Below are 72,089 nucleotides of genomic sequence, written 5' to 3'. Positions count from 1 at the left end.
GTTAATCTTGGACTAAATCGGCCACCGTAGGAGTTGAAACGAAATCGGAATTGAGAGGAACAGAAACTAAAATTCACTGGATGGTCATATACCATTTCACCACTAGATGGGGGAAAATATCACACAGTGTAGCTTTAAACAGAACAATATTTTAATGCAATTTGTGTAATCCAATTGGTTGTTTAAGGACCGCATGTGGCGAAAAACCAGAAAGCCCAACCCTGGCTCCAGCTGTGTTGGAGTTGATCCCAACAGAAACTGGGATGCTGGCTTTGGAGGTAAGATGTAGCATTACGGTTGGGATATTGGTTCTGATTGATTTATATAGTCAAATTATATTTAATCTTAGCACTGTTTTTCATCAATAGGTCCTGGTGCCAGCAGCAACCCATGCTCTCAGACCTTTCACGGACCCAGTGCTCATTCTGAGCCAGAGATCAAGGCCATTGTGGACTTTGTGAAATCTCACGGTAACCTCAAGGCCTTTTTGTCCATCCACAGCTATTCCCAGATGCTCCTGTATCCACATGGATACACAACGACTCCTGCCAATGACCAGGCTGAACTGGTATGCATGCCACAGAAACGTGCTGAATTTGATGCTTTTAACCTACTCAATATGTTCAAATCAATTCTGTATTGTCCCTACAGCATGAACTCGCAAGAAAGGCCATCACTGAACTGAAGTCTTTATATAATACTGCATATACATTTGGCAGCATGATTACTACTATCTGTAAGTACATTTTCAGGGAATCTAAAGCTCTAATCTTGTCAATATCATAATGACTAATAATCTCACTGCTAACAATCTCTTTGCTCTCAGACCAAGCTGATGGAGTCACTACTGACTGGACTTATGATCAGGGCATCAAGTACTCCTACACCTTTGAGCTGAGAGACACTGGTCGCTATGGTTTCATCCTGCCAGCCAATCAGATCGTCCCCACTGCTGAGGAGACCTGGCTGGCCCTGATGACCATCATGGAGCACACCAAGAATAATCCATATTAAACATACAATATTTTTGTGAAGAGTCAAAGTGCGAAAGTGTTAAGCATGAAGTAAGGGATATTGTACAGTCAAGCTGGTCCTTATGGCAAAAAGGGGTTTATTTTGCGATAAAGACTGTCAGATTGTAGATTATCCATCTTATTGCATTACTTTTCAACAAATAAATAAAAGGTATGGAAATACTGATTTGAGTGAAAAAAAGTGTTTGTTTTTCTCACGTATTTGTTGGCAAACTGGCGATCCTCGGCCCATCTTTGCTCCTAAAGGATTAGACCTTTCTTGGATGCTGCTTTTGTACCAAATCATAATTACAATCACCTGTTGACATCACATCATTATTTAACCATTTTACCTCATTACTAGCCCTAAATTGCTCCTGTCCCAACTTTTTTTGAAATGTGTTGCAGGTCTGAATGACAGGAAAGGATGCATATTTACAAATGACATGAAGTTGACCTGACAAAACATTAAATATTTTGTGTTCATATTGTCTGCAATGAAATACAAGTCAAAGTAAATTTAGAAATCACTTCTTTCTTTTTTTTATTTGCGTTATCCATACTGTCCCAACTTTTTCTGATTTGGGGTTGTAGTAAATCTGGCTCTATGTCCTCAGTAAAAGGTGCACTGATTAGTTATGAGCGGTCAGAGGCAGAGCATATGAGCGGAGTGGAGCGGTGAGAATATCCGCTCATCGCTCACGGAACTGTTCACCCCTCCGCTCCCCCGCTCAAAGCTACATCAGGCCGCTCCGCTCATTATCGCTCAGCGCTCAACGCAGTTTGCTTCGCGCTCCACTCAAACCCTCCCCCCGCTCCAAAAAAGGAAAAAAATCTACATGTCATGTATATCACTTTTAGCTTAGACCACAGCCTTACCTCCTAAAGAACTGAGCAACAACAACATTTTTCAAATAGAAATGTTTTATTTCAAATGACAAATTAGGCTAGTCACAAAAAGTCCTGTAAAATTAAACAAATAAATGGGCCGAATAATATAAATAAAAATGATATAAACAAAAATATATATAAAAGTTTTAAAATTAAATGAACTATTAGGCCAAAATTCTGAAAACGGAACTTTTGCGCTGAGTGCAAAAAAAAAAAGTGCTTTCCTATCTACAGTTCTTTTGAGTTCACCTTCAAGAACACAAGTTTGGACAATGTCTGAGGCTTCAGACTCATGCGGTGGTTTCTTGAGAGCAGGCCAGCAGCGGAGAAAACCCTCTCTGCGCTCGCCGACCCGCTTGGGATGCTGAACACAATGCGAGCCACTTTAGACAGGCGGGGTAAAGACGTTGAGCTTTCTTTCCAAAATCGAATGACATCTGCGTCCGGGTTCTGTCTCGGGGATGAGAGGTAATTTTCAACCTCACCTTTGGTGTCTCCAGCAATGCGTTGCTGCTCGCTGAAGTAGGACCCGAACAGGCGAGCTCTTTTTGGTTCAGGCTCGGGATTAAGGTCAGCGGCGGGTGGTGTGTCGTTCTCGGATGTCCCGGGACCGTTAATTTCCTCCGCTTCTTTTATGAGGAGTTCACGGATCTCCCCGAGTTTGTTGCATACAGACTCATCTCGGATTATCCATTCTGTCTTGAAACGGGGATCTAACACTGATGCTAAAATGAGATGTTTATCAGTATAATATATTCCATAGCGAGTTGACACGTTGTTTGCCAGTGTTTCTGCAAAAGCAGCGATGCCCATTGGAAGTGCAGCGTGAGTGTCATCGGTGAGCAGGGATTTTATTTCTGTGACGGCAGGGAGGATCATCCCCAGGTTCCCCAGCTCCTTCTGCATTTTGTCTGTGAGGTCTGCCAGAGGTGTCAGCACACTGACAAGGTGCGTCAGCTGGCGTACTTGATTCAGGGTGATGTTAGCAACATTAGACTTGAGTTTGTTTTGCCATAACGGGTCTTTTTGGAACAACCGGATGACCGACTGAATCATCCGAAGCTGGCTGCTCCATCGAGTGGCGCAGGCATTTGTGGGGCGGACACCTAATTGGTCTGTTTCCTCTGTGTTCAGGGTGCTCTTGCGTACACTTTTCACCAGCTTGCCGACTTTCACTAACAGCCTATTAATGTTGTCGTGCTCGTTAACGGCATCTTTGATCGCTAGCTGAAGCATGTGAATGGGGCATCTCAGATGTAAATTTGACACAGTAAAGTACTGATTTATCATCGTTTCTACATTAGTTGTTATCACTTCCACACTGACTTGCGAGGGCACCGGTGGTTCCTCATCCTCCTCTTCGTGTTCAGCGCTGCTGCTGGCATCCGCGGTCACTTCACCCTCCGCCTCCTCTTCAGTGCCAGGGAGGAGGTTAAACGCCTTGATCATGTTGCTGGCACTGTCAGTAACGACACGAATCACACGTCGTTGCACGTTCCAATATTTCAGTACACTTTCATACTTTTGATAAATACGATCTGCGGTGTGGTGCCCTTGTATGTGCTCACAGCCCAACAAAACCGTGTGCCCCCGGAACATCCCATCAATGAAACTGGCCACGATGCCAAGGAAGCTGTGCCCTCTTCTACTGGTCCAAATGTCCGCTGACAGAACGAGCCCATCACCATTTTGCAGTAGGTCTTGCAGTTTGGCTTCCATCTCTTCCAGAGCATGTGGCATGAGCGTGTCGCGTACGGTATTGTAGCATGGAGGTGTGTAGCCCGGTTGAGCTGCGCTGGCGAAAAGTTGCATCCCTTCGCGTTCTCCTTTACTCAGCGGTTCATAGTCCATGTAAATCATTTTGAAAAATGCTACATCCAGCTCTCTTTTTCTCTCCCTTGTTATGGTTGGGCCTTTGCGTGCAGTGAAGAAACTTTTGAATTCCTCAACAGTTTTCTCCTGTTGCTGCTGTTCCTCCTCTCGCTCTATCAAATACAAATTCACGGACGACATAAATTAAATAAAACGAACCATTAGGCCTACTTGAATGACAAAACAAATCTGTTTGAATATTACGCTATATTTAATTTACACTTTGTTACAAGTTCAATTTGCTAACCTTTTTTTTTATTCCGTGCGTGTTCACGTAGCACACTTTCATGCTTTCGGGAGATGTGCCTTTTTAGATTCCAAAAGGAATCTTTACTTACTGAAACGATGTCTCCACATTCGTTTTCTTGTACCCCATTATCACTGTTAGTTCGTTTTTTAATAGTACACCTGTACGATTTCTCGTTTTCTTTTTTGAAGTACATTTTGAACTCCATTATGAGCAGTAGCCTAATGTGCGCCGAGGTTTGAATGTAAATAGTCTGTTGATGACAGTGCAAGACAGATGGATTCTGGGTCAGGCTTGACTGAGCATGCTTCAGACTCGTGGTGTGAGCGGAGCGAAATTGGAGCGGGAAACCAACGCTCTATCCTTTTAAAAATGCCGCTCTGCGCTCTGTCCAAAACCCGCCCGCTCGCGCTCCCCGCTCGCTCGCGCTCCACTCCGCTCACATGCTCTGGTCAGAGGGAGTTTTCACACTTGGTCCTTTTCAGGGGTCGGAGCGTGGATCACATGATTATAAATGGGTATATCAGCGTGGGTATAAATACGGAACCGGATGCATGTTGACACGGCCGAGCTGTTGACACGGCCGCTCAGTGGTGTTACAGCAACTGTGGTGACGGGACGTAACGTCTCCGTGCAGGAAAATGCTTGCAGGTCCCCTACCCTGCACCCCTCAGGATCAGGTCATGCTTTCCTATAGATTCACCTTCAATTGCATCGTGATGTGTGGCAATCGCGGTGACATACACTTTCAGGGTAAAGGGAGACAGCCTTCACTCCAACCCATGCTGCAGGAAGGAAAGCACAGTCCTAATTGGGCAACTCCAGGGGTCTTCCCAGTGGGAAGAGCACCACTCAACGAACAGGTTTCACTGCAATGCATAGAGGCCTTATAAAGGGGGCTCTAGCTGAAGTGATGGTGTCTACCACCGCTTGGGGTAGACCACCTAAGTCTTCCGCTTCCTGTCCAGAGACCAGGCATGGGGATTCCAGAGGTCTGGACGTGGGTGCCATAGGGTGCCCTGTCTCTGAGAAAGCAGGTCCTTCCTCAGAGGAATGCGCCAGAGAGGGGCTGTCGTGAGGAGCATGAGTTCTGGGAACCAGGTCCAGTTGGATCAATAGGGCGCAACAAGAGCTGCACCGGGTGAACTGAATCGCATAGCCGAGTCTGAAGGTCTAGATGAGCCAGCACTAGCCAGGCTCCCAGAGACCGTACAAGCAGAACCAACAAGACCACAGATGTACCTGCAAGTGGGGCAGAGAGGTGGAATAAACCCTCCGATGCTCCGATCTCACCTTTCCGGAGCCCGGAAAGAAACCACTGGTACCCCATGAGAAGTACCAGCGCACTCCTCCTGAAACTCCACGGCTTGTGGTGTGCTAGAGTAGTGAGTGGCCCGAGGAGGTTGGCTCAGCAGGGAAGCCCTCATGTGATCCTCAGGTCACCAAGGCTATTAGCAGAAGTAGCCCTTTTCTGGTGGCCACCAGGAGAGGAAATAGATTGGGGAATATGCGAAGGGACTCCACCTCGTGTGAGGTACTCAAGTCTCTGCGCAACACCGAGATGGTCATATTCCTGCAGTTAATGCATTCATAAACTCAACCTCAGCGTGCTTGATGCCCAGACACGCAAGGCAACGATTGTGAGTCAGCTGGAGCCAGGTAATGACCACATCCAGAAACACACGGGTGGTATGACATCTTTAGAAAGATGCAGTGTCACATCTGTGTAAGCTCTTTTAGGGAAATGTAGCTCTCTCTGGTGCAGGAATTTAATGCAGCCTGCTGGGTGCACTCATTGAAGGTGCAACCTCTTATAGACTGAATGAACAGCAAACTCATTGAAGGCGCAACACTCTGTAAAACAGCCATTTTCAAAGCTCTTTAGGAGATTGCGACCACCACTAAAAAAGCGCTGTCACACCAGCACCAACACTAATCAAGAGGCTTCTTCCCTGAAGAACAACTCATAGAACACACTCTCAGCTAGGATTGCAGTAGAACTGCTCGGCTTCAAAGCAAAAGGCAAATATGCGATGTATCCACTTATATTTATAGCCACGCTGCGGGGCGGAGCGTCAAATGCATGCTAATGTGCAGTGGTTTGTTTAGTTACATCTGAAGTGGATTGGTCTCTCAAAGCGATCCCCAACGTGACCGACTGAAAGGGAACCCCCTGATTTAGAGCGTTGCCTGGGGCTATAGAAAACATTACAAAATATTAGATTGCTTAATATCACAACTGACCAACCAGAATCAAGTATTACAGGGAGTAACACTCGTAATAAAGAATGTTTGAACATTGACTAAAAAGATAATTGTCATAATCTAAACAGCTCAGCTCGTTAGATCATGCAATTTCTGAATACATATTGAATATCCTTGAAAGTCTACATTATAAAATTGATCTTTATTCATACTTTCATTACAAAAGAACAAACCAGGTAGTTTTTCATTATATAGATTACATTAAATTATTCAATGGTCAATAAAACAAGATCTTTGAAAGATCAGGAATAACGTTTCGGTTACTAACGTAACCTCGGTTCCCTAAGATGAGGGAACGAGTATTGCGTTTTGCTAAAACGCTATGGGGGAATTCCTTTCCTCGAGATATTGAAGCAAATTTTTATCCAAAAATACCTTTTATACGCAGTGCAGCTGCACAACTCTCAGCAGGAAGCAGCTGCGTGCTGATTGGCTGTGCCGTTGCAACTGCAGCAACCTATAGCGAGACCTTGGGGCGGGACGGACCAATCAGGTCCTTCCAAACTCCCGCCACAAGGGGCAACATAATTTGCATAGCCTAGGGTATATAAGACCCACTCTCGCAAGGTTAGTCAGGTTAATCGACTGAAGCGACTCCTGAGCAAGTGAGCAAGCACGGCAAGCAAAACGCAATACTCGTTCCCTCATCTTAGGGAACCGAGGTTACGTTAGTAACCGAAACGTTCCCTTACGAGAGTACTCTCGTATTGCGTTTTGCTAAAACGCTATGGGGGACCAATGCAAAACGCCGTGCTTGCTTAACGGCTCTAAAGCCGACGACACCAAACCCAGGCCAACCTAGGTGGGCCTGTAGTATGATATCAATAATTCAGAATGGGCCAGACCTGAGTCGGGCCCTCATGAGAATGAACACGATATTCGTGCAATAAGTATAGACCGGACATAATCGGGTCAGGAATAAAGAGTGGCCAGACACTTCGGGCCGTAAGGAATATGCTTATGACTTATACAATATTAAACCCAGGCCGGACTTATCGAGCCTCAAGGGGTTAATCTGTTCATACAGCAAGAAGCCCAGCTTGTAAAGCCGGAACATCTAAATTATAGAATCTGATAAAAGTGGACGGGGAGGCCCAGCCTGCCGCCGCACAGATATCATTCAGAGAAATGCCAGTAGACCAAGCCCACGAAGAGGCCATGCCTCTAGTAGAATGGGCTTTAATGCCCAAAGGGCAGCCGAGATCTTTAGACTCATAGGCCAGTGAGATAGCATCCACTATCCACCGTGACAGGGTCTGCTTTGTAACCGCGCACCCTCGGGTGCGTCCGCCAAAGCATACAAAGAGCTGTTCAGTTTGCCTGTAAACAGCGGAACGCTCTATGTATATTCTCAGCGCTCTGACAGGACAGAGCAAATTAGCATCTATTTCATCTGACTGTGATGAAAGTGCCGAAAGTGAAATAACCTGTGCTCTGAACGGAGTTGAAAGCACTTTAGGTACATATCCATGTCTTGGTTTGAGGACGACTTTGGAGTCGTTTGGCCCAAATTCCAGACACGAGGCGCTCACAGAGAGCGCGTGCAGATCACCCACTCGCTTAACTGATGCAATCGCTAGCAGAAAAGCGGTCTTTAGTGACAGGAGCTTTAAGCTCACAGAATGCAGAGGCTCAAATGCAGAGCTCTTCATGGCATCCAGGACCGTGGACAGGTCCCATATAGGGACTGAAGGGGGACGAGGTGGGTGAAGCCTTCTAGCCCCTTTAAGGAAGCGAACAATGAGATCGCTCTTTCCTAGTGACAGTCCGTTCACTTTAATGTGATACGCTGCTATAGCAGCCACATAAACTTTGAGCGTGGAGGGGGAACGACCCGCGTCCAGAAGCTCTTGTAAAAATGTAAGCACCTCTGACACTGCACAATCATGTGGGGTCAGACTTCGCGCTTTACACCAGTCTGAAAAGACTGACCATTTGCCTGAATAGAGCCGCCTAGTAGTGGGGGCTCTAGCTTCAGTAATAGTGTTCATTATGCTTTCAGAAAGGTTCTCATGTACCCGTTGATGGACCAAACATGAAGCGCCCATAGATCGGGACGGGGATGCCAGATCTGCCGTTCCGCCTGCATGAGAAGATCTCTCCTCAGCGGGATCGGCCACGGAGCTGCATCTGACATCTGACTCAGCAGTGAGAACCAAGGTTGATTTCTCCAAAGCGGGGCTATTAAAAGCACAGCGCATTTGCTCTCCCTGATCCTCTCTATGACCTGAGGTAACATTGAGATTGGGGGAAACGCATAAAGAGGAAGGTTGGGCCATTCGTGGGCCAACGCATCCTCGTGCTTGGAGAAATATATTCGGCATTGAGCATTGTCTTTTGAGGCGAAAAGATCCACTTTTGCCTCTCCAAACTTGCCCCAAATTATCTGAATTATATTTGGGTGAAGAGACCACTCTGCCGGGGACACTTTGCCCCTGGACAGCATGTCCGGACCCAAATTCAGAATGCCTGGCACGTGAGTCGCTCTCAGCGAGCTCAGATTGTGCTCTGCCCATATTAGGGCTTCTTCCGCCATTGAGTGCAGATCGATAGATCTCAGACCGCCTTGGCGATTTATATAGGCTACCACCGACCTGCTGTCCGTTCGGATCAGGACATGGTGGTATTTTATGTACGGAAGGAAAGCTCTTAGCGATATCGTGACCGCTTTCATCTCTAGACAGTTTATATGAAGGCTCTTCTCCGAGTCTGACCAGAGACCGGAGATCGGCCTGCCCTCGTGAAGGGCTCCCCAACCTAGGTTGGATGCATCTGTCGAGATAACTTTCCACTTCGTAACAGTGCCCAAACTCACGCCCGTCTTGTACCAGACGGGATTTTTCCAAGGAGCCAGAGCTAACACACAGCTGTGGTCTACCTTGATTTGCAATCGGCCCGAAAGCCATGCGTGAGCTGGAACGCGGCGATTCAGCCAGTGCTGTAGGGGGCGCATGCGCAACAGACCCAGTCTGAGAACTGGCGCCGCCGAGGCCATGAAACCCAACATCCTCTGAAAGTGTTTGAGAGGAATGTGTGCACCGGACCTGAGGGAAACCGCTCGGTTCCGAACAGAGAGCGCGCGCTGTGACGTCAGCCGCCCGCTCATCTGCATTGAGTCCAATACTGTTCCCAGAAACGAAACTTTCTGTGTGGGAGACAATAAACTCTTTGCCACATTGATTCTGAGTCCCAAGCATTGTAAATGGTTGAGAAGCCAAGATCTGTGGTTTAATAACTGTATCTCTGACTGAGCTATTATGAGCCAGTCGTCGAGATAGTTGAGAATTCTCATTCCCCGAAGCCTCAGCGGGGTTAGCGCCGCTTCCATGCACTTTGTAAACGTGCGAGGGGCTAGAGATAGACCAAAAGGTAGCACCTTGTATTGGTATGCTTTCCCCTCGAAGGCGAATCTCAAGAATGGCCTGTGATGGGGGGCTATTTGTATGTGAAAATAGGCATCCTCTAGATCCACAGTGAAAAACCAATCTCCCGGGCGAATGTGCGCGAGGATTTGTTTCATTCTCAACATTCTGAACGGGCGCTTCATAAGGGCTTTGTTCAGATGTCTGAGATCTAGGATGGGTCTTAGACCACCGTCCTTTTTTGGTACAAGGAAGTAACGGCTGTAAAAGCCTGACTCGCTCTGTGAGGGGTGTACGGCTTCTACCGCTCCCTTTATTAACAGTTTTGATATCTCGGTTCGAAGCACGTGACTTTTGTCGCTTCTCACCGTTGTCTCTTCCACGGCGCGAAAGCGCGGTGGTCTGCGAGCAAACTGTAGCGAGTAACCTCGTTCTATTATGTTCAACACCCATTTCGAAATGCCGGGAATGGCCCGCCAGGCCTCGGCCTTCGAAGCCAGGGGCTGAATTAATCTGTGGGGCGAGTCGCTGAGTAACAGGGACTCGGTGGCCCGATAACCTTGCGCTAAGCTGGCGCTTATGAGGGAATTGTTTCCCGCCGCCTGAGTGCAGGGGGCCGGGGGACATAGAGGATTGGTGCTTGTGTACAGGCGAGCGCGCTTGAGTGCGGGCTCGTTGACTGTGAGAATAATGTTTCCAGCCACCTGAGTGCAGGGGGCTGGGGAACATGGGGGAGTGCTTGAGTGTAGGGGTACATGCTTTAATGCTGGCACACTGCCTACAGAGAAAAAGCTCTTTTTGTGACTCATATGGGTCGCCGTGAAAACGGCGTTTGTGTACAGGCGAGCACGCTTGCTTGCGGGCTCGTTGGCTGTGAATGTGGCGTTCCCAGCCGCCTTGAAGGGAGCTGGGGAACGTTTTGGAAGAGAGCGAGGCGGTGCACCGGCCGAAGCGGGCACTATCCGCCTTCTCTTCATACCTCTGGCTAGGACGGCTTCGGAGGCTCAGGTTTCGACACATTGCTGGGTCGTGGACCTCGACGCTCCGGCGGTCTGCTGCGGCTCGTAGAGCGGGAACGCTGACCGGGCTTGGAAGCCGCGTGAGGCTGGCGAGCTGAAGGCGGCGCCTTGGCGGGCTGGGCTGGTCCAGCCTTAGCTTGACGGCTAGCGGAGGAGCTGGAACGCTTGGGCAGGAAATGTCGCATTGCCTGCGAAGTTTTCTGTGCCTCAGTGAAGCGCTCTGTGAACCCAACCACGGCGGAACCAAACAATCCTGAAGGCGAAATGGGCGCGTCCAGGAAAGCGGTCTTGTCCGCGTCCTTCATCTCCGTTAAGTTAAGCCATAAATGGCGCTCCAACACCGTCAGGCTGGCCATGCATCTGCCGATCGCCTGAGCATTGGCCTTGGTGGCGCGCAGGGCCAAGTCAGTGGCGCCGCGCAGATCCTTCAGAGCCTCGTTATCAGGAACAGACTCGTCCAGGGAACGGAGGAGTTTGGCCTGGAAGACTTGAAGAACCGCCATGGAGTGTAGCGCTGACGCTGCCTGGCCGGCGGAGGCGAATGCTCGACCGGCGAGGCTGGACGTAGTGCGGCAGGCCTTGGAAGGGTGCACGGTCTTTGACTGCCATCCTCTGGCGGAGGGCGGGCAAAGGTGTGCAGCGACAGCCTCCTCGAGGGGAGGAAGGGCTTGATATCCTTTTTTCTGAGCGCCATCGACTACCGAGAGCGCTGGAGAAAAAGAGGATCTGGCGCGTGATGAAAATGGCGCCTTCCACGATTTTGTTAGCTCCTCGTGGACTTCTGGGAAGAAGGGAGCGGGTCTTTGAGCGGTAGGTTGACGGCGGTTCTCGAAATACCACTCATCCAGACGGCTTCTCGTGGGCTCCTCGGGCTGAGACCAGTCAATGCCGAGGTCGTCCACGGCCTTGGTGAGCAAGCGCATAAGCTCAGCGTCGACTGAGGTTATGACGCCGCTAGCCGTCCGCGTCGAAGTGGCGTGCTCCGAGGCGGCGTCCGACCACCCGCTCCCGGATGCAGCAAGGGAAAGGCTGTCATCCTCTTCCTCCTCCGGTCCGCCGAACGAAACAGCAGCAGCCGCCATGCGAGGGGAGCTGTGCTGCTCGTCGGCGAACAACACGGGCGATGGCGAGGCACGCGGGGACATGCCCGGCGTGTGCTCGTCAGAGCGCTCCGGTGGCCTCTGGTCGCGACGTTTTTTCTTCCGTGGCTCTAGAGGCTGGGAGCACGGGACGGGATCCGAGTCGAAGCTGGCGAGCCGAGCCCGAAGGGTCTGCAGCGCCAGCTCGTCGCACTCAGGGCAGCCGCCCTGGTTGAGTGCAGCCTGCGTGTGGTCTCGTCCGAGACATGACACGCAGATGATGTGCCGATCCTCGTCCGCGATGAAACCTCTGCACGAGGCGCAGGAACGAGACATTTGTATCAACGTCTCGGCTCTTTTTGAATGTTTTAGAAAAACAGAAGGTATAAAGGATATGGTGCCGGATGGCGCAGCTGGAAGGCAGGCTGAAGGCGGAGAATCCGACGTCCTCAGGCTGCGTGTTCCGCTGGGTGCGTGTCGACGGCAGGCTTCGATCCGGAGCTCAACGATTGCAAGTCGCTGAAGAAGAATTAATCTGACTAACCTTGCGAGAGTGGGTCTTATATACCCTAGGCTATGCAAATTATGTTGCCCCTTGTGGCGGGAGTTTGGAAGGACCTGATTGGTCCGTCCCGCCCCAAGGTCTCGCTATAGGTTGCTGCAGTTGCAACGGCACAGCCAATCAGCACGCAGCTGCTTCCTGCTGAGAGTTGTGCAGCTGCACTGCGTATAAAAGGTATTTTTGGATAAAAATTTGCTTCAATATCTCGAGGAAAGGAATTCCCCCATAGCGTTTTAGCAAAACGCAATACGAGAGTACTCTCGTAAGGGAACTGATTTTAGTCAATCAGCGCAGACAACAAAGGCCAAACAAATCAGTCAAAGCTCTTTCTACCACTCCATGTACACATTCCACCAAGACTGACTCTAATAAATGCACTTTAAATTCCTTCATCACGCTCTGCAACAGACAAAGCAAAGTTTCACACAATAACACCAACTTCATTAATGCCATCATTCACATTTACATATAATATTCAAACCACAGAGAACAGAGAAGCTATAGCTTCAAGGCATAAAAAAAACAGCACATCTAAAATACTTCTAAAGGAATACGGCATTCATACTGTGTCTACTGAGCAAGTAAACAAACCAGCATGCTCAATGAACAGATCATGTCATTGCGCAACTAAAGCAAATAAAATGACCACCAAGAGGTGGAGTCCTTCCACTAAGACCTGCTTACTTATGTAACATAGAGTAGAAGCCTACATGCATTAAAACAGCTAGATGTCAGACCAAAGACATCTTGTACCATCATTATAGTATAAATGGTTCTTGATGCCAAAAAGCTGATGACAGCGGCAAATCGGATTTTAGACATGTAGTGCAAAAATGTGTATAAACTGAAATAAAACAGTGCCATTTGTGTGAACTACCAGGACCAAGAAATGTTCAATTTCTTTCAGTGTACTTCTGAGAATTAAACCATGTGCATGTGGCCAGTAGTTTAGAGTGCCCATCAAAGATATTCACTTGAATCCTCCAAAAGTAAAATATAGGAGGCTTTAATTGAATTGAAGACGACAATGGTGAGTGAAACTGAAGGTTATTTCCAAGGTCGACTACTCTGTGAACGAGCGCTCTCTGATCCTGCTATGGATGAGCCCTGTCGACTGCTCCGAGCTGTAGACGCGTTGGAGCCAGCGCTGCTAGTGGACATTCTGCTGCTGAGACGACCTAAAATGTGGGGGGAGGAAATAGTTAATATTACACACACATAAATGTGGCTTGCAGAATAAAAAAATTAAACATGCTCCTATTAAAAGAATGATTTTCCTAAAAATTATACTGAGATGGCCGAGATTGCATTTGGATATTTTGCTGCCATCTACTGGTAAATAGTGTGCCCAAAAATTATTCCATCATTTACTCGCCTTCATGTAGTTCCGAACCCATATGACTTTTGTTCATCTTTGAAATGCAACTGAACATATTTTAAATGAAATCTGTGAATTTTCTGTCTCACAAAGTCACCCAAAACTCTTCAAAAAGGTTCAAAATGTCTCCGCTTTTCCGCTCATGAGTATGAGGTAACGCAGCTCTGTTTATTCTATTAGACACATCTGAGTGTGTTAAAAGATGTTATGACGTTACTCTGTGTGTTCGTTCTGCGGCTGCTATGACACTTGTTCACACTGCAGTAAGAGTAAAGCGTTTCTGCAGATTAAAACTGTAAACCGAGGTATACGCAGATATGATGCAATCGACAGGCGACTCTCTTACACGTCCCGGTTCCTTGGTTAAAATGGCAATTTTCTCACGATTTACAAATAGTTGGAAACATTTGTGATACTGTCAGTACTCAACTGAACAAAATATATAACACTGGCCTAGTGGTTTTTGGATATTTTACTGCAAAAATGTTATATAGTGCACCTTTAAGCCGTCCGATTCATATGGATTAATTTTATGATCGCTTTATGAAGGTTTTGAACCGTCAAAGTGTTGGGTAAATAGACTTTCAATAATAAGGACAGAAATCTCAGTTGTCATTTAAACCATCTTAAGTTTTGTTAGTCTTATGGGTATTTTGTTCAACTAAGCCTTTAATGCAGTGAAAATGGTTACTTTATTTCATCATTTTTGAAATGTATGACTCACTGCCAGGCTCACTGGGTATGAACACCTCCTCTAGGTAATGCTGGATTCTGCTGACGTCCTCTGAGGTGAACCGCCACTTTTTTTCTGCTGCCTGTGGCGTCTGCTGTGGCACCGATCGCTTACGACCTCCAGGTCCCATGGGTGATGGCAGACAGGAGATGGGAATGGAGCCGGTTGTCATTCCCTCAGGGAACTTCTGGGCAACCACTTTTAAACCTAGTTGAGAAAGGAAAAGATGCCGGATACTGACAGGACGAACCCACATGTATTCTTTTTGCGTTTGAAGATAAGAGACCCTTGTTTATTTATGTATAAAAATACCAATATTAATTTAAAAATAAACTTCTTATTTTCCCTTCTATGAGAAGCAATGTTAAAAACTTTCATGGAAGTCTTTGAAGTTTGTTATCAGTCTCCTGTCTGCCTGGAAGAAGTCGGCGCAATGACTCACCCCCTGACAACATGAAGAGATTCTCGAACCCTCTCTCGCACATGGTGGTGGCCGCCTGACTTGCTATCCTCTCATCTTCATCATATAAAATTATGATCTTTCCCGATGCATTTTTCTGTATAGCTGTTAAAGATGTTAAAACTAGGAATGGATAAGAGTACACAAAAACTTGACAGAAATGACTTATCACACAAAAACAGTGTGGCTTTTCCAATGGTGATGAATGCACAATTAAAATTATTTTTTTGTTTTTAATTATTCATAGGACTTATTAGTATTCTATATTATAGCGCACTTCATACATGCACATCAAAGGTTTGCAATAACAGTTTGGATGAATGAATTGATAAAATTATTATAATGCATTTCATACGTGTACAATAAATAAATAAAAGATATTTATTTATTGTGCTTCTGTGCATTACATACGCATTATAGGTTAATACAGAACAAACATTTTCACATATTAGGAATAAAAGGATACATAATCAAGGACTTCTTTGGTGTATGGGTTCATTGTCCTTGATAAGGTCGCAATGGGGTAACTATATGCTGTGAAAAAAAGAAAAACAAAGATTTTTTTTTGAATAATTATATATAAATGTATTTCATGCTTTGAGCAAAATACTGTTTATTTTCCATTTAAGTTTCCTACCACTGATAATATGGCACTGATCATACTGCTCTCTGTCCCGCACATCCAGCAACAGATACGGGCAGTCAGGAAAAGGGCATTCTGTAGTGTTGGAGGTAGACACTGGAGACAGTCGGATGGTCTTCTGTCCATTCTTGTCCAGATCCAGTTCTCCCACGCCACTGATGACACTATGAATGAGCCCAGAGATTCTCAATTACATCGAGTGAGGACAGTCAGGGGTGCTCAGTGTTACAGGCTACATCTCATAGTTCCCCCCCACACAGGGTCTCTGAGGATGGAGTCCGATTGCATCGACTGTCCCCAAACAGACTCAATGGAGCTTGGGGCCATGAGAAAGCAGCCCAGCCAATGAGAGCTCTTGTGGGTGGACAATAGAGGAAATGTTAGAGGGGGGGATCAGTTAGATGCATAAAATTATATTCTGATGTGGCCGGTTGAATTAAGGACATAGTTTAAGGTGTGTGTTACAAACACAAAAGTGATTTGACTACCTTTGGAGAGTAGATCTAGGAGAAAACAGAGTGTCGCCGGATTCGTCATTGTTGATACTCTGCGGGTTGAGAAGTGTCGGCTCTGGGGAGCCATTAATCTGATCGGAGAGATGGTCGAGCCCCGGTGAGGCAGAGAATATTGAAACATCATCTGAAACCATAAAAAAGAAAATGGTTGTCACACCGTGTCTACACCGGACGTGACAAAAGACAATATAACCCACTATAAATCTGTAAACTGAAGCCTCTTTCTATTTATGACGTTCTGACATGATGGACAAATGCTTTGCAACGGTCGCTTTGTCGCGTCCAGTTTAGACAGCCTCTAGCTGGCGTCAATGGTCGGGTCTGGTGTAGACACAGTGTCAGGGTGTTGCTATGTGGTTGCTAAGAGAAACAATAATAGATAGTAGGGAAAAACTGCTTTGTAAAGCACAAAACTTTTGCACTCCCTGAGAAACTTTACATTCGCTTGCGAAAATTTTGCGTTCCCTCACAAAAGAATTGTTTCCCAAGAAACTTTGCGTTTGCTTGAAAACACTTTGCAATCCACTAAGAAACTTTGTCTTCTTGCAAAACTTTTACATTTTGCATTCCCTGAGGAACTTTGCATTCGCTTGCACAACTTTTGCGTTCCCCCAAGGAACTTTGCGATTGCATCCACAAATTTTGAAGACATTTTTGAAGAAAATGTTGCGTTTGCAAAATTGTTTCCCTGAGCAGTCGCTTAAAAAAAAAAAACATTAAAAATATAGTTTTCCTCTCATCTCAAATTGTTTCCATCTGCAGTTTTGCGAGCTCATGCAAAAGAAACAAGTGAACGCAATATTTCTCAGGTGAATGCAAAGGATTTGCTAACATACACAAAAGCATTACAATATCATTTTTTTCCTCCCATCTCATATGTTTTCCATCACCATGTCCCCTTAGGCGCTTCGTACTAAACGGTCATGATTTGATAATATGTTGCTATGCGGTTGCTAGGGTGTTATGGATGGTAGCTACGTTTAATACTCTGGGATAGGGATTTGTTCAAATAATTCTCCTTAAATATCAGCACTAATAATACATGTTGATATACTAATGAGAATAAAAGAAGAGTAACATAAAAAGAAATTAAACTACCGTCTAATCCCGGCATTTCATCTTTAATATTGTCGTTCTGATCTGACACCAAAGCAACTTGGAGCACCTGAAAAAAAGATATATAATATTAATATATAATAATTAGGGTCAGTACAGACATTTATTTTTGTTAAAAATATATATATATTTCAAAAAAATGCTGTTCTTTTGAACTTCCTCTTGCAAAGAAGCATTGTTAATTTGTAAACTTGTTAATAATAATAATAATAATTCAAAGAAATAGTCTTTGTAGTCTTTGCAGCAAATCAGCATATTAGAATGGTTTCTGAAGAATGAAAGAGAATGAAGAGTTACACTGAAGACTACAGTAATGGTGCTGAAAACTCAGCTTTGCCATCACAGGAATAAATTACATTTTAAATTATATTAAAATAGAAAACAATACATTTTAAATTGTAATATATATAAATATATAATTATTATTTATTATTATTATTATTTTTATCCTGTACTACAACTGAAAGTAAACCATATGCTTTGCCTTTGTATGTAATTTCTTCTTTACTTACCAGCTGAGCAAATGTAGTCACTTTCAGTCTTTTAAATAGCTCGTCCTTCCTATATCTGTAGTCTGGGGGGGAAAAAAATGTATATATAATAAACACGCATTTCAAATTATGCAGAGCTGCTGCACAAAAACAATTTTTCTGCATTTTACCTGGATCCTGAGCGTTACCATTTCTCACTTCATCTTCATTTAAAGACACATTTAAATTCACACCCAAAATATCAAACTCCATTTTGATACCGATTAAACTCTCTAAATTTGACTTTAACAAGCCAATTGCTGCTACAAACTGAGACGAGCTCTGCCAACATCTCTTTATATCTTTGGCAAGAACTCCAAAGTCCAGCCTCACCACCAAACCCACTGTAAGACGCCAAGTGACACCACTGGATGAGGTTATGCATCTCGGTTTCAGACAATCTTGACAGAGGAATTACTGTAATCTACAGTACAATCATCCTTTGCTCATGTATCCAAAAGAAGGAACAAGAATTGCTTATCCTTGAGAAATCAGAGGGAACCTGTAACAAGATGACCAATATGGACAAAGCAGTCCTTCTCTCCTTATCAGGCGAATAAATATAAGTAGGACAAGAGCGTTTGGAGACAAAACAGCTGAACAAGTCATTAAGGAGCTGTTCACACAATTTGCATTGTGTTATTCTGCAATGTTTTGTATTTTTTTTTATGTAAATACACACTAGTTTTGTTTGAAAACCGTGATGCGTTTGAAAGTCTGCAATTTGTTAGGTGTTGTAAAAAATCTGTTAGTTAGAATTAACCATCTCAAGTAAATGCACCATGACATTTTGACGTATTACTTCAATATAATTTATGGATTTAATTTATTCTGAACATACTTTTCCTTGTCTCCTCTAGTCTCTCCATGTATTTTGTCAGGCTGAAGCCTAGAAAAAAACAGGGTTAGTCATCACATTTTTTTCATATATCCAATGAATAATCAAAATGTTGTTGGTTTTTTTGTTATGCAAAAAGTGGATAACGTTACCTGTATCAAGTCGTGTTTTTACATGTTGATATTTGGGGTTCTGAGGTATCCTCTTTTTCAAATACTGGGAAAACAAGCATTAATTTCAAGAAAACATACTATATGCATTGTGCAACTATTATGGTTGTCATAAAAACATGTGGGGTAACATTAGCTGAAATATTTATTTTTGGGATCAATATAACTTAATCGTTGGTTTTCTCTGGCGGTGAGAAAATCATGTGAATGAAACAAACATTGAGTTGAATGGAGTTTACAGTGCATATAAAGCCACTGTATGCTCTAATGACATCTATTATACTATTGATTAGCACTGGTAGAAATGAATACAACATGAAAGCATCGGCAGTGAACTGGTGTTGATGGTCAGACAGGTATGTTGGTGATGGCAACGGAGGTGTCAGATTCCCTTTTAAACCCCAGCATCCCGTGTCAAACATTCCCTGAGCTAGCTTTCATAATATTATAAACCAAAAAGTGACACTTTGCAGAAACATAAAAACACTGACCTTTGAATCACCAATCCCCCGCTTGACCGACATCTTCCAGTAGCTGAGCTTCGGCGGCTAACGTTAGCTTTTAAAATCAAAACTCAAAGCGTTGCCTCTTTGAGCAACGTCTTCAGTGATTGGCCAGTTGAACTGCTTATCCAATCAGTGACGGAGTTCTTTTCACCTCAATGTTGAGTTCTACTACTTTACCGTTTGGGGATGTTGCTATGCAACGGCGTTATTTGCAATGCTGTTTCAACTCTGCAGTGAAAGAGAGCCGGCGGTAGAATTTATTAAATTCCTGATTAATGATTTTTTTTTTCTGAAGACAATTGTTTATAATGTTTTGCTGGGATATGCAACTCAGTAACTCTACAGACAGTATAATCTTTGCAAGACTAGCTTGCAAATTTTAGATTTAATCCCAGCACGCCTTCTGTTGCATTAGGAGGATGGGTAACATTAGCGGTTTCCATTGACTGCATTGGTGCAGACGATTATCTGTGTAAATTAGTATTTTTTCAGTCTTAATGCCGACACATACATGTAAATAATTAGAATAAAATGGGGTTTTAAGTTAATTATTATCCATATTGCTCATCTAGTCCCTCTGACTCGATGACTCTGAGCGTGATTTGTTTGGTCTGGGTAAAACGCGGCTTGTTTGACATGGGAAGTGGCTCATCATGAAGCAGTTTCACTTGTTTACTTGTAAAACAAAGAACAAACTGCACCAAATTCAAAAACTTTCTCGACGTTTTCCAGCATAATGGCGTCTGTAATGGTAAGACTATTTAGCAGAAACATTTTAAAGTGCGAATATAGACATTTAGTTGCGGGTTTAATTAGCTCTGTGCAACTGTTCTGGAAAGTGTCGTGTTTATGTTTGTAAATGGAGGTACTTACATTGGTTATATTTGACGAAATTGTCAATGAAAAACAATATAATTAACTTAGCTATCACTAACAAAAAGTACTTTGGAACTAGCATAGTTTTTAGACATGGTACCGTGGTACTACCATGGTGTTCTCACCATGTATTTATAAGGAATATGTATGTACATTAAACATTCAGTCAAATTGTTGTAAAAAGAAAAGATATGCTTTTCAGGAGGATCCAACCCTTGAGAGACATTTTAAAGGTCACAAAGATGTTGTTTCCTGTGCTGACTTCAGCCCCAATAATAAACAGCTGGGTATGTATATTTATATTCTTCTGTTTTCAGTTAGAGAACATCCCTACATTACCACTTGCAACTTCTCTTGCAGCTACTGGATCTTGTGACAAGAACCTTATGATCTGGAACCTCGCTCCTAAAGCAAGGGCGTTTAGGTTTGTGGGTCACACAGACGTCATTACAGGTGTTCATTTTTCTCCAAGCGGATCTTTGGTGGCATCTTCATCCAGAGATCAGACAGTTCGACTTTGGACACCCAGCATGTGAGTACTGATGCCCCCTTTCAAGTTTTTCAATGTATTGTTTGTATCTCAATGCATTATTGTCTATGTGTGTTACAGAAAGGGTGAGTCGACTGTTTTCAAAGCTCACACAGCGAGCGTTCGAAGCGTTCATTTCTCCAGCGATGGCCAAAGGCTGGTCACGGCCTCAGATGACAAGTCTGTGAAAGTGTGGGGTGTCGAACGGAAGAAGTTCCTCTACTCTCTCAATCGGCACACAAACTGGGTGCGCTGTGCGAGGTACGAGACTATGTGTGTAACCTTTCTGGTTTTGTCACATAAAGTGGGATTTCTCTCACTGTCACTTGGTCTGTCCCTGTCAGGTTTTCACCAGATGGTCGTCTCGTTGCTTCCTGTGGCGATGACAGGACGGTTCGCCTCTGGGATACATCCGCACGTCAGTGCATAAACATTTTTACAGACTACGGCGGGTGAGAATTGAGTGTTGTTGGTCGTTTTTGAGCGTACTGTATGTTTATTGGACCCAAGTTTCCTGATGTTTTAAACTCTTTTTAGGTCAGCGACATTTGTGGACTTCAATTCCAGTGGCACGTGCATTGCATCATCAGGAGCAGACAACACAATAAAACTCTGGGATATTCGTACAAACAAGTTAATACAACATTACAAAGGTAGTTATATAAACTGACATGGTTGCACATCATAACATTTAATTTCTTTTTAATTAGAGTAACAAGGTCTTATTTTCAAGCATTTAACTTGGTCTTGCAGTTCATAGCGCAGGGGTCAACTGCTTTTCCTTCCATCCATCTGGAAACTATCTGATCAGTGGTTCAAGTGACAGTACAATGAAGATCTTGGACCTGCTGGAGGGGAGGCTCATCTACACCCTTCACGGCCACAAGGTGTCACCCTCTTCTAATAGTGTAGCATTAGAATATGGAACAATTGGGAATTTATCCAAAAATTATAATTTTCTCTTCATTTACTCACCCTCATGTCATTTCAATGAAAAATTGTCTTTTTTTTTAAATGGGACCCAAAACGAGATCACATAGAAATCACATAAAAATACACTGTTCTTGCCATACAGGAGAAATCAAGAAATCACCAAAAAAAATTACTTTTTAAAGTTAATTCCAAAATATTCTGGGGTTTTTTTGTTTGTTGAAAATGCTATCTTTATTAATTGACTGGTAATATTTGGTCTATTATGTTTAGCTTTTTTGTGTTACATGTCAAAACTGTCTATGGTGAAGTCAAAGACTATTTTCCACATAATAACGTTTCTGAACTGAATATAATGAATGTACTGAATATTAACTGAAAATTGTGCACAGGTCATATGGAGTACTTTTACAGTATGGTAAATTATTATTAATGTATTTATTTGTGTCCATTTTTGAAGCTTGACAGCCATGCTCAACAGTCATTGTATGGCAATACAATATATATATATTTGTTTTGTGTTCAATAGAAAAAACAACAGCAAACGGGTTTAGAAAGACATGGGTGACATGTTCATTTTGCGTGAATGATTTGTTACATTTTGTGTGTATTTTTGAATTTAGACATTTGCATTAAACAGCACACCCTTAGAAGAAAAGCCATAAAGTGTCTTTTTGCTCCTCTGCTCTCAGGGTCCAGTGTTGGCTGTGACATTTTCTCGAGACGGAGATCTGTTTGCTTCAGGAGGTGCTGACTCTCAGGTAATTGTGACGTAATGCTTGTTTTACTATCCAATTACTGTCGGGCTGATCATGTCACTTAAGCTTGTGATCGTCTGGGTTTCAGGTTCTGATGTGGAAGACCAACTTTGATTCACTGAACTACAGAGAGCTGTTGAGCCGGCATAGCAAACGAGTCACTCCAGATCCCCCTCCGCACCTAATGGATATTTACCCTCGATCGTCTCACCGACACTATGCTCAGAATGGCACAGTAGAGGTCAGTGACCACAACTGCAGTGCATCAACACTGTAGATCAATCCAATACATTGCAGTCAGTATGTTAGCTCTGTGACATACCAGCACACGCTGTATTCAGGTTAGTTATTAGATCTCATTGACGGCAATTCTTTCATTTCCTTAGATTAACCCCATTGTTGCTGATACTCAGTCTGCTGACCCTCAGGTGGTTGAAGTGGGACGTGTTCTTTTCTCCACAGCGGTAAGATCTAAGCTCTGACAGGAATTAATTCGTAATGTTAGAACTGTTTCACTCCAAACACTAGGGGGCAATATAGGCTAGCTAATGTTAGCCCTCATCTGAAAAGTGTGCTGTCACTGCAGTCACTGCCACACTTTTGCAGTCACTCTTGTTTTCTTTTTAAATTATCACTCCTCATCCATATTTATCAGTACGTTTTTTCCACATTATTATGGTTTTGTCTACTCCATACACTTCTGTTCTCTCGTAAATATTACAGTGGGGTGTAAAAATCTGAGACCACATTGTTAAATTATTATAAAATTCCTGTTAATTTTTCACATAATTTTAACTCAGATTGCTATTCTGATACTACAGTTTGTCATAAAATATTAAATACATTTGTCACTAAGTTTTCAATCATTGCTGTTCTAATACTTTAATTTGTATATATATATATATAAATATATTACACAGAAGCACTTCAAGCTAATTTTTGGCCCTCGCTGAATAATTATAGTTAATGGGGCACATGATGACTATTAATGTGGAAGGTTTCCAAAAAAATTATGTTTTTGGACTGTTTATTATATTCAGCCCAGTGTTGTTTGTGTGGCTGGCAGCTTTCCAAATCTTTCTTATTTACTGCGTGATCCGAATTATGGGAACGTCCTCACGCTTCCGTGCAAAATGCTGTGCTTTCTGCTTTACAAAGCGGATTGAGGAAATGCTGCGAGACGGCACACACCAGACTGTGGGTGCCTCGCTCACGTGTTTACAGGAAGTCTCTTTCTCTGGCCCTTTTTCTCCCACTCTCATTCTCTCTCTCTCGCTCTCTCTTTTTTGAGTGCTCTGATTTTGCCTGTGTAGAGTAGCTCGAGCGTGAAAGCAAAAACACACCGAGCACACACGTGCCTAAAGCTGGGCTCTGATGTGAGTGTGACCTCACTTTGCTGCTGGAGCCATAGACTAATAATAGACTCCTCCACACTGTGACTTTAGCGCTCTCTCTCGCTGTCTCTCCCTCACTTCCATTTGTTCCTTTTGTCTGTACACACTGTACTGCATACATAAGAAAACTAGTGTCTGGTTTGGACACCTACATACTCGTTGACTAGTTGATTAGTTATGTCACTAGACTCACTGGATATGTGTTGACATGTTGATCATGTGACTTTGATTGCACTTGTTCTATATGGTGACATTCAAAAGTTTCAGTTCTGATTTGTATTCAGTTTGGTTCATTTCTGTGTTATTTGGGTGTGTTTCAGTTGTAATGAAAATGTATGCAAGAAATTGTGGTATGTATGAGATGATACCTGCCGCACTACGGTTCCCCCGTAATAGCATCTGCTTTGAAATGCTTCTGTGAGTGTTTGTGTAAGCGGTCTGTGAATATTGTCAAACACTGTAGCCAATCACAGACGTATCTGTTGAGCACATGGTCCATCAGATGCAGTGTTGCTAAGTCTGCGGTTTTCACACGGAATTGGGCTACTTTAACACTGTTGCCGTGGGCTGTTTTTCATGTCCGCGGGTTGAAGTGACCCTGTTAATGTGATATTTAGTCCCAGTAATGCGGAAAAAATTAGCAAATTTAGCAAAATATTGTCAAATATCGCAGGTTTGACCCCCCGGAAGGCTTTTTTTTTTAACCGGGGGATTCTTGAAACGCAATTGGGCTAGTTTCGTTGCGAAAACCTGGCAACCCTGATCAAATATTTAAATTAGTCAAAACGACGGATTGTTGTTCAGCACACTCGCAAATCCTTTCATTATAACCAGCAAAGAGTGAATACGATGTCAATAAGAGATTCATTGAACAGCGTAGAGAGCTTCATTGATTATAACAAGCTTTTTCGCAAGAGTGCAGCTTTGTGTATCTTGCACTGAACTGAAGTAATTGACAGCTTCAGTCATTGTATTGGCAGCGATCTTTGTTTGCTTTCTGTATATAATGTCTTTCATGCTGCTAACTACACATTGCAAAGTTTCTGGATCGACAACCATATTTAAATGCATGATTGAATCTGATTGACGGTGATAATCATAGCAATGGATGGAACAAAACAATCTGTTACTGTATGTCCAATGATCTGTGCATTAAAGGTGCTGTATGTAAGTTTTTGATATTACTAAAGCATAAAAATACCATCATATGTTTTCAGATATTTAGGAAACATGCTGAGTTTACATACTTGTTTCTCCGAAAAACAATTCTACAGCCAGTTATTTTACTTTGAAATGTGCATTCCGGGATGTAATGTCTGTTTTGGTCTGTGCGATAACACAATCATTTTCACGTCCGTTGCCACGTTGTTTAAATGGTATATGCACTCGTGCCCATCTGTTCGCCCATGGGCATGCTGGTCTGAAAACGAGGAAAAATGACTGTGCAGTATTTTTTGTGTTATTTAAAGGGTGCGTTAGTAATATGCGCCTATAGGTGGGTGCACAATGCATGCACACTCTGCTTATTACACACACAGGGACGCGCAGCAGCACACAAACATATTTAAATATACAAAAACAAAAAAAGTCTTTCCGCTTGCAAATTCCGCCATGTAAATAGCGAATCCGCCATGGTACAAGCGCAACTGGCTTATAAAGGGAATGGGAGACGAGACTCTTATTGGTTTATTGAATGTTATGCCAAAAACACACCCATGACTAAGTACAATCCTTTTGGACCATGCGCCTGGCACATTGACTGTTTTTTCCGTTGTGAAACACGCAATAGTGGATTCGGACCTAAGTGCACCTGCGCCATGCGTTTCAGACCATGCGCTCAGACCGTTAAAATAGGGTGTTCATCCGCCAGCAGGGGAAGACCAGGAAAAACCCTGCATTTTCTCTCTGCTAATGCTGTATATTATAGAGGGCAGTGTTTCAGATTGTTTCAAACTGGCAACTTGTCTTTTTGAACTAGTCATTAAAAGAACTGACTCATTGGAATAATTTGTTTTTGAATCAGACTACACTGGCAGAACTACCTCTTGCCAGAAACAAAAGCCTGCTGAAGCTGTATGGCACATGGTAAACATTAACCCACTGACTAATCAGCTAATCTTCTGGATGCAAAGTTTACTTGTAAAACTCCCGAATCCTACCTGTCAAGGCACATTTTCAGGGAAACCCTGTCATATCTCGCCCTGAGCATCCTGCAGTCCTTCAGGACAGAGTTTCCTCATTCTGCCTCCCCGCCTTGCGTGCGTGGGAGCAGAGACAGGAGGAAGTGGACGGCAGAGAGACGTATGACCCGTGGCGCCTTTTTGTGTGACGCTTCCTGCCATCAGTTCCTCTTGACTGACTCGCTCTGGATTCCTTTCAGCTTGAGTGTGTGTGTGTGTGTGTGCAGTGATGCGGCCTTCAATTGGTGGAACTCCTCAGCATCTCAGTCCTTGTTGGCTCCCTCATGCATTAGGTCAGCTATGCATGCATGCATGCATAGACAACATAAGCAAGACCAGAGGCATCTGAACAGCAGTGGAAGGACCACGACCTCCACAAGTATTAGCTTGTGTCAAAGAACTCCTGGGTCTGGTGGTTAGCAGTGGTTAGTTATGTCACTTTCCTATCCCACTCCCACCCCTTATACATCAATAAAAGCGGTAAATCATGAAATTAATATTTTCCTATGTCAATATATTGATACCTTTTCTCACTTATATCGATATGTTTGTTTATTCAAGCATTCATATCACATCCAGTGCAAGAGAGATTGAATTATTCACAGTCCAATCACAATATTGAATATTGTATATATTGAATCTTGATGTATCGCATGGTGAGGTAGTTGGTGATACTTGATATATATAAATGCCGTGGCCATAACCATGTCTTGAAGAAATGGGGGGGCCCATTTTTTTTATAAAGCCTATAGAAACAGAACAATGAAGGAAATTCTAGGTTTAATTCTAGTTGGGAAATAATCATTTTGAACTATTTGCAAATAGCATTTGCATTAATTTGTACTAGAATATGCACATTGTACGTTTATTTGTATGCCTAATATGTCAAAAACATAACGTTTCTTGTCTCTTCACACACAGTTAGGAATTCCATGAGTCATGTAAATGCATATTTTCTATTCAAAACGCCCATATTTGAGGAAAAAAGTCAAAGTTTGCATCACTGGAAGTTACTGTCGGTCGTTTTAACATTTCTATTGCAAAACAGTTCACATGTATTAAATGTTTCGCTTGCCTCACTCTGTTTCAACGTTAAACTGACGCTTCGTGCTGGAATTCACGCTCTGCTTCTGTGACCAGTAAACCCGCCTAATATAATTCAACAATGTGCTGCTATTCAGTACAGTTCAAGCAGTTCAGGAATTGGGATGTGAAGTAAAATTCACTCTGTAAAAATGTCTGTGACTTATCTATAAATCAAATCCAAATGGGATGCTAAACAAAAGTACGATTATTTGTGCTCTTTGTATGGTAAAAATTAATCATCGCAGCTCCAAAGGGATGAATTATCTCATTTTTGTACAATATAAATAGGTTATTAGTTGTAACTTTGTATAGGCTGTCAAAAAAAAATAGAAATTGGTAGTTTTCAGATTGTTTGTTAAATACTTTTTTCCGCCATTGAGGTGGGATACGAGTAAGATGCAGATTTCATGGTACGGTTTGGTTTAATGGTGTGTTAATTGTGTAATTATAGATGTTAATGTTAGAAATTAATTACAGGCAGGTATTTAAAAAATATATATAATTATAATGTAAAAATGATTCATTGTATCAAACAAATAAACTAATCTAAACTAATCAAATTAAACTCTGATGAAGAAGATAAACCTTTTTTTTATCATAATATAGTCGTTCAAATGATACATTCAGCTGAGTGTGTGCATGCTTGTTTGAGGGTCTGTAAATGTGTGCGCGCCACCTGGTATTACGTTTCTGAAGGTTGCTTGTAGGGGTGACAGACAGGAAACAGGCAAAGAGCCTCTTCCTGTTTTGTAAAGAGCAGGAGATTGGGTGGCCGCGAGGTGTGGATACCAGCTTGAAGGCCTGCCACCGGCTCCGGTGACAAGATGTGACATGACGGAAGTAAATCGCTAAAGATAGAATGGCCCAGGGGAAGGTTCACTTTCCACCGGGAGAGCTTTGAGAAAGATAGCCTTACAGGGAGAGAGAGTGACTTGTCATTCTCAACCCAAAAAACAAGAGCCGTCAGCAGGAAGTACTCATTGATTTGAATCATATTGCATTGGAAGAGATATTCAATGCATTGTTTGTGCTTGTTAGAGTTGTTTAGTCTACCTTTACGGTGAAACATGCATAGCACCTTGTGAAGTGTGTAGGTGGTGAAGTGTGGAAATATGTGTTATGGTTATGCAACCGCAGTCATGTTTCAACTGTTATCGCAAATATCCTTTTGTTATGACAGTAGGCGGCATTTGGCATTAGCGATTTTACACCTTTTTTGGTTTCTCCTGAAAGCGCAAACTAAGGCAGATAGAAAGATTGAAAGTGTCATCCGGCCCATAATCCCCGCACTGACCCAGGGACCTCAGACGGGGGTTCCGGCAGACAAACAGGCGCTCGCACATCAAAGACACAGGAACCCGGGTTGGTTCATCATTTATTCAGTATAGGGCACACCCAGAACTCAGTGCTCACCTTAATATTTCATCTGGTTTCTCGCCTATTGTGTCCGCCTGCTCCTCTTCCTTTCTTTTCTCTCCATTAAATGTTTTTCATCCACCCCTTTCATCTATTTTTTTTCGCCCATTCATCTGTTTTATCTGCCGTTTTTCAAATTCCACCAAAGGCTATTGACCCCTCTCCTAGAATAGAGCTGTTCCAGCCATTGAGTCACACTGGCACTTTAACTTAATGGCTGATCTCACTTCCTCCATTAAAGCAGATGGTTCCTAAACAGTCCAGACCTCATCTTAAGTACCTGTCAAAATGGAGCACAATCACGTTGAGTCTGGAGTTGAAAGGACCTTATCAGAATTTGGCTTAGGGTCTGTTTTTACTCTTTCACCTGACTTTTTTTTTCTCTCTCTCTCTCTCTCTCTCTCTCTCTCTCTCTCTCTCTCTCTCTCTTTCTCCATGAGCTCTCTCAAGGGTATATGGTGGCCCGGAGGGGCATAGCTTAAAATACGCTGACAGTCCGTCAACATTGATTCTAAAAATAGTGGGCCTGTACTATTGCAGGTAACAGGGACACCTCAAAGGCAAACGGTGAGCTGCTTTCCTGCAATGCACTCACTGTGTGCTGTCCGTCTACACAATCCCTTCTGTTTCAGATATTATGCTACAGCAGAACAGTAAAAAAAAACAAAATCTTTCAAATAAAATATAAAATTACTGGATGAACCATCCTTGACATAATTACATCTACATTAAAACTAGTTTGGGGTCGGTAAGATTGTTTTAATGTTGTTAAAAGAAGTCTCTTATGCTCACCAAGGCTACATTTATTTGATGAAACTGTAACTTTTCTGTTTTAGCATATTTTAAAATGTAATTTATTCCTGCCATTGCAAAGCTGAATTTTCAGCATGGTTACTATAGTCTTTAGTTACTATAGTCACATGATCCTTCAGAAATAATTCCTAATATGCTGATTTGGTGCTCAATTTGCTGCATCCTTGCTGAATAAAACTATTTTAAAAAAACTCTTACTTACAACTTTTTTTTTTTTTATTTTATACCATGGTCTGTCTGAATACTTAACAATTATAATGAGCTTTCCAGACATTTGAATCCATGCTAAAATCAGTTCTGACAAATTTCGAGCCAACAATGGACCACCACAATGGAAGAATAGATTTAACTGCTCAATACTTTTGAATACCTACTCAATCCTCTATATGATGCTAAATATACACTCTTCACCCAAACAGATTTGTGCATTATGAGCACTTTTATGCAGTAAAGTGTTTGTTTGTGTATATGTATTTTAACACCTCAACTACAGTATGGCCTCTTCAGAGCAGCAGAACCTCTGTAAAAACGTAGCAATTAAAAACACAGGTCATCCCTCCATGACCCTTTACTTTAATAGAGAGGTGCTTTATGCGCTGTTTCATGATTTATTTTGATGCTCCATTTTACTGGCGCTTTCCTCTTCACCTGCATGAGTTATTTTTAACGTAGCATGAATGGAAGGTGGAAGCGCCTCTGTGAACTGCGTAGGATGGGCTATCAAAACATCGCTTTTCACTGATGGAAAAAAATGAGCTAATTTTTTAAGCTCAAAAACAGCTATGAAAACTGAACAAACATCAACCTACACATACTTGGTCAATTATTTGTGTGCAAGTTTTATTTTTTTTGGTTGGGGTTTTGGGGGGGGGGGGGGTGAGTCTTAGATAAAATATATATTTTACTCTCTTGGCATGAGTGTTTGAAATAAACAGGGGTAAGAAAACAAATCAACTTCCTCTGAGCAAGACTACAGGAGGGTCATGGGCTCTGGAGGTACAGCTGAAACTCAATACTGGTCAGGGTTAGATGGTAAGTTGCATCCCCCTGTCCCACCTGTTAGGAAGTCATTCATTTCTATTCCTACACCAACTCTCCCTCCCTTCTCTCCCATCTCATTCACTCTATCTAAATCTTCCCGTGTCAAATGTTTCCCATCTTCTCCCAAAGCCCTTTAGTTTTATTGCGTGTAATAGCTGTTGTAATATTCTTTTTGTAAAAGTCAATGTACATTTTTGTTCTTTATCATTTTCTCTGGTCATTTTCAAAATATGGTGTCAAACATCCCACTCCTGTTACTTTTATGTTTAAAATACACAATAAACCTTATTAAAGGCATCATTATATAAACTAACCTTTTATTAAATACTTTATATATATATATATATATATATATCTCAAACAGCCAAACCAAAAATTATTCAGACACAAGATATATTTATTTACTAGTGGGTGCAGGACACTATATTTTGTTATCCTCACTTACATAAATTAATATTATACCCAACAATTCTTCATACAGTGGACTACCAGTAAAATTGATGATCAAATTTGGACCAAAATTATTCAGACACTTTGATCTGACCATGTTTTGCTTAAGTGTTTATTCGTTAATTGCTAATGTGACATTTTGCACCAATAACAGAACAAAATGAAGCATTGCTTGGTAATTGGTTGACTTAAATTGGTATTATCTAATTGTGTTCTTAAATTTAACAACTGACAGCTGATTGGTTGATTGCAATCCATTCCATACCTTTCTATCAAAGTTATCTGACATTATCCAGATGAATTTGTTCTGACACAGTTCACAGTTCTTGTCATATTTTATTACCATTTTCTAAACTATAGCGAATAAACTAATAATGTGAGAAAATGTTGAAGGTGTCTGAATAAATTTTAGTTTGACTGTAAGTTTTGTTTTTAATTTGCCAGGTGCCTTAAAAATATCTTCTGACATCCATCTGACACACTACATTTATTTTTGTTGTGTTTAATGTACTTTTTTGTTTGTTTGTTTTGCCAGTGCATTGAGTTATTAATGTACCTTTTAATTGAAAGGTTTTCACTTTTTTCTTATTTTTTTTTTCTTAAAAAAACTGACCTGAACTAGATTCAAACATCCAAGTCAGAAAGCCAATATTTTTTTGAGAATGACTGTAAACGTTTCCTTTCTTTCAATTGTACTTTTCACACTCTTTCCTGTTTGTTTTTTCTGTATTCTTACACCACATCCCTCCCTCTTTCTCTCACACCAGCCCTTTCCGACTCTGTTTTCCTTTCTCTTTTACACAAACACCACACGCACGCCGACAGCACCACTGTTGCCTGTTTGGCGTCAGCTAGCCTCGGCCTCACAATGAAACACGCGGGGAATGTCCATGACCCTTTGAACCTCAACCCCTCGCGTCCCGCTCTCCCTGCCGCCCCTTCCTCCTCTCCTCCAAGCCCCAACATCCACCTCCAGCCACAGGCCCACAAGGGCTGTCAGGCGCCTCTCTGCCGACCCGTCCAGGCCTTATGAGCTTAACCCCACACAAGTCACAGCATTCATCCTTGCCTCTGGGAAATGTGTTAGCATTACTCATTCTCTTTCCCCTCTAACCCCTCACACCTATTCCCTTGAAGATGACGGGAAGTCTTTGGGTTGAATTGGGCCAGGGGGCTTTGACATGGAACTTTGAAAGGAGGCAAGGCCCAGCTAAAGTGCTCTTAACCATAAGGCTTCACATTCCTCCCAGGGCCTCCTCGTGCGAAAGCGGCGTCTACGCCAACCGCATTATTCCCGTCTATCTCAAACACTCTCCAAATATGCGGTGTTAAGAGATTGAGGTCAGTGAAGTCCTTATCTCAAAGTGCGTTAATGTCTATGTGTGTACACATCACCTTTTAACCCTTCAAACACTGCTTTAAATGCTTTTTTTTTCACAAGACAATTTTAATCCAAGCAATAATTGTAAAGGAATTTTATACAAAGTCTTTTTTAGTTGTAGGCCAATAACCAGTGAAGTGAACCAATTTTAAAGATGAAAACCTGCAGTGGTTTCAATAGGGTTATATGGTAACATTCCTGTTGTCTTGCTGATTCGCAATTAGTGACAAGCTCATTGTGTCGCAGTTTCCCACAGATACTTTGCAGTTGATTTGGTATTACCAAGTTCGAAAGCAGATTATCCAGCATTTGTGTAGCATTGGGGTTTAGCTTAAATTAAATCCCACACAGTGACCCTCTTGTTTCCGTGAATTTACCTACATTGCTTTCTGATGTTTCAAAGTGACTTGTTTTGCTGTTTTTAAGCCTGATAGCAGTAATTCTAAAGGAATTACACCAGTTTACAAAAAAACTAAAAGCTCTAAAATGTGATGTGAAGTTAATGTGAAGTTTAGCCTGGTGTGCAGGAAGGGATTAGTGTATTTTTTTTTGTTGTAATTTATGCATTCTGTATTCAGTGTTTTTATGTAATTCATACTAGACAATAAAGCATGCATCTCAGTAATTTATGACATACCATAATCATTTATATTGATATTTTGCTACCCTGTCAGTTCTCAATCTCCATTAGATTTTATTGTTATTGGTCAATATTGCACATTTTATTGTTCATGCTCATTTCCTCTATATTCACTTTTAGAATTACATTTTGACCTTCTTCCTTTTTTCATACTGTGCATTTAAAATGATTACTTTTATTTTTATTTTTTTGTGGTTTATTGTCAGTTTATTTTCAAGATTAAGATTTGATGCCAGTTGACAACATATTTCCTAGTTGGATTAACACTAAATGAATTTTCCACTGCACCAGCAGACCAAATGCTGAGGTCGTAGTGATGGTTATATGATGTATATGATGACCAGGCAGGAGTTTCTTAGCCAGTGTGGGGCCTCTTTTCCATCAGGCCCGGAAGCTAGATTCCCTTTAGCACAAAACTGAGAGATACCTCCTCAATCTGAGAAATGGCCCAGGGTCAGAATCTCTCCATCTCCCGGCTCTCTTGCACCCTTTTGTCCAAGTCAAAGTTGATATTTGGAACTTGTGTGTGAGTGTGTGCATGTAGTTTACCGGACTAGCAGGTTCCTATTCTTTCTGGCTGGTGTCATACAGGTTTCCTGCCCATGATTTGTTTATTATGTTCTCTTATCCTTTATAAAGTAGAATATATACATGCATATATTCAAGCCAAAATTGATTCAGACACCTTCAAAATTTTCTCACATTATCACAGTTTATTTGCTATAGTTTAGAAAATGGTAATAAAATACGACAAGAACTGTGAATGAAGTGTCAGAACAAATTCATCTTGATAATGTCAGATAACTTTGATAGAAAGGTATGTAATGGATACTCAATTATATAATACCAATTTAGGGCAACCAATTACCAAGCAATGCTTCATTTTATTCAGTCTGTGGTGTAAAAGGTCGCATTAACAATTAAAGAAAAAACACTTAAGCAAAACATGGTCAGGTCAAAGTGTCTGAATAACTTTGTTCCCAAGTTTTTATCAATTTTACTGGTAGTCCACTGTATTTTGTGGTATAATATGTCACAGTTTACTTTATTTTGCTATCCTCACTTACATAAATGAACTATAGTGTCCTGCACCCACTAGTAAAAAAAATGATATCTGGTGTCTGAATCATTTTTGGTTTGACTGTATATACAGACACAAACACATTGAATAGCTCTGCCTAATTTGAGGAAAACAATCTTCCTAGATCAAAAAACACCAAGTATTTCACTATCTTGTAAGGGTAATTTAACATAACTACTAAACACAATTTCTAATACCTTTTTATCTTTCTTGACCATCCCCCCCGACTCGTGACCACCTTCCAGACCTCGAGTTAGCATATTCAGACAGTACAGCCCTCTGAAATCTTATTATCTCTTCTTCGTTGGACATTGCGTGATTGTATTTTTAGAAACCTGCGCCGCTGCTGGGGGGGGAAATTGGTTGCTTGCTTCACCTCCGCTTCCCCCACATCTCTCATGAAGACTGCATTCATCCCACTCGCTCTGCTTCTTCCTCTTTGTGCTATTTACAGACTACCTCATGTGAGTGCAATGAGTTAGGAAACACGCTTAACAAGCGCTTCACTGATGTCCCTGATTTTGCATGGATCAATCGGATTAGCCAGGATCAAATTACAGAATGTGTATCCCTAGAATTGACTTGCACGGTAGAAGTCATGTGTCCTGCAATGTTCTCTGTGTTTTTGGAGAGTTGACACTGCCTTCATTTTCTTACATTTGCTCATCCAGATGTGTCTCGGCTTAACTTGGGAGTCTGAGGTTCATATGCAAATAAATACTACTATACAATATACATATTAGAGGGTTTACATCATGCATGGAAATTGCATGAAGTGTAGACGCAGGTAATCATTACTACTTAAATCTGGCTAGACAAACTATATGCTTCCAAATTACCACTCTACTTATGTTCTAGAAATGGGCAGGATGGTCAACTAGTCATCCAGTGGTGGCGGTGGTTGAATTTAGAGATGCTGAGAATACAGAGACTATCATGTCATTCTTGCAATTTCAACAAAACCTCACCTGTAGTGAGTTCAGTAATTTTATCTGACAAGTGTAAAAGCAAAAATTTGACCTGACTCCATTTATCGCTTGTTTATCACCAGCTTTACACCACTGCATCTGACGCTTGGCTTGGATGCAGCTACTCGGCCATGTGCACTGCACCTCAGCATGCGCTGACCCTGCTCTGTGATTTTTACACAGCCTAACACTTCGTGGCCGAGTTGCTGTTGTTCCCAATTGCACTTTGTTATATTGCCACTAACAGTTGACCGTGGAATATTTAGTAGTGGGGAAATTTTACGAATGGACTTTTTGCACAGGCGGCAACCTATCACGGTACCACGCCTGAATTCTCTGAGCTCCTGAGAGTGACCCATTCTTTCACTAATGTTTGTAGAAGCGTTTGCATGCCTAGGTGCTTGATTTTACACACCTGTGGCCATGGAAGTGATTGGAACACCTGAATTCAATGATTTGGAGGGGCGTCCCAATACTTTTGGCAATATAATGTATATAAGGAAATGACTAAAAATGTGAAATAAGAATATTATATAAAAAAAAGTTATTATAATATAAATAAGTTTAAAAAAAGCACACATTTTCAACCAAATATCACATAAAGATAACGCTTACCCATCAGGCCATCCATATTGCTGAGCCCTGTCATGAGTGTATCACTATGTTTGTATCAGGGCACCACCCCATTGTGAAGGTGTTCTGGAGTACTGTTGGGGTTAAAAAAGGGTCATCAGACCACAAGCAAATGAAGTCATTATGGAGATCACTCAGCGGGAGCCCTTGTTGAATCAGGAAGAACCACTTTGAATTTAAAATTACGGTATTGTTGAAATGCCTTTGGATCGGGGAAATCCTCTATTGTAGGCATTGCTCTGTTCTGGTCATTGTCATAAGTACCAGATTAAAATGATAAAAGTTGTTTTACACCCACTCTGGTGTGCTGCATCCACTTTTAACACTGGAATCTTTTTATTGACTTGCTATAAAAAGCCTTGGGTTTCCAGTGAACTGCAGTAATGGGTCTCCACTGCTTGACAACCTTCGGTATTACCATGTGAAAGCACAAGTGTAAACAGCTGCTCTCACTTTAGCAGAGGGGGGATCTGGTTGCCCTCAGCCTAACCTTCAAGTAGGTGATGGAAGAATTGTGGAGGAATGGCGTTGGTGACTCGCTCATGTTTACTTACCAAAGTGTGTCTGCATTTTTTCCAAGCCAACACTGGAAAACATCCACCTCTTCTCCTGCCACTCCTCTTTCCCATCACTTTTTTGACCTGCATTGACTCCCTCGAAGCAGCACTGGGGTCAGGTGTCAGGCCTGAAGCTCAAGTTCCAATGCCTCACTATTTTCTCTTCCTGTTTTTTCCCCACCTTACTGATATCCATCACTGTAGCATATTGAAGCAATGGGAGGAAGATGTCAGGGTTTTTGCTAGGGATAAAATTAGCCACTAGTTTCACACCTTTCAAGTAGTAGGTGTATGTGAAACCCCAGAGATGCCCAAAACTCTGTTCCGGTTCCGGTTTCACTGCTCTATCTGCTCCTGTCTGGAAAATGATGGGCTGTCTACTTAGCCTCTGACTAAGGCATGTCATAGTCTGAGCTTAAGTGTCATGTTTTTAACATCCTCTCTGGCACTGGAAAAAATGGGATCCAATCTTTTTGAATATACAATTATACTACAATTGTCCCATTATGGCTACGGACATTTTGGTCTGTTTCTCAGCTTCACTTAAAACTTAGAGGTGACTCTTTAGCTCTTATTGTAACATGAATGGAATGCACAGGCCTCTTGAGGCCAAACGTTTTAGCAGACTTTGGGCAACTTTGGACTAATAGGTTTTCTAAGGATTCAAAGTGTGGGAACTCACAAAGAAAGGGGCCGATACAGGCATGATTTTTCTGTGTATGGCCTAATCGGCTTCCACTAGAATGAAAAGGTTTCACTGTCTGTAGTTGTTGGCCATGCTGCTTGAGCAACACCTTGCATCAGCTTACAGCCAGACAGGTAGCCTCTTTGTAAGTCTGGGATAAAGTGAGGCGGCATGAGATCTCGCTTTATGCTAAGGGCTGTCAATTGAACCTGAATTGCTCACAGACAGCAACGTCCATATTGAATATCCATAATTATACATTTAAAAAAACTTATTTGGCTTGTGCAGTACATGCCAAACCACACACCGGCAGCAAGTGGAGGAGTGCACCTGTAGTTTTACATTTTCAATTTGAATTGCAGATGTCATACCTATTTAGAGCAACAGGAAGCTCTCCTCACTAATCTGCCGCCTCTGGCACTGGCTCATATGAGAGGAAGCGCAGGGGAGCCTTGATATTCTGCTTTATGGGGTTGACCTACGGATATGCTGCACTCGAGCCTGTGGCCTTTTCACATAGTGACACTATTCTGAGACTCCCCGCCACCGATATCATCTCCCCTCCGCATGCTCATCAATGCCTCATTTCTCCAGCAGCACGGGGAAAATGAGAACATTCACACTGTGGGAAAGCACTTGGCCCTTTGGAGATACTATGACACGCTATCTTGATTTACAAAGAGTTTGATGTTAGTATGTTGCTAATGTAATAGAGAGCAATACTCTAATAAACTTAGGGATGCATGGTATATCTGTACTATATTGGTTAATAGACGATATTAGAGCTTTTTCAAGGCAGTGCAATTAAAACGTCTACCTTTTGAATCAGCCTTGTGGAACAGTGTTTCTTAGGAACAACAGAGTCGCCAGCCCATGTAGCTCTCAGGCTGATTTGACGTGAAGGTTCTGTCTGTCCGGTTTAGGGAGTAATGGTGGAGTTGAGAGGTGGCATGCTGAGGCTGAGGCTCCCTGACGGAGCTCGGTGAAGGGCACAGGCTCAGCTGGACCTCACGCCACCTGCTGCTGTAGCTGTCAATCAAACGGCTGAACTTTCACTCTGTCTTCACGCACCCTTTGCTGCAGTGCTGCAAGCTTCTAAGCAGGGGATAGTGAGAAATACATACTAAGACACTTACTCCACTCTGCTCTTGAGAAAAGGGATTAAAAATGTGGGAAACTCGTATGTGTTTTTGATCCAGTGATTTGCAGATTAAATGCAGCATTTGGTATTCATTACTGGCTCATGCTTAGGACGTCTCAGCCTGTTCTACTTATTTGTTTTATGTATTAAGCACTGTAATGCGGAAATGATTTTCTTCCATGCCAGCTGAATGCGTCATTTGGCATGTGTTGCAGAGAGGGGTAAATATTTTAAAAAGTGGATAATTCTTTGAAAGCGGATTTAAAATAGGTTAATGATACGAAAAGACGCACGACAGACTCCTGCAAGGGACGCCGCCCGTCTGCCAGTTTTCGACTCAGTGGGGAACAGAAAAACAAGCAGGCGAGAGAGTGTAAGAACACATTTTTTGTCCATAGTAAGTATGAAGACTACATGATAATGAATAAAAAAATGTCCTTTCTGAATATCATAAATATCATATTAGCTAGGGGTGTACTGTAGGGCTAGGTATCGATTCAGATGTTTCGATTCGCAAACTCTCAAACCGATTCGATTTCGATTCTCGATTCAATTTCGATTCTTGATTCAACTCAATGAATATAGATTTAATACAAATACTATATTTATAAAAAAGAACAGTGAACAAGTTTACAAGTGGGTAATTAAAGAGAAATTAAGAGCCACAAACCTGTATATTAACCCAATTTTTTAATTTATTTTTTTTATGTTAAAAATCGTAGCTTCATCGGAATGGTACGAAACTTGGTGACTTTGTTAGTACTTTGTATATGAACACAGTAATTAGTCATTAGATTTACGTTAATTTTATGTTCAAATTTTACTAAATAAATATGGAAAAAAAATCGATTCTTGGCCTTTGAGAATCGATTTTGAATCAACCACATCTTAAAAACCGATTAATCGAAAAAGGGATTTTTGTTTTTGCCCAGCCCTAGTGTACGCTGTGACTAATCTGACTTTTGTTTAAACAGAAGTTTTGTAACCAAGTAGTTGACTAGTCTTAAAGTAAGAAACCCCCAGAAGACATGAAGGGTGTGTTCACTCTTGGCATGTTTGGTTCGATTAAAACAAACCCTGGTGCGATTGCTCTGTTAGTGCGGTTCATTTGAATAAGTGTGAACGCTGCCATCCCAGCCTTGTCTGGCTATCACCAGACCAAGCTCAATTTAAGATTGAACATTGGTCTGGGGAGTCTGCTCTGTATTTTCTACTGCACAAGATAAACAAGCATAATTCAAATGACTCTATGCAATTGGATAGTCCTTCAACCAATCAGACCACAAGAGGCGTGATCAATGGGCAACGACCCATCGCTTCTCTATCCGTCATCATATTAAACCCGCCAATAGCGCGCCAGGTGGATAAGCCAGTCTGTGATTGGTTCTCGCAAAAGTGTAACAGAAGCAGTAGAAATGAATGTACAGGTTTCCAGACTGAGTTGCAGGGCAAAATCAAATCGCCGGCAGATCAGGCTGGGTTTACTCAGTCTAATCTCAACCCTGGTGCGCACCAAACCAGCGGACTGCTGAAAAGGTGGATCTCAGTCCGCTTTCAAACGAACTCTGGTGGGGTTCGAATGAAATATAAATACAACACGGACCAAAGACATGTAAACACACCAAAAACACGACATGGTGTCACAAGATGCGACCCTAAAAAGGACAGAAGGCTCAAACATAGGCCCTACCTGTTTTTTCTCATCATAGTCGCGATGTTACCCATCACTGTCCGGTACAGGCATCAGAACTGCAGCAGATCTTCGTTTGTGTGTGGGATTCTGCCACTGTTTTGACTCCTTGACACATTTTATAAGCTCTTCGTGAGTTGTCAGCTCTATCATATACCATCATATGTACGCACATACATCGAACGCATTTAGCCCAGTACATTGTTTTGGATGTTCGACCAGTTCCGTTGCAAAATATATACATCATAAAAGCGTTGTTTTTTTTAGGTTTGTGTTCAAAATGACAGCGTGAACGCTAAGCAAACCAGGACTAAATGTATTGTTTTCTTTTTTGGTCCAAACACACCCTAAAAAAACTTTGTGTGTGTATATGTGATCCATTTTAAATACTTAATCTGTTAACCAAACAGTCAAAACCCATAATAAATGCAGCTAAAAATAGGTCATAAATATGCAGTGCGCTTGCCTTCATTTAACATTTAGACTGCCTTAAAAAAAATAAAGCAACCATTCAACATTAGCCAATATAGGCATATTTATTAAACTAAACTGTATTGGTGCAGGATCAATAACTGCAAATAACTAACTATGACGTGATCATTTTCCAACCTGTTATTATGTATTCAGGCTCAATGAAGTCTGTCAATTTTTGGAATCCTTGTCCTTCAACAAAACTGAGGGGTAGCAGGTCTCTTCCTGTCATTTTCTAAGATAAGTGCAGTTATTCTTTCAGCGCAGACGGGATCACCGCAGCAGGGAGTTGAAGTGAATGAAGCAATGGGGATTTGCTTGATTCGGCTACTCTCTCCTATGCTAACACCTACGTGCCAGTGCTGAATATGGTTACACATGGATCCAGTGGAATTATTATATTTCATAGCTTACATTTTTCCATTTTCATAAAACTTTTAAAAAAAAATGTCCTGTGCTCGTCTTTCAAGTGGTCGTTTCTGAGCCCGCCGCGACTGACACAAAGAAAATAAAAACTGACACAAAGAAAAGTTTCCAGATACACTTTTAAAAATAATGTATTATCAGCAGCATTTAGAAGTCATTTGATACCAGCAATTCTCCAGTAATTGACACACTACTTTTCAATGATCAAGTACACAGGGGCCACCACTCAGCTTCTGTTCCTTTTCCAACCCATTTTCCATTTTAGCATTCAGCCTTCTACTTCACAGCAATAGTTCTTGTGAGTTCACTTCTGATAGCATTTGAGGTGTCACCAACTCATCTAATTTCTGCACCAGCATGTCACGATTTTGTGAACAGCGGGTCGTGCCTCACTAATCGCAATGTTCTGTTGTAGTTAAAATGCATTTGGATCAGTTCAGAGACCATGGGCTTTGGACCAGGTCATTTCTGACAATGTCCCATTCTTAAATGGAAAATCCACATTATTCTGGCTCTTTCTGAACCACAGCTGTGCACAGCCGAGGTTGAGCAAGAGAATTAAAAATTAAAGCAGAAGTGGGTGATTGAGAGAGAGGAAGAACGAGAAGAGGAGGGGTGAGATCGGAAACAAATGTGCTGACTGCACCTTAAAATAAGTGGAAGTGCAGTGAGGATGGCGACAGGCTGGGACAAAATGTGAGAAATAAGAAATATTCATTGAATTGCATAATAAGCCAATTGTTACTATTATTATATTTAATTTGCAGCATCTTGTGCTATTAGGGGTTGTGCTATTATAAGTTAAAAGTAGTTTTTATATCCTGTTTTATAGTATTATTATATGTAATATATTACGCATAATTAAATGCATGTAATTATTTTTATTCATTAGTTAAAAATAAAATAAAACATTTTTTTAAATGTATAATTATATTTAATTTGCAGCATCTTGTGCTATTAGGGGTTGTGCTATTATAAGTTAAAAGTAGTTTTTATATCCTGTTTTATAGTATTATTATATGTAATATATTACGCATAATTAAATGTATGTAATTATTTTTATTCATTAGTTAAAAATAAAATAAAACACTTTTTTTTTATTAATAATGATTGTTTGTAAAAAAAAAATTTTTATGTTTTATTTATAATTAATTTTTTTAAGTATATTCTATCACACAACCAGCCCAAATTAAACAATGTTGTCAACTTGCATCGTAATATTGTCAATCAGCCATTTGCCTGTCACATAACATTTATCCCTCTTCTTTCTCACCGTTTTATATTACAACGCTATTAACGCTAATAAGATCTCCCACTGTCACTTATGATTGCACAACGTGCCACATGTACAGCACATGGCCTTTATGTGTCAAGCATTTTTATGGCATGGTAGTACATCATGTTCTCGTTAAACCTTGTGCAAGTGTTTTCTTATCTTTTTTTTTCTCCCACACATAAAAGATAATTTGATTGTCAAGCCACAAAAAGCAGAAGAGAGGAAGTGGACCCTCTCTTGGTGTGAACAGTTTGCCGATGGGGGTTGGATCCAACACATCTCAATGAGGTGTCAGTTGGCGGCGTGATATCTCCTGCTGATAGCAAAGCTTTTACAGTCAGTGGGCTGTTGACCCTGGCGTTAATCATTGGCTGTAAGATCAGTATGGTTGTGCATAAAAAAGCCAAGATAAGCATGGTGCTTTAGTGCTCATTGGGCAGCTTGTTTTTTTATTGCAGTTCTGGATTTCCAATGCTGTTGGACTTTGCTGCTTTCACTCTCCTCCTTGCTTATGCAGCCTGGCAGATATGTGCTGTGATTGTCAGCATGTGTTTGCTCGTAACCAAGTTTTTTGCATGCATTAAAAATATTTTACGTTTTTTCTGTCATCCTTAGGTTACCGTTACACAGAGACAGAGCGTATTTAGGTCACACCGTTGGACATTTAGGTCCAACGTTCTCCATTGACTTTGCATCGCGTGAAGAGGCCTCCTCATCGTTTCTGACTTATAACAAAAAACAGAACAATGTCTGAAAGCTGATATGGGTCAGGGTGTACAGCAAACAATCTTAAAAAACACAGAAATAAGTTTTTATAAGCTGTCGACCCCCAAAAAATTGTGTTTTAAGGAGACCAAAGTGGATACAGGCAATAAGCCGTGAAGCATCAGCAGGAAGAATGGGTACATTTTTGGATTCTTGCATTCAGTATGCCTACGTGTGCAGTTAACATTTTGTCACTTTTAAGTCAAATATCCAAATGTCAGTTTTATATATTTAATTTCCTGTCGCTGATTACGTTCCCCTCTAGTGGGTGTAGTTCTCAGTGTAATATAACATGTGGCGCTCTGTCTCAATTGCCTGTATCCACTTTTGTGTCCTTAAACGCTCGTTTTTTGGGTCGACAGCTTATAAAAACTTCTGGGTTTTTGGTTCTGGGTTTTTTAGCTTGTTTGCTGTACACCTTGTCACATATCAGCTTTTAGTTTTTTGTTATAAGTCAGAAATGATAAGGAGGCCACTTCACGCAATACAAAGTCAATGGAGACTGTTTGATTATTTTCCCACCTGGTGGGCGTGGTTTTCAGATTATGACTTGTGTCGCTCTGTCTCTATTATATGATCACGCTCTTATTCATGCAAATGATTTTAAAGCATTCAAGTGGGACAAGATCAGAGAATGCCCTGTGAATGTCCTGTCTATGTGACACACACACACACACACAACGCACAGAAAGGGGCGCACCAGTATCATGCACACAGACAGTGCACCAGAATAGAGTTCTCTTTCGCGCTTGAACATAAAATAACTATTCCTGTTTTGTCATGTATTCTCATAAGAGCAGTCTTAAATTAGTTAAATAACACCTTAAATAAACTTAGAGTTGTGAGAAAATGAGATTCACTTGATAGGGTGGTCCGCGCAGCAGCAGCCACTAATGCTGTCTGTCATTAAAGCTACATTATGGAACTTTTCCGTCCACTAGAGGTCGCCTATTCAAAACAAAGGCATAGTTTGATGACGCCACGTTTGAGCCCAGAATCTTGGGACATGTGGTCTTCACCTCACAGCCGGTGGGAAAGAGTCAGGATAGGACTCGGGCAGAAATCATGTTCATGGATGCGATTATTAACATTACTGTAGTATGAGGCAGAGCAGGACCGAGTGTTGTGGAGCTGAGCAAGGCCGCAGGAGCGATTGAAGAGCGGGACTTTTATTATGACATGGTCGCTCGCCGGCGCCACTTCCTCTTTTCCAGTCATGAGTATGAGGTAACGCAACTCTGTTTATCGTATTAGATATATCTGAGTGTTTTGAAAAAGAAATTATGACGTTCGCTAGGCGGCTGCTATGACACTTGTTCACACTGCAGTGAGAGTACAGAGTTTTGCTAAATAAAACCGGAAACCGAGGGTAACGCAGATATGACGCAATCGACAGGCGACTCCCTCAAACGCATAGCTCACACGTCCCGGTTCCTTGGTTAAAATAGCAATTTCTCACGATTTACAAATAGTTGGAAACATTTGGGATATTCTAAGTACTCAACTGAACAAAATATATAACACTGGCCTAGTGGTTTTTGGATATTTTACTGCAAAAATCTTACATAGTTCACCTTTAATATTAATTTAAAAAAAACAAGATAATAAGGATTCAGCTATATTTAATTTAAAATGTATGCCGTTAAGACTGTAAAGTGTTTGATAACTTTATTAAAGTTCTGTATATTGATTATATATAAATAAAGGCTGCAGGTAAATATGGCATTTATTTTATTTTAACATGTGTTTATGTTTAAGTTCACTTCAATGAAAAATATTTTTTAAAGCCTAATAAATGTTGAAATTGATAGCTTTTCAAATGAGCATTTGTGCTAAGTTTGTGTGTTGTTGTTTCTTCTGAACTATGTTGCAATGGTTGATACTTTTCTTCTTCGATCCTGCCGAGCCAATGTCCTGTTGATGACACGTCTCCGTGCTGCCCTCCAATGTTTGGTAGAGAGAAAAAATTGTACTGCGCATGTGTTGAACTCACCCATCCGCAGTTGAGTATACTTTGAAAGCTGTGCGGACACGACCGGACGTGGAAATTGAAATATACCCTGGGCTTTAGTGTCAGTGATACTGGCCTTCATTCTTAAAAAGGAAGTATAGTACAGGAAGCTGCAAGTATCATAAAAGTAATCAATGCGACTTGAGTGCCATATTTTTCCAAGTCTTTTGAAGCCATTAGCTTTGTTTGAGCACAGACTGAATTTTAAGTCGTTATTTACTTACACTCTCCCTCTCCAGTGAATCAGACTGCTGGAATCTGATCGAAACAGTGAGTTGAACTGAATCAACTCGCCATGACTCTGTTTTCCTCATCCCTGCATGACCCACATCCAGGGTGCTCTTAGCCAGCGGAAGCCAGTAATAATCAATTACCCACAGGGAGAACTGTGACATCAGTTACTCAAAGACAGCCGAATTTAATTTCCTGCCCTCCATCCGCCGCGTAATGCCATGTTAATGGTTTCCTGCTCAGAAACATTACGGCTGCCACAACGAGCATCAATTTGTATCTGCTATGAGCAGCACCACAGTGAGCTGACCTGAGCCAAACACACTTTTCTCTGCCATGCATTAAAATTGGGACTGTAGAGTTTAGACCAGGGGTCGGGAACCTTTTTACCAAGAAGAGCCAAAAAAAAAAAATTTTAGAGAAATTTTTCAAAAGAGCCACAGCAAAATTTACACCTGTTTATTAGAAATATTTGCGCATTTTAATGTAATAACAACAGCATTAACATACCACTTGCAATGTTAGTAGTTCTGGTAGTTGTATAGAACACCAGTAGGTGGCAAAAATGCAAACTAACGATTACAGTAGACTCTACGCTGAACTTGCCTTCTCTACTGATTTTTTTTTTTATTGTGTTGACTATATAGCAGTGTAGCAAAAAACAGTGTCAGTGTCTCATTTTATCAGAAGCACAACTTGCACAACTCTTCTGCCATGTTTTTACACGGGGACATCTGACCTTGACGGACTCAACTGAGTAAATAAACCAGAGAAGAGTTCCACGTAAAAGAAGGCGGAGTGCACACCTACCTATTATGTAATTGTCACGGACCAATTGCAGTTTGAAAGTGTTTACCAGCTGTGCATACTTTTCCGAAAAGTTCGCTTTGGCAAGCCATTTCTAAGTCCTGAAACGAACACAAAACGAAATACATTTTGGTCTGATTTTGTCTGAAATGACATATCAGTTTGTTCTTCGATTTCACTTGAAGTATATCGGGGCATTAATTTGCCAGTGGTTCCTTTTTTATAATGGAGTTTTTCAGTTTATGAGTAAAATAAAGTCTGCGGAAACATAAGTTGACGATGCTTGGACGTTTTGTTCTACAACGTAAATCACACACACACCCCAAACTTTCTTATCTAGTTGCTTATTAGAATTTTTTTTATTTTTTTTTATTAACTTAACAGATTCAAAATATGTGTTTTCAATATGGGTGTGTGTAATTTCTGTTGTAAAACAAAACATCCAAGTATCGTCAACATATGTTTAACACAGGCCTTAACTTACTCATAAATTGAAAAAGCCCATTATAAAACCCATAGGACAGTCTTGAGGGAACTACTGTGTTCCCGGTCTTCTGGGTTTTGATGTCATCCCTGCAACGCTCTATTGTCTGTGAAATTTCCTAGCAATTTCTGAGTGAAAATTGTGTCTACACCAATTTTTTTTGTGTGTAGCTACTTTGTGTAAACAAATTTTTGCTTTTGAATAGTTGGTAGCTTAACTAGCTTCATTTTCTTTTTTTGCCCAACTCTGAGGCTGACTGCGTGTTATGCTAAGCCTGTTTTTAAGGTCTATATTTTTATCCACTCCTACAGTAGCATTTTACCCAAGGATAGTAAACGAAATGATGTTTGTCTATGTTATGGCAAATTAAAATAGTGCATAAACTGCACCTTCAAGTCTTAACCTTCAGTTTTCTTGCAGTGACTCATCTTTGCCTACTCCGAGAGGCTAAATTTCCTCCTACACATCCTCAGTTGACACCACCACCACCACCTACAATGCAGCCTGTATGTTTAACCTTGCCTGCATTCCTGGCAACAGGGCACAATAAATAACAAAAGGAGCTGCGTCCCAGACAAAACAAGCGTTTCAGGCAACAAACTTTGGTCGCTCTTGCAAGAACATTTAAAGCTGAATTTTTCCGTCACGACTCTGCACCAGGAGTCACGGGCTCTTGAGTGAAAATGAATGGAGGAGTTTGAATGCTATAGAATGTGCTTGATAGGGAAATGATGGTCATGGTTTCCAAGAACTTGGTCGATTACACAATCGCACTCTTTTTATGAGAGAAAAACAACCACCTTGCTGTCAATTATTATTATTATCATGGATAGATTTGAAAGAAAGTATTACTTTTATTCAGAATGGATGCATTAAATTGAATAAGTGACAGTAAAGACATTTTATAATGTTACAAAAAATATATATTTAAAATAAATGCTGTTCTATTGAACTTTCTGTGCAACGAATCTTGAAGGGAAAAAAAAGTAATAATAAAATATTTATTTTCTTGAGCACCAAATCATGTTAGATTGATTTCTGCAGGATCATGTGACATTGAAAACTGCATTAATGGCTGCTAAAAAGCTGTTATTCACATTAAATTTCATTTTAAAATTAAGATAAAATACAAAACAGTTATTTTAAATTGTAATAGTATTTCACAATATTAAAAATATACTACTACTACTAATAATAATAATATAATAATGATAATAAATAAATTATATTATTAAATAAAAATAGTATTAAATTATAGTTATTTACAAATTTGTTCATTAGGAGTTTATTAGGTTATTGATGTTCAAGATGTGATGGAATGAGCGCCACCCGACCTTCTCAATGCCCACACGTTGCCCTCCTTCATACTCTGGACACATTGTTTTAATTTTCCATACATTTCAGTTTTGTGATTCCTTCAACCTGATTTTAGGGTGTAAGGAACCATTTAGGTGTGTGTGAGCGTGAATGCGCCTGATGACTCATCCAGTCTGTGGGATCTGAAACTGTGCCTCCAATAGGAATTGGGTCAGAGCACAGCATTCATCGTCCCTCTTTGCCCGTTTTGTGGAAGGATCCCCCATTTTATTCAAGCGAGGGCTTCTGATTTGAGTTCCACCAGTCGAATTTATGCTTTTGATTCTAATTTAATGATTTACAAAGAATCCCCTATACTAATTATATTACATCATTCAGTCTGATTGTTTTTAAATCCATTCTTTTTATTCCAGATCTATGAAGCAAGTTTTTCAGTGCATCCTGGTTTACATAATCGAGTTATATCATATCCTGTGGACTTGGCATTTAGTGGTTTCAGGTCACTGGTGGTATCGGCACTCATTGTGAACACGGCTCATGGAGAACAGATGAGAGGGTACTGACAGCGATCTGCGGGTTTTATCGCTGTGTTCCTGATGAGGGTGTACACTTCAGTCACAATCGAAATGTGACATAACCACTTAGTCACAGGGCTGGTTATAAAATGCTGCAGTTTTGTGGTATCTCTGAAAACGGATATTTATCTTCCCTGAAGCCAACGTGTGGGCGAGCGAACGGTGGTTTGATTCGAGAACAGACGGAGAGGGAAAAAGGAAGCGTCTGCTTCCCCTACCATAGCGTGCGGGAGCCATCTCTGATATTCCAGTCTTTCAGTACAGCTTTGTGTTTTCTATCTTTTCATCTTGAAGACTAACCAAACTGCTCTGCCTTTGAAGCCCAGGGTCAGGGTTGGCATGTACATGCATGTGTTTGTTCGTCTCGGAAGTGTGTGTTTCTCATTTCGGGACAAAAACCCATTTCAAAGCCCATTTCCTGAGCACTGTATACACACCAAAGCAAAAGCAGGTCCTCTTTGGGCTTCACCTGACCTTCTATCTGAAGCTCATGGTGCTGCAGACAGCTGTGGTTTTGGTCCCCTGACAGGATATGGCCTACATTCAGAGTGACAAGTGTTGGTTTCACTTTTCCACTAGGCCAGCCAGCATGAGGGTCAAAGACACCATCATAAAGAAGTGTCAGACTTGGCTTGCAAAAATAGCCGTCATCATAATCAGTGAAGTAGGACATGTGCAAATATGATAACATGACATAGCAGTGCAGTGATTTTTAACTATAATTAACTATCCAGACAGTAATGCTTATAATTCACAAGTCTCTTCACAATTCACAAGTCTATTGTGTGTGTGTGTGTGCGTGCGTGCGTGTGTGCTAAAATCAGTGTAGGAAAAATGCCTTTTATTTCTAAATATGATCATTTTTAGGTAAAAATCATACTAACATTTATAAGTGCACGACAGGAAACACTATAAAACAATGCAATTCATGACCCCTTTAAGCAATTTTGTGTATATATTTTATGCTCTTTTAAGAGCATAATCTTTTAAGATTAATAGTTTATTCATTGAAAACCATTAAAACAATGAATACCTTTTTAAAAGGTTATGAATATAAAATTGCTCTTTCCTTTTACCAATTTTCCCTGTCAGTTGTTTCAGAACTGTTTCAGTCGTACAAAATCGAGTCTTATTGAGTTCTGGAGCCAGATACTTGCTTAAACCCCATTAGCCAGCCTTTAGAAGACAATTCACATGGCGGAAACCAGCCTCTGATCCATAGAAAGACTGTTAAAAGAAAAAGAGATGGAGACATTGGGGTATAAAGAGGCTAGCATGTCAAAGAGCTAATCCTTCCTTGATTTCAATAAGGATTTCCTTGTACAAGAGAGCTCACTTTAATGGCATTACATGGCATCCTGTGACAAGGAAATATCTCGTCACAAGACCAGATCAGTCAGTGGTTTAGTGGCACTTATCTTTTTAAAAATAAATAAAAACGAACTGTTTTGGGGGCTGCCTAACCATACGTTTTTGCAAATGAAGGACGTTTGACATTTCTCTCACCGACACGGACACATCGTTCTAATATTAGCGCTAATGAGGAGCCGATATTGTTATGAAGAGGCCATTGAGAAGGTGTCTTCCCATTTCTTAATGAGTATACAACCAGACACGACTTCAATGTCTGCTCTGATCTTGTCAAGTATCCAGTCATTATGCTCCATTTCCCAGGTGTTCAATGAGTAACGCAGTGATATTTCAAAGGGTTGTTGTGGGGTTTTCTATGTTGTTGAGGGAGCTCATAAATATTCCCAATGGCCCAGTGAAGTACCTGCTTAGCGGCCAGCAAGCCTGTTGACATAAATTATATCTGCGCTGGCATAAAGACCCCCGATTTGGCCTCAGAGCTGAATGAATATGTTCAAACTGTAATGACCCACCTGTGCCCACTTCAAACTTCAGACTGAAACACCATTTTTGACTGAACACAACAGTTGTTAATAAGGTGCCCATTCTCAGAACGGTCCAAGAAAGATTGAAGTCAGTTCACATATCGCTTACACTGTCACCAAGGGAACAGAATGAGTGTAACTCTTTGCGAGCAACCCCAGGTACCCCTGTTGTCATGGTAACTGGGGAAGCAATCAAGAAGAGGTCACTCATTCACCCTGCAACACAGGCTAGTTTCTTGCCCAACCTGAGCCCATTGAGTAAGAAACTCTGGGCCAAATCTGACCTTTCTGCAGCGTTGTGCGATTAGTCATGACAGTATGAAATGCACGATAACTCTAATGTTAGAGCTGTGTCTGCTTTGAAAAGGTTACCTATGATTTTTCCTAGAAAGCCTTAGAATAGTCATAATTAATTGTCTTGTGCAATAAACAATATGATCTGTGCCCATACTTTATACTTTTTTTTTTTTTTGTTATCGAATCACATACAGCTTACAATTTTGAGACTCACTTGGTTGTTCATATTACAATGCGTAGTTAAAGATGCACATTATTATCTTTGTCAGTAGTATTTTACAAACAATTATTATTTTAAAAATATATATTTAACTTTTATATAATTATTTTTATATTCTAAAATATTATAAATATTAGGTATAATGTAAATATTATAAAATAATGAATTACAATTATTTTGTTTGTACAGTATTGCTTAATATACAGTTAAGGTCACTTGCAATTCTTTGGCATTTCTAGTACAAGTACTAAAATAATCCTGAAAGTTGGCATGAAATGAAAATTTACTTAAATCTGTTTAAAAGTGATTGATCTTATTGTGGACCGTAAATACGTTTTATTTTATGTTATTATTATTTTATTTTTTTATTGTATTTTATAATATAATTACTCAATCTACTTGTGAAACAACAGACGTCTTTCAACAGGCATATGCCAGACTTCTCCAATCATTAAAGGATTAGTTGACCCAAAAATTTTAATTATGTCATTTATTACTCACCCTCAGTTCCACACCCATAAGACCTTCGTTCATCTTCGAAACACAAATTAAGATATTTTTGTTGAAATCCGATGGCTCAGTGAGGCCTGCATAGGCAGCAATGAAATTTACACTCAAGATCCATTAATGTACTAAAAACATATTTAAATCAGTTCATGTGAGTACAGTGGATCAATATTAATATTATAAAGTGACGAGAATATTTTTGGTGCGCCAAAAATTGACGCAATCCGGATCATGATTCAACACACTGATTCATAACGTTCCGAAGCTTCATGCAGCAGTGTTTCAGTTATCATCATATAAGTTGTTATTTAGTTTTTTTTGGTGCACCAAAAATATTCTCGTCCCTTTATAATAAATATAATAAATTACATTTTTGGGTGAACTAACCCTTTAAGGCCTGGGACACACTAGACGATTTTCACGATTAATACTGTGGGAGATCACAGACATAATAACCGTTTCAACCGATTTTTAGCATTATAATTCTCTGAACGCACACACCGACTAGATGATTCAGCCAGACCGCGAGACCAAAATTATGTGGGTGATCTTCTTTGTCAATACTCCACTTTCATGGCATGTTTCAGCTAGAAGCATGCAACATCCGGTAGGCGATGTTTGCTCGCTCTCATTGGCTAATGCTGGTATCACGTCAGAGGCAGCCCAATCAAGAGTCGTAAATTCAGGCTCCTTACATCCGGCTCAAATTTGGGCTTGCAGTCTTCAAGTGTGTGGTCGGCCTAAGTCCACCCCCAGGAAGCTCACATTCATCTGCCTCCATTCCTCCAAAAACAATCAATTTTAATGGAACCACTAAGGAACCAGAACCATTAGGGGCTTTGGCAGCAGAGGAACCTTTTCATAGTTCCTGTAACTATTGGTGGAAGTACCCTCTTTTTGGTGTGTTTGCACCGCAGGAACTGGAAATGATTTTAGTTCTAGGAACGCCTTTTGGGGGAACTAAATTAGCTCCTTCTTCAGAGTAGGGTCTAACCCAGCACAATAGGAACTACCAGTGACGTAAGTACAATGATTGGCCAAACGCATGTGAAACACTGGCCATTTTTAAAAAGCCATGCAAACACAGTTTATAGTCTATATATTTACTCCATGAACATGGAAAACGGTGACAGATGGGCCAACGCCGAAGTCCAGGCACTTCTCAACATTTATGCTGGAGGAAATCCAACTTGACTTTGAAGTGACCAAGTGAAACATGATTATCTATTTCTGCTCAGCTGACGATATTGGGCATCAACTATAATGGGCAAATGCTATATGTTTTTGTATACCTTTTACTTTCTTTATTTAACGGTTTAATCTAATAACGTATAAGATGATAGGATTGTTAAACAGATCGTAAACTAATGAAGTTTCTAGGCTCTGGCTAAGCAATTCTCAGCGCATCAAAATAAAAGTCCCAAACCACTACCAGAGCGGCATTTCATAAGTGATGGCTTATGTCACTTCAAAGTTTCAACTGCCAGTGCGAATGCAACCAGGAAAATGGTCCTAATGGGAACATTTCGTTCTAGCGAGACTGCTCTGGTGGCTAATTCCTAAAACTTAGTTCCTATAGCTATCTGGTGCAAAAGCGCCTATTTAGAGGAATCTGAGCTGGAACTTTTTTCCTGGTTTGAACCTTCATGTCATGCATACATGGAGACCCTTACCTTTTCACTCATTTTCGCAAGTGAGACACAGCTACTAGCAGAGATGGTATTTTCCAGCGGCTGTTTTCCATTATGATAGAGAAACTAAACGCACACAGAAGAAGATACTAGGTTTGGAGCATAGCGTGATCGAGCTCTGAGCTTGAAGCGTGTAAATGAGGCTAGCAGATGTTTCCCAGATGTGGCTGGTGGGTGCCGGAGGACCCCAGAACCAACCCTTCCACACACTGACAGCTTTGTTCACCTCCTCCCCTCCCTTCCTAGGCCGTGATGCTGTCTCTCAGGCCTGAGCTTTGAAGTCAGGACGCTGCACAGGAAGTAAGGGGCTGCAATCGATTTTCTTCCTGCATTAGGACAGGAATGTATGACCCTCCCCTCCTCCACCTCGCTTTGTCTCTCTTTTCTGGAACTGTTCAAGATTTTGGTTGTATGCATGATTGGGTCAGAGGCCCATGTACTGATTCTGTGTTTCTTCAATATTGCAATATCATGTATTGCTAGGAAAATGATGATGATTAGTTCCGTTGAAATAATGTGTCTACCTTGTACTTGTATTTGTACTGTAGAATGGCAATATGTAAAATTAGTTTGGTTGAAATATTGAGAGGTGGCTCATTGCTGAACAACTTCACTACAAAAGAGAACACAACCCTGAACAGCATACAGAGTTAAATTTCCTATTTTCCCAAATTTAACAACCAATTTTTTATTTTTCAGTGGCATTCAGCTAAGTTAAAACTTTAATTTCGGTTTTTGTGTTATGGTTAAAAAAAAAATATTTTGGTGCATCACTGCATACTATGAACGTGAATGGGGACCAGTGCTTTCAAGATCCAAAAATGACAAAAAAGGACCCTAAAAGTAGTCTTTGTGAAGTCTTATGAAGCCTTAAAAAAGCTTTGAGTGAGGAACAGAACAAAATTGTACCTACTTTTGTTGTTTATTGATTTGTTTCTTTAGAAATGAGCACCTGGTACATTCTGCTAAATTTCCCACGTGAGAAAGAAAGTCATACAGTTTTGGAATGACATGAGGGTGAGAGGGTCAGATCTTTACATTTTGGTTTCCTTATTCCTCAGGATGTATGGAGCCATGACGTTGGGACAAGCAGCAGAGATCAGCCCATCTCAGGTAGTTACTCAGGTCCAGCTCAAACTCATTCACGACCCAGAGAAAAGGAGGATGAATACCCAGAAAGGTTTCCTGGTGGCAAGACAACATCTGCAGCGGAGCACTCGGGTATCCCATCAGGCCTTACTAGCACTCTGGAGAACATTGTGCAGCAGTTGGACATCCTGACCCAGGTGAACTGCTTTTAGGTCATCTAAGTCTGTTGAATAGTGCTTTTTTAGATCAGACGTAGCTTGTTTTCCTAGTCAAATCTGAACTTTGTTTAAAAGTATGGTCATATGTTCTGTTGTTTGACCATTTTTGGGGGCAAAATGCAGTCATTTCATTTGGAATCCACGCAATCAGGAATTTCGTGTCAGGGTGAAAGATTTCCCCACGCAGATTTCGCAACAAGTTCAAGTTGGTCACGCAAATTTGCTGTGTTGCCCAACAGAAAGTGACTTCCGTGTGAGCTGTGATTCAAAATAGCTACACTAGTGGCAATAGATCTTTTTTGTCTATGAAATATCACTAATGCGATTGTGCCTTAAACTGTTGGTTTTCGTCTCTCAGACCGTTGCCGTCCTCGAAGAGCGTCTTACACTGACCGAAGACAAACTGAGGACGTGCCTGGACAACCAGGTCCTGCTTTTGCAACAGACACAACAAGTGGACCGATCTGACGAGGAAACCGAGGGATCGTCTGCATGAGGGGGATACCCAACCCCAGTGGTCCTCGCTTCAATGGCGACTTTCTCTGGCCTGCAGAGGGGGACACACCAAATCCCTTATTCTTTTTTTCATTTTCACCTTAAAGACATCCAGCTGTGTCATTCCAAATAAGGACATAAGGACACAAGATGAAAAGACTGAAAGCAGGATGAAGGAATGGCAGTTTGAGGGATCATACAGCAGTCTCACCCAAAAAAAAAGTCATTTTAAAAGGACAGCTGCAGCTAAGACAACATCCCAGTCATGTTTTGACAGCAGCGAGGGCTGTCATCCTCCAGGAAGAGAGAAAGAATAGACATGCATGCACAGATTTTTACTGTATCCAAATTGGTTTGTGTCTGCTGCATCACATGTACTATATAAATAGAGACCATTATGAATGAATTACAGCTTGAGTCTTTGATACGATTGTGTCCCAGGCAGCATGAATGGCTTGTGCATGTGTATGCAAGAGAGAGAGAGAGAGAGACTGAGTAAGTGTCCTCAGAGACACTCGCAGTGTTGTTTACTCTTTCTCAATCAGCCGCAGCCTTGTGGCTTTCCTCTGGGTGGAGGTCAGACGGAAGCAGGGAGCCAATCGACAGAAGGGCCCAGCGGTGCTTGTTTGCTTTGCGTACCACATCCTTCTGTGTGCAGCAGCTCTGCTTAAGTCTTCACAACAGTCTCTCATAAAAACGGCAGTAAAAACAATCCATGAAATTAATTATTAGATAATGCACCTGATATTTTCAACATTGTGACCTTTCTGTGCACAACCCAAGTCCATTGTCTCCGGTGGGGGACTGAAAACGGGCTAGAGCAACCAACTTACGACTGAAGAACAAAGAGAAGACAATAGAAATCTATGCACGTGTGCCTGTGTAAAAGTGCTTGTGTGCGGTTGCCTGCTCGCGCATGTGTCTGTTTATTTATGGATTTGTGCACATGCAGGTTCTTGCAAGACCCACATATGGTAAAGTGGTTCCCTGCTTAAGAGGCAGGGGAAGGTAAACATTATACCCCCCCCCCACAGACATCAGAGGACTAGTTCTTCCTTCTGTTAGCCAGGACTGGCTGGCGTTGAATCCGAGCACTTTGAGGAAATTCCCTCTGACCTTCTGCTCTAGGGAAGAACAGATAAAGATGGAGGAATGGAAAAGAGGTTGCTCGTATTGTTTCTGCAGTGCCACCTGCACAGAATAGACCTGCTCCATTTTTTTTTTGATTAGGGGAACGTCTGTTGAGAGGTTTTCCCTTTCAACAAATATAGATCGTTTTATGGAGCGGAAAGTTTAAAGATAGGTTTACACCTGTTGTGGGTCGGAGATCTTTCTTGAAGTTTCCGAACTGGTGAGAGAACCCACGGTTTGAGCAATAGAGGATGAGAGAAAACACATTGCTGTTGGACTGTATATTAAAACTACTAGAAATTCGAGGACCAGAAATAACTGCTGCTTCAAAGCATTTTGATCTATAGGGCAGAATTGGATTCACTTGTTTTAGTCTTGTCATAAATCCATCATGCACTTATCTTGAGATCTGCGGCGCTCGCTATGACCTTTTTAAAGCATTTGTTCCTATTCACATCTGTGTTTTAAAGGGTCTTCACACCTGGTTTATTGAGTGGGGTGTTTTCCAAATCCAGGTGGCTTCACCCCAGTTTTGATTTATTTTTGGCTAGTATATAAACTTGTTCCAACCTCACATGGGAAAGGAGTTTTGACTACAGACATCAAAACAAAAGACAAAAAAGTAAAATAATGATGTACTTAAAGGGATAGTTCACCCAAAAATTAAAATTACCCCATGATTTACTCATCCTCAAGCCATCCTAGGTATACTTTCTTCTTTCAGACGAATACAATCGGAGTTACATAAAAAAATGTCCTGGCTCTTCCAAGCTTTATAATGGTAGCGAATGGCAGCCCACAATTTGAAGACCAAAAAAGTGTTTCCATCCATTATAAAAGTAATCCACACAGCTCAGAGGGGTTAATAAAGGCTTTCTGAAGCGAATCGATGGGTTTGTGTAAGAAAAATATCCATATTTGACACTTTATGAAGTAAAATATCTAGCTTCCGGCTGACCGCCTTCCGTATTATAATGCTTGCATTAGCCAGGACATTTTACATTTTTTTAAAACCCTGATTGTATTCGTCTGAAAAAAGAATGTCATATACACCTGATGTCTTGAGGGTGAGTAAATCATAAGGTATTTTTTATTTTTGAGTGAACTATCCCTTTAAATGACATGGATTTTTTTTTCTTTTTTGGGGGTTAAAAATATTAACTTTTATTTAAAATAGTTGATGTATAGCATGTCACACTTCTTGATTATTAAATATTTTCAATATTACATACATATTTTTGATCATTTTCGAAGTAATTTCAGAATAATTCGTAATATTTCTAATAATTATTATTATCTTTGATTATTTAAAAGGCTGTGGAGTATTTGCTCTATTTTTATCACAGTTGATGGAATCTTGTAGGCATTTGCAAACAGTTGCGAGTGAAATTTGCAATGGAAATTAGGACGAATTGATGATTGAAAAACAATGGGTTAACACAGACTCTCAAAGTGTTAAAATCTCCCGAAGAGAGGTGTTTTAAAAGGTGTGAAGGGTTAATAACCTCCCTCTCAGATACTTTCCTGCTTGGCTTTTCCCCAGAACCTTAAAACAAGTCTATCCTGCTAACCGAAAACCCCCTGTGCTCTTATCTCAAACTGTTTTTTTTTTTAAGCCCAACACCCTTTGAAGTCACACATTTGCACGGCCTGTAGCAAATCCTTTGACCCCAAGTGTGTTTTAGTTTTTCTTTGATTGAATAACACAGGGAACCTGATGTGTTTTTCAGAAGAGAGATGTCAAGTTCAAAGGACACAGAGGTGTGCTGATTAAAACAGCTGCACTTAATAAAATCTCAAAGGAACATTCTCAACAAAAAAAAGTGTTTTTATTTCACACCAAAGGCAATTTATGTTGTTGTTGTTGTAGATTTGTGTTTTACATTGAAGTGATTAGTAGTGATGTTTTACATATTGTTATGTCAGTCGCTTTGCTTTTTAAAAGCGTTTTGCCTTGATAGGTTTTTTTGTTCACCCGGGAATGCCATTCGTGTGGGAAAACGCCAATATTGGTGAGCCATTTGTCACGATTTTCCAAACACTGATTCTGTCTCTACAATTTCCTCTCACATCTGAAACTAGCCTATATTCTTTTGTTATGCTTACATTTCATAAAGTCTAGAAAAGGGACATTTTCCTGTAAAGTCTCATGAGCTTCCGGTTTTCATAGATATCTGTTTTTTTCTTTCTTGTGTCCATTCAGCTGGAGGAGGAAATGTGGGAACAGGCTGTCCCTGCTGCTGATAAGGACGTACGGAACTTCCCACCTTCCACATATGGGGCCGGTCCTTTAACTGGAAAGAGGTGCTACCAGGGGTCATTGCAAAAGCTAGAACATCCGTCCTGTCTCCCCACAACCGGTTTGAGAAATCTGACCTTGTCAAAACGTGTTTACTTTGTACTGTAGAAATGAAAAGAGGAAAAGAACTTCCTGTGGAAACATATCATTTTTTATTTTTGTATCCCTATCCACCTTGATCGCAGGGCCGTGCAGAGAGTTCTTCAGAGGCAGGGGCTCAAATGTAAAAAAGGGGCAATATGTAAATATATATATTTTAGGGGTGTAACGGTACACAAAACTGACGGTTCGATACGTAGCCTACCTCGGTTTTGAAGTCACGGTTCGGTACGGATTCGGTACAGCAGTATTACAAAATTGCTTTTTATTCAACAGTGGTTTAATGAAAAAAAATTGTGTCTGTCCTTAAATGAATTCAGTTATAACTAAAAGTTTCTTAAAGATAATGCTGTAAACTATATAGGGAGCCCTTACATATTGCTATTAAAGATTAACAATAGAGCCCAAACTATTAGCCTAAATTCATTTGCTATTTATTTTTAGATATAATAATCAACACTCATAAGCTTCACATAAGGCAGTTTTTGCATTAATATCTAAATCTAATTATTATAATTTTTTTCTCCAATTCGTTGTTGAAATATAATAATTTAGTGGCTGTAATTTTCATGACAGGTTTATTTAAACATACATTAAATAAACAAGACATCACTACAGGCTAAGTGGTAATGAATACATATAGGCTAATATAACGAATAGGCTAATATAGTGCATGTATTCAGTGAAAGAGTTAACGTTAATCTCTCTAGTGAACTCACAGCTGTGGACAATGAATGACTTCTGAGGTAAATGTGATTCTACATGACATTGTTTACAAGCTGTTTTATTGTCTTTTCGCGGTTGAAACACCGATGGAGCGATTACACAACATATGATACGTTTCAGTAAGTTGTAATGTATCCTCAACATACCTTTAATTTCTTTAGGAAGAGATGATCGCGTTCACTCGCGCGCCGCCGCTTGAAGTTGAACTGATACGCGTCAATCTGTCACGTCACATAATAGAGCGTTAAAACGGCATTTATCGTTTGAATTTCGTGATAAAATGGACTGAATACTTAATATGTTCGTGTGGGAACTCGGATTGAAGTGTGTTCCGCGCTTTAAACAAGCCGACTGTGAACTGTTATAGATTGTTTTCATAACCGTTCGGTGCACGCGCGCACCGTACCGAAAGCCCGAAACGTTAGTTCGTCTGTCCATGTAATTTTCAACCGATTTATGAATAAGAACAGAAAATTACCGCTCCACTTCACATGCCCAATGGAATTTGAACTTGCTTTGCCAGATCACGATTGGTTGGTGCCGATGACATGATGACAAACGGGCATTGGTGAATTGTGTAATACTTTAAAATATATAATATATAGATTTGTAATTCAACACATTAGCTCTGATTATGGATGAAAAAAAATATTGGTTTACTTTTTTTCCCGTAAGGCCACACACTCTCTGAAAGGACCATATTTGGCTCGAGAGCCGCTTCCGAACAGAGGAAAATCAGCAATCAGTCAAAACGCACGCAACCCATAGCAACGCGTTAAGGCAACGCCTCAACAGAAATTGTCCGACTTTTGAGCCGTTCGTTACTATTGTATACATTGTCATCAATGTCATGTTATAATAATCACATTTATTTAGTTTTATTGACCACGATATTATCATTGATGTGTCTGAGAGGGGCACTTTTGATTCATTTTGAAAAAGGGCAGGGGCTCGAGCACCCAAAGCCCCCCCCCCCCCCTCTGCACGTGCCTGCTTGATCTCATTAGTAAAGTATTTGTACAGAAAGTGTGGTTACTTGCATACTTTTGCTTAGACATTGAAATTTACATTATTGGAATATTGACAGCATTTGACTTATTTTAGGTTCATAAAATATTGAATTTATGTAATTAATAGGCTGATTTTATTGAGTTTATTAATGTTAATTCTGGTGCTGTATTAATTTATTTGCAGACAAACATTTATTTATTTACTTTATTTATTCTTTCTTTTTATTTATTCTTTCTTGAAGTTATTTATTTATTTGTTTAAGTTATATAAGTTATTTACCTTGCCTAAAATGTTAAATGTTACACTGGATGAAAATTATATAATTTAATTATTAATTAACAAATTCACTTTTATTTTGTTTACCATTTGAGAGCTATAGCTAAAACAATTACAAACACACCATAAAATTGCAAACGTAATCCATTCTTTAAAAAAGGATAAACATATTGGCAAATGTTTTTCATTCATCATTTCGTCCTAATTTCCATTGCAAATTTTCAGACATGCAACTCTTCGCAAATGCCTACAAGATTCCATCAGCTGTGATTAAAAAATATTGTAAATACTCCACAATAAATATTAGAAATTAGCTTTAATTATTATATAAATTATTATATTATATTTAATTATCTATATAATTAGATATAATTATTCAGAAATTTTGAAAATTATTTAAAAAAATATATGTATGTAATATTGAAAATATTTCATAATAATCATGACATCAAGAAGTGTGGCTATTTTTACAATGATACTTAATTAGTTAAGGTTATTTAATGAATTAACTAGTTTCAGCTAACAATAAACAGTACATTTGTTACAGTACTTATTAATCTTTGTTAACATTAATTAATACAACTGTTCATTGTTAGTGTTCATTGTCAGAGCATGTTGAGATTAACATCAACTGAAATTATTAAATGCTTTAGAAATATTATTTTTATTTTTAGTTCTTAGTACTTTTAGTAGTTAACTAATGTTAACAAATTAAACCTTATTGTAAAGTGTTACCAAAATACAAAATATATAAGAGTAAATTGTTGTTATTATTATCCGCGAATACTTATTTTAGGGGATGGTTGGGTTTAGGGGCTCAATATCTATAGTATAAAAACTATACAAATATTTATTTATAATATAAATATAATAGAAAGACTCTGTTTTTACATTTTAGATGCTGTCAATACATCCATATGGTATGATTCAGCAAATTTAGTATAAACGTTATGTATGAATGCCTTTAAATACTAATGAGAACCGACTAACAAATCATACATTTGTCAGAATGGCTGATTTGTCCTCACTATAAATTGCATGTGTTGATAAATCCATTTATTTACTGAAGTAAAAAGTGTGACAACTAGCCCCGGTCTTCCCTACAACTGAACACTAATTGTGGCTGACTACAGAGACACACAGCACATATGTGCCAGTACGTGTGTGTAGGACTGCATCACAGCTGATCTAGTGTCCATGTGCCTGTCCAGTCATGTGCCACTCGAACATCCAGACTCCATCTCCACATCTCAATCCTGATGGCATTTCCTTAAGCAAGACTTTCAGCCTATTCCCTTGATGCCTCCTGACTGAGAGCTGGCAGATGGAGACATCTGTCCAATCTTCCTTCTCTACACCCTCTCTTGTTGTTTGGGGCTCTAGCCGGGTGGAGTGAGTCTGAATGAACCTGTGCTGTTTGTCAGTTTATTCTTAAGGAAGTGTATGTGACGGTGAGTCTCAGCTTTCCATCTGGCCTGATTGGATTGGCTGCATGACAAGAGTTTCACTTCAGCTTGTTGGAAAAGTTAGGTCAAGTTAGGCTCCTACTCTAAACTCCCTGAGCCGTTCATGCTTAGAAAAGCACTCTGTTGATAACTTTTAAATGTGTTTGTGGGTGAATCTCTTGAATAAGTGGTCATATTTCACCCCAAAATAATAATAAAAAATAAAGTTTTTAAAAATTAAAAAAACGAATCCGTGACTTGATTTACCCCAAAGTCTCACTCGTAATGCTATATATAATGAAATTGTAATTTGCAATCATACTAAATCTACAATTTAGATTCGGGAAAATAGTAATGTCACAATGCAACAAAAAAAAAAACATTTGACTTTATGCAGGATACCATTTTAATATAATTGAAATTGTATAATGCATTAATAATATAGTTATAAATATATAAAACTATTCATTTAATAATAATGCATTTTATTACAATAATGAATTATATAAATGAAATATAATTTTAAATGAATATACGTAAAATTATTACTTTAAAAAAAAGTAAAGTTGTTTATTTTTGGGTGAAATATGAGTATGTACATTTTCGTGAGACTCGCTCCTATATTAGTATATTAAAATTATATAATTTCTTTGTCTTGCCACTAATCCTTGATAGGTGTAACTTAAGTCTTTATTCTTTGCAATTGGTCACATACCATTAAATGAATCAGGCTCTGATTTCATAAATTGTGCTGTAATTATCTTAACCTACTACGTATTATTAGATGAGGCATAACACTCCAAGCAGCATTATGCAATGACTGTTTCTCCGTTACCTATTTTTTTTATGACACAGTAGGATAATACACGCTTAGTCCACTTATGTCATGTCTTCTTCCTGTCTGTAAGCCTTTATGTAAGTGAATGGTCGTCATCCATCCCACACTGATGTGCAGGTGTGTTATGGGAAGGCCCTGCTAATCCCAAAAATTGCCAACAAAGCAGTGCCCTAGAGAACAGAGCGCTTTGTGTGTGTGTGTGTCTCTCCTTGTCTGTAATCCTCTCCAGGTGCTCTCGACCATTCTCAACTCTTCTAATCACTCAGCTTGTCTTCAGCTGAGGGGGCGGTATCTGCCAACTGCTGTTTTTGTTTTAGATTAGCCGCTTCCCTAAATCCCGACCCTCAGCCGGATGTCCCAAACCCATCTGTCACCGAGCCCTCTCCCAGAACGGAGGCTGAGAGGATACAGAGGAGGAGGGCAAGAAAAGAGGATGAGCTAGTGAAAGAAGTTAGGCAGTAATTGCATCTGGTGAAAACCCTCTCAGCGCTAGAGTCAGTTTTGCTGTTGCAAGGGCTATATGCTAATGTCCTGTTGTTCGCCAAGTTATGATTTGGTTAATTGATAAAGCAAAGCCAACTGATTGCATTGCTGTAAATGTTAGAAATTATTTGAAGGGGGGTTTGTTTTTGCAAAGTATAGCCTACAAGAACAAACCATAGATATGAAGATGATGCTAATTGCTAAATCCACAATTCTTGTTATGCATTTAGCAATTAGCATCAACTTGATGTCTATGGGTTGTTCTTGTATTCTTTGCAAACACTTTTTTGTGTATAATAGGTGGGATCTATTTAACCATAAATGTTGAATAGACCTTCACTGGGTATTCCTCCATCTTAAATCCGAAGGGAGCAAACATGTTCTTTGTTTGACTTTGCAGGATGTTCCTGCTTTTTGTCATGTGAAGTGAACTTCAACAGATATCTGTGCTCAGGGAGTAGGAACACAACTAATGTTAATATGTTGTTATCATCATAATTTCATTGTTATTCCGAAAATTGTTACAAAATAGAACCAAAGGAGACAATTGTAGCCCAGTCTTGAAGAGTAACTTCATTAGTGACTTTGTTTAGTGAAGTTTTTCAGTAGGACAACAGCTTGTTTAATTTATTTGTCAACCTCATTTGTTTTATTAAATGTGAACTTATAATAGTTACACATTAAGGAAGATATTTTCCCCATAGCTAGTTTGCTAGCTAGCTAATTTTTGTCAATAGTTTGTAGTGTAGCTAACTACGTTTTCATTCAAAGCATCTATAACTACTTAAAATCATGATAATGTAGCTTTACAAGCTTCATATAGGCCTTCTTATTAGCATCCAGCATTGTTGTTGACATAGCCTACATTGTTCTAATAACCCACTAGATGGACGTGGGAGACTCAGTTCTTGTTAGTTGTTTAGGAGAGATCTTGTTAGTGAGTTTTGTGTTTTCTAGACAATAAAGCTTTCACTAGCATATTTGCAATTTCACTAGCATTGCCTCCAATGATCTTTTGTGGAAGTGGTTGTCACATTTGGTCAGGTGAGCCTGTGTTACTGCCAAAGGTAGTTTTGTGTTAAGCAGGTTAAGAAGCATTTCGTAATCTTTTAAGATGCTGTTGTGCACGAGACCATGCTGGCAGCCCGCCTGGATGAGGCGATGACAGTGTTTCGTACGCAAACCTTCATCCAACAAGCTGGCAGGAATACGTCACACTGAGGTGGGCAGTATGCTCTCTGTCTCAGACCTGTCTCGCAGTCAGATTTACTGGAATGATGTTTATGTCTGCTATATGGTTAGGCTCTTTAAAATAGCTTTGGTGGTTGAATTTAACATGTGAGGTGAATCATACTAGCTGAGCAACTGCTAAGTATGCTAAGTTGAATCCATACTGTTTATAGTATGCCTTTAAAAATCGATCCTTGCTCAAATAAATTAAAATATTTGAATTCTCAACCCTTTTTTTCAAAGCTACATGTACAAATTTGGACTACATATACGTACAAAACAGGCAGGGTATTATGTTGACCTTTTGGATAGTTATGCTAGTTATACAAGTCTGCCTTCAGTTACGTTTTATGTGGTAAAAAAGCTACATTTAGCATGTTCTATTGCTAGCTAAGCTAGTACTGCAATAATTTCAGATGAGTTTCTTTCACATGCCTAAACTCGTTCATGTTGAGAATTAGGCTATCTTGACGTTTTGGGAGTTAGCATTATGCTGTGCAAATGCTAGCATGGTAAAAACCTAATTTGTGTGCTTCTCGCCTACAATTAACATAACGTTGTAAAAAATGTTGTTTGGCATGCTAATATGCTATTGCTAGCTAGTAAACAGCAAGTGATTCATTTGAGCTAATAAATGCTTAAACTTTATAGGATTTATTGGTTTCATGTTGAGAATGTTATGTTTAGTGTTCTAATTTCTGTTTTGGGAGTTAGCATTATGCTAGTTCATACTATTGCTGTGCAAATTGCTAGCATGGTAAGAACCTAATTTGTGTGCTTCCTGTCTACAATTTACATATTTTATAGGAAATGTTATATTTGGCATGTTACTATGCTAATGCTAGCTAAGCTAATAGTTAACTGCAAGTGATTAATTAGAGCTTGTTTCAAATGCTTTATTGGATTCATGCTGACAATGTTATGCTTGTTATTCTGCTGTTTTGGGAGTTAGCATTATGCTAGTTATCTTATACTATATATTGCTGTGCAAATGTTAGCATGGTAGCCTAACAAGAAGTCTCATTCTTGTGCTTACCATCTTTAATTTACATTATACGTACACATGGGAATTTGCAAGTATTTTTACATTTTGGTAAATTCGTGGATCATGCGTATGATTTTTTACAATGTTATTTACGTTACCTTCAAGTTTACAGTTTTTCCTAAAAATCGTACATTTCTTTATGAATCACATTGTGCGAATTTAAACTAAATCATTTTTTTTTTATTGTAAATAGGGTTTATTTAGTTCATATTTCTGTTATACACACAAGGTATTTAAGTTTAATAATATTAAAGAAATAATTTTCCAATGTGTGGATCTGTTCTTCTTTTTTTTTCTCAGAATGAATGTGAGAGTTGCATTTCCTGCTAGATTTGCTGAAGTGAAAAGGCAAAGACAACTTGTAATATCTCACCCCTTTTCTTTTCGCACACTTTTGCAGGTTGTGAAAATGAGACGGTGGAAAGGATTCGGTAGCATCTGCTCTTTTCTTCTTGTTAAACCTTCATCTGTCAGGCCATGACAACTTTAACAGTGATTTTGACGAGCATCACGGTACATCCGCAGCTGGTAGGGGCTCACCTGACCTCAGCCTCTGTAATTATCGCGGCTTCTGTTTTCCCTCAAGTGCGGCGACTGTCTGCTAGCATCCAGAAGCTCTCGAATGAACGCTGTACAGGTAGGCATTACCAATCTAGAGGGTGGATCATAGTTCAGAAGGCCCCTCAATTTTAACAATTGTCCAAATAATGAGAAATTGCATTGCAAATATGAGTGAAATAGTCACAGCTGTGAGATCTAAGTAATTTGTCCTTGGGCTTAATGATTTAAAGCAGGACACTTCAGGCAAAAAAAAAAAAATGTCATGCACTGATCATTCTTGAGATGTTGGGTTATTTGGTTTTTCGTGTTGTTTCAGACGAGTGTAAAGAATCTAAAATACATGTTAAAGTGTTTATTTTATTGCATTTAATCGATTTGAGAAATTTCTTCAGTACCACTTGCTCCAAACTTTACAGTTTTATTCCTAGGGTTTTCTTGCCTAATTTTTTTTTTTTTTTTTGCATTTTAAGTTATTTTCTCATTAGTGGAGTGATGAAAACAGATATCCAACATCCTTTGACTCACGTGTCAACAAGGCTTTATCCAATGTTCATATTTCTGTTCTTGAAATTTGCAAATCAGTTTAATTATGTTGAGAATGTCTCAACAACATTTCAGAAAACCTATATTACAAACTATTCACCTGCGGTGTATTGCCTTAAACTCAACTAAGAAGTGAATAATGTAGTTTGGAATGAGACAACCAAGTGTAAACTCGACTGAGAGATTTAACACTCTTGTATTTAAGTTGAGGACTTGTTTAGTCTGGGCATTAAATACGGGCAGACCAGCGTGCCAGTCCAAGAATGCAATGAGTGCCACCCTCTCCTTTTTTCCGCCCAATGCAGATCATTTGTCTCAATTGCCCGTGAGAAAATTCGAATGGCACTTGAGTAATTGTTTCAGGATGTCTTAATCTGACTAAAAGAAATATCTGATTTTCTCAAAAGAGGGGAAACAATGTTCCCATTGAGGCGGCGGGACTGGCCATAACCTTGTGGGTGGTCCCGGAGCAAAGTACCTCAGATATTATTATGGAGCAGAGCTGCTTTTTGGATCCTCGCACCTTCTTGTAGCGTGACCTTTGTTAGAGACTCCCCTCACAGAGGGATAAAAGAGATGCTGTGAATATGCTAGTGGGGTGGCGTACCACTCCAGCTCCCAGCCTATCGACCGTCTCCAGCGGCTCTATCCAGAATAGCCCCGCCGTCTTGCTTGAGGAACTGTTGAAACTCTTTGAGGGGTGACGCAATACTTTTGGTCTGACTTACCTGGCTAAAAATGGGCATGTGTTGGACGAACACTCAGCCTTGGTGGGTGGTCCGGCCTTATGAGCCGTTTTCAGAGCAGCTTTTATGTCTTTGTGAAGCGAGGCTGAATATGAATGCTGCCACTTTTGTATAGTTCTTGTTACAGATGACGGGAGTGAACCCTTGCTGGTAGCCGAGATTTCATTTTGCCATTTTTTTTAAACAAATTAAACAGCAAGATATCAGAAAAAAATCTACAAACTTGCAATAATTGACATTTCATACATTGGCAAATGTAGTGAGGCTAAAATGTCTATAAATAAAAAGCTTAATATATGAGATTTAATATATAATAATATTTAAATAATTAATATTATATTTTATATAAATATTTATATATGTTATATTATTTTTTTAAAGGAATGTAGATATATTAACATTTATTTAATAGTATGTTAATATAAAAAATATATATAATAATAATTATATTAAATTTATAAAAAAAAACTTTACATTTCACACACTGGAAAATGTAGTGAGGCTGAAATAAAAAGCTTAATATATGATATTGAATATATAATAATAATATTGAAATATATAAATATTTATATAAAATATAATACATTTAAAAAAAAAACTATATATATATAACTAATATATATATATATATATATATATATATATATATATATATATATATATATATATATATATATATATATATATATATTAGCATGATCAAATAAATATATATCAATAATAATATTAAATGTGTTTTTATTAAATAAAGATTTCTTTATAAAAACTTTACATTTCACACATGGACAAATGTAGTGAGGTTGAAATGTCTATAAATAAAAAGCTTAATATATGATGCTTAATATATAATAATATTAAAATATATAAATGTATAAAGTATAATGTTACATTTTAAAATAATATAAATATATATTAAATACATATGTTAATATACACAATATATAATAATTAATTATTTTATTAAATAAAGATTTATTTGTAAAAAAAAAAAAATACATTTCATACATTGGCAAATGTGAGGCTGAAATGTCTATAAATAAAAAGCTTAATATATGATATTTAATATACAATAATATTCATATATATAAATATTTGTATAAAATTTTCTTTATGTAAATATATATTAAATGCATTTATATAATAGTATGTTTATTTATATAAGTAATGTTTAATTATTTTTATTAAATAAAGATTTATTTATAAAAATAAAAAAAACTTTACATTTCATATTGAATAATGTTGTGAGGCCAACATGTCTCTAAATTTAAAAAAAGTTTGCATATTGAAGTTATATTTATATTATTTCTTGTTTATGTCACAACCAATGGGATTTATCCATTGCCTTCATCTCAATGGCAGTTGCTCGGCTGGTGCGAGACTTCTAGATTTTTGATAGTACTAGATTTTTGGAAAACATTTGATGCATCGGCTAGACCAGGCACTGCAGGAATGATATGAGCAAGCTTGCAGTCATTATGGTGTACGACATTAAGAGAACAAAGCGTAGAGGTGCAGATATACTGGAAGTTAAAGGACAGAATAAACACATTCCACTATTACTCTGCAATTTGCCTTTCCATTCCGCCTCAGCACAGACCAGTGGGTCGCTGCTGGGACTTGTAAGAGGATGTAAAGTGTTCCCCTCTCAGCCAGCACTGTAATTACACGCCATCAACTCCTCAGTTGCCATACAAACACATAATAACCTTCATCCTGCTCTCCTTCAATTACCCTCCCCTCTCTCCGCTATTACCCAGGATACCCCGGGGCCCCCTGTCTGCCTCTGTTTACACATTCCTGTCATATTTCAGGATCTGCAGGACCTCTGTTAAAGGGGTTGAGGAAAACAGCTGGGTCTGGAATGACGCCTTGCAGAAGGGTCTTTCTCAACAGCTCTGGGCCTCTACGATTCATTCATCAAGAATGTGTTGAAATAAGAACATTCTCTCTCGGCCTGCGGTGGGAAGGATGACTGGAGAGAGTGTTTATGGGTGTTCCTTCAACTTTGGCCACTTTTACATCCCAGGGTTATATTGGATACTTTTCACAGACCTTTTATTTATAAATGTAACCTTTACTCTTGTCCCAGACCAAAACTTTTAATATTAAAATCTTATATTTTATCATAAAATCGTAATATTTGATTTATTACATTTTTTAAATGTTTAAGGAAAAATGCAAAGTATGAAAATATAATTTATTTGTTTGTATTTAGGATACATTAAATGCTAGTTATGAAATAATCCTTGGCCAGATAAAATAGTCATTATGTTGGCTTGACAAAGCCAATCGGGCTAGCAACATAGCTAGTCTACTAAAACATGCTAGCAACATGTTAACTCATGTTAGTAAAGTGTTAGATAATGTTATCAATGTGTTAAAAGATGCTAGCAAACATGCTAATCCATGTTAGCAATGTTAAAACATGCTAATTCATGTTAACAAAATGTTAAATCATGCTAACAAACTATTAAATCATGTTAGCAATGTGGTAGATATTACCAACATGTTAATCCATGCAAGCAATGCTAAAACATGCTAGCAACAGGCTAATTCATCCGAACAATGTGTTAAAACATGTTAGTATCGTGTTATATCGTTAACAAAATGCTAGTTCATGCTAACATGTTAATTGCTGCTGAAAACATGTTAATTGCTGCTGAAAACATGCAAATTCGTGCTAGCAACTTCTTTCTCTCTTTTTTCCTTTCTTTCTCTTTTCACTTCACTAAATGTAAAGCTTATAAAACTTTCAATCTTTCATTTGGCTTTGTCAAGCCAACATCTAAGTTTGTCCCAACGAAGTTTACTATGTAGGTTTTTTGTCATCACGTGATAGAAATGAGACTGGTGGGAATTTTCATTACTTTCAGAAAAAAAATCCCACTCTTTAAAAGTTTGGGGTAATATTTTTTAAATAAAGTAATTATTTGTATCTTATTTAGCAAGGATACATCAAATTAATCAAAAGTGAAAGGAGAGACTTTATGTTCCAAATAAATGTTGATCTTTCTGTTCATCAAAGGATCCTGGAAAAATGTTTCAACAAAAAAACTTTAGCTTCACGGCTGTTTTTTAATGTATAAAAATGTCTTTTGACCACAAAATCGGCATATTAGAATGATTTCTGAAGTATCATGTGACACTGAAGACTGGAGTAATGATGCTAACAATTCAGCTTTGTCATCACAGGAATAAATTACATTTTAAAATATATTCAAATAGACAATAGTTGTTTGACGTTATAATAATATTTCACAATTTTGGTTTTTTTTCTGTATTTTTAATCATAATTGCAGCCTGGTGAGTATAAAAGACTTCTTTCAAAAAAAAAAAAAACTTTTTTGGACATTGTTAATGGACCAATTAAACTGTCTAAAACGAAGCGTTTCTGAACGTTCACATGGTCAAAAGTGCCTGCAGTTGAGGAAACACTCTTAGACATAATTGCAATTTTAATGCACTTTTTCTGAAAGTGTGATTTCCGAGTTCAAGAGCTTTAAGGGTGTTAATGTGAAGTGACGATTGTGGAAAGCCTGATGAAAATGACCCATCACAATGGGCTTTTGTGTTTAAGGGTGGTCCGACAAGACATGTCCTATGAGGTGATAATGGTTTTATAGTTGTGTGTGTCCTGATCGATAATGTGTCCTGGACATCTTTAACAGCCACTTGACTGAATGCCCATATGTATGCATGAAATCAAATGAATAATGTAGAAGGCAAATCAATCCGAGTGAAAGCTGTCCTGGCTTAATAGTTTGTTGATGACTTCTTGATATGGGATCTCGGTTTCATTCTCATCAGCACTTCCTGTTTGTAGGGCTGTGTTGGAGAGTCCACCGGGGCTGTTTGTTTACTGCGGTTCTCTGGAGAGACCCTCGTGGCTCTGCTTCCTGTTTTGATTCAGAGAGTGCATTATTGTGCTCAACTAAATCCTGCCCAGCCTTGAAACCCCTATTAGATTCCCAGGAGTGTCCGTTAATGTGTCCCTCCTCTCAGCCTATAAGGCAAACTCATTTATTGTCATGCTAAGAGTTCAAACAAGTGCTATTCAAACAGACTGGAAGCCAATTATGAAATTACTAAGAGAAAAGCTGCATTAAGAGGCATCTCATACAGTAAAAGATGAGTTTCTACAATATATTCACATGGATTTGTATGAAATTAGGCAGAATTTGGAATATTGTGCTAGTTTTAATGGTCACTTTTTATTTTTAACACACACGTTGGGTTTTATGGGGACTTTCCATAGACATTTCTCTCAGAAACGGATCGTTTCGTGTCTTAAGACATCAATGTGTCGTCACGAGCCGCAGGGTTTAATTTGAAGTTGTCTGTCCATGTTTTTTTTACTCTAATAGAATTAGTCTCCATTGACAAGCATTATATGAGTGACACACAGCAACGGTTGGAGTTAAAAATCTTAATGTGTGTTCTACTGAAGAAACAAAGACACCTACATCTTGGATGCCTTAGGGGTAAGCAGAAAAAAATCAAATTTTCGTTTTTTTGGGTGAACTATCCCTTTAAACCACATATTTACTTTCTTTAGTTAAACATTTTGAATCCACGTCTTCAGTGTCTTCAACTGATATATAAAAACAACCGAATTACAATTGAATCCATTTCAGAGCAAATACATTAATATCAAAATGTTTTTTAGCCCAACCCTAATATATAATAGCTACAGTCTAATCTATTATTTTCTATTATTGCCTTTATCTCACCCGTCAGGTTTTGCACTGTATATTTGAACAATCACTTTAAATGCCTTTTGTCACCTTCTTTTAACCTCTTAACCAGCTCTCTTTATTTGCAGTTGTGCTGTTTGTGAATGTGCACCAACCCCCCAGCAGAAATGGCACACAGAGGTACAAAAGCAAGTCAACAGTGAGAGAGGAAGTAAACATCACAAGAGCAGGAAGTTGCACTGTATCATAGGTGGAAAGGGGAGGTGGGGGCAGCAGTTAGTTTAAGAAAAGAGAAACCCTGGTGATTCACAACACAATCAGATTGACCTTTCATCCCAAGAGCACCGTGAGCTGCTCTCAGAGGTGGTGGGGGGTCAGCAGAGACCCTGATGTGAGACAGAGACCTGGCCCGATGGAGCCGGCAGATAAAAGCGGAGCCGGCATTGTCTAAACCTCACAGTCTAGTGGGCCTGGTGAGAGACAGAAACTTACAAAACATCCAGCCCCACCCAGGAACTGAGGAAGGGGGATAAGAGCTGTCACCCCCCCCCCCCCCCCCCAAGAACCTCAAGTGTACATACACGCTATGCCATACATTTCCCTACAGGTATTTGAATGCATTTGGATACTAACATTGTATTTCATACACGACTACAAATGATCTGTAACGTCCATTTGGCTAAATGAAAATAGCTGCAAAGTTCAAGACTTTTGTTCCAACCACAGGGCTATTTTGTGC

General features: G+C 39.8%; 3 protein-coding genes across 3 annotated transcripts in view; 2 read left to right on the top strand and 1 right to left on the bottom strand.

Annotated features, from left to right (window-relative positions):
- Nucleotides 1-1,208, top strand: part of LOC307121484 (carboxypeptidase A1-like) — a 6,131-nt gene extending 4,923 nt beyond the window's left edge. Inside the window, exons 8-11 of the mRNA XM_079809088.1 lie at nucleotides 188-278; nucleotides 369-568; nucleotides 652-736; nucleotides 827-1,208. Of these exons, the coding sequence (XP_079665214.1) occupies nucleotides 188-278; nucleotides 369-568; nucleotides 652-736; nucleotides 827-1,014 (564 nt within the window). The 3' untranslated portion in view covers nucleotides 1,015-1,208. The remainder of the gene's footprint in view (nucleotides 1-187; nucleotides 279-368; nucleotides 569-651; nucleotides 737-826) is intronic.
- An 11,377-nt stretch (nucleotides 1,209-12,585) lies between these two features.
- Nucleotides 12,586-19,258, bottom strand: cep41 (centrosomal protein 41). Its single transcript, XM_079810427.1, has 11 exons — nucleotides 19,185-19,258; nucleotides 18,676-18,739; nucleotides 18,527-18,574; nucleotides 17,668-17,729; nucleotides 17,138-17,204; nucleotides 16,013-16,163; nucleotides 15,519-15,688; nucleotides 15,348-15,415; nucleotides 14,864-14,978; nucleotides 14,413-14,628; nucleotides 12,586-13,488 (listed from the first exon to the last, which is right to left on the bottom strand). Exons 1-11 carry the CDS (start codon nucleotides 19,215-19,217, stop codon nucleotides 13,358-13,360), a joined length of 1,125 nt encoding a protein of 374 aa, XP_079666553.1. The 5' UTR covers nucleotides 19,218-19,258; the 3' UTR covers nucleotides 12,586-13,357.
- Nucleotides 19,259-19,330: 72 nt separating this feature from the next.
- Nucleotides 19,331-57,166, top strand: poc1b (POC1 centriolar protein B). The gene is made up of 12 exons (XM_079809243.1): nucleotides 19,331-19,950; nucleotides 20,278-20,362; nucleotides 20,436-20,607; nucleotides 20,686-20,865; nucleotides 20,949-21,056; nucleotides 21,142-21,257; nucleotides 21,358-21,491; nucleotides 22,227-22,295; nucleotides 22,381-22,533; nucleotides 22,679-22,756; nucleotides 53,483-53,707; nucleotides 54,087-57,166. The coding sequence occupies exons 1-12, from the start codon at nucleotides 19,936-19,938 to the stop codon at nucleotides 54,222-54,224; spliced, it is 1,473 nt and encodes a 490-aa protein (XP_079665369.1). The 5' UTR covers nucleotides 19,331-19,935; the 3' UTR covers nucleotides 54,225-57,166.
- Nucleotides 57,167-72,089: the final 14,923 nt, after the last annotated feature.

The sequence above is a fragment of the Gobio gobio genome (genome assembly GCF_949357685.1).
Source record: "Gobio gobio genome assembly, chromosome: 25".
In the NCBI taxonomy this organism is placed as follows: domain Eukaryota; kingdom Metazoa; phylum Chordata; class Actinopteri; order Cypriniformes; family Gobionidae; genus Gobio; species Gobio gobio.
Note: the sequence above shows the minus strand (reverse complement) of the source record. Positions and strands in the feature narration are given on the sequence as shown.

What these genes read in the sequence shown, in the direction of transcription:
- cep41 (XM_079810427.1), bottom strand. Translation starts at nt 19,217, where the DNA reads ATGTCGGTCAAGCGGGGGATTGGTGATTCAAAG. An exon ending in CCAAAGAAGTCCTTGATTAT is followed by an intron (nt 14,979 to 15,347) that starts GTATCCTTTTAT and finishes ACAGCTATACAG; the next exon opens with AAAAATGCATCGGGAAAGAT. An exon ending in TCTCTTCATGTTGTCAGGGG is followed by an intron (nt 14,629 to 14,863) that starts GTGAGTCATTGC and finishes TTTCTCAACTAG; the next exon opens with GTTTAAAAGTGGTTGCCCAG.
- poc1b (XM_079809243.1), top strand. An exon ending in CGACTTTGGACACCCAGCAT is followed by an intron (nt 20,608 to 20,685) that starts GTGAGTACTGAT and finishes TGTGTGTTACAG; the next exon opens with AAAGGGTGAGTCGACTGTTT. An exon ending in AGTTGGACATCCTGACCCAG is followed by an intron (nt 53,708 to 54,086) that starts GTGAACTGCTTT and finishes TTCGTCTCTCAG; the next exon opens with ACCGTTGCCGTCCTCGAAGA.